This window comes from Sorex araneus, chromosome 1 (assembly GCF_027595985.1).
Source record: "Sorex araneus isolate mSorAra2 chromosome 1, mSorAra2.pri, whole genome shotgun sequence".
Lineage (NCBI taxonomy): Eukaryota > Metazoa > Chordata > Mammalia > Eulipotyphla > Soricidae > Sorex > Sorex araneus.
The window spans coordinates 408,579,003-408,651,091 of record NC_073302.1 but is presented as its reverse complement, the minus strand read 5'-3'; the positions used below and the strand labels follow the sequence as shown (position 1 = coordinate 408,651,091).

Sequence of the window (72,089 nt, the reverse complement as noted above, 5' to 3'; positions counted from 1 at the left end):
CTAGAGTGAATGAATTAGACTCTAAAAAAATGTTTTGGGCAGCTTTGTCCTAGATACCAGTGCTGGGTGGCCAATTCTCCTTCCCTTGGAACAGGTGAGGGCCAGCTGCACCCCATACAGTGGCTCTCTATCCCCAATTAAAAAAAATTCAATCCTTGGAATATTTGATATGACAAAAACAGTAACAACAAATATCACAATGAAGACCTTACTGGTGCCTGTTCAAGCAAATAGATGAACAATGGGACAACAGTGCTATGACAGTAAAAAGTAACTGTGAGACAATTCTGCAGTAAATTAAAAAACACGGTTAAATATTAAAATCAATAAGTGTAAAAATCAATTTTATGTAAAAATTGTTATATCTGATCATGGGGTTGGTAAGTCCTTGCCGAGGGATTTATTAAGCTGTTACTAGCTGAGCCATTTGTGCTATTGTTATTGCTTGGTGAGTTTAGTTGAATTCTGTTACTTTTCCATCTAATATGGTGAGCTCATAAGTGGAATTTCAGTGTATATGAGTTAAGAGACGTATAGAGACTTCAGAACGTATAATATGGGCTAAGGAGTTGATATGGAGGCAGCTGTAGGAGATAGGTGTGGTTGCCATGGTTTTCAAAAGTATGGGGGGATGGGAAAAGACTGCCCACTCTGACTCTGAGAAACACCAGAGTACCTGAACCAGAAATACCAGAGTACCTGGACTTGTTCTCAGTTTGGCATCTCTGCAAAGAATCTTCATGAAGTGGTGGAGTTGAGTCCCAGTAGGCTGTGGGTATGGCTTCCTGGGCATCAGCAAGGTAAGTACTTGACCCAGCTGCCTCGCAAGGGTGTTCTGGAGCTTTCAGCCACATGGAACAGTTTATTTTTATGAATTGTAGCTGCTTGGTGTGAGTCTCCTTAGAAAGTTAGTCAAGAATCTGTAGAGCAGGGATGGTGGTTGAATCACCATGGCCGCGATGTAGAATTTGCAGCGGACTTTTGCCTGGGAAGAAGCCCCACCTAGGGGCACGTTGGAGAAACCCTATAAAAGCCACCTTGAACAAAGGAAGGGTGTGCATATGCTGCCTGAGCCCATGTGCTGCTTGTGCCCACATGGCCGAGTACATGTGGTGCCTAAGCACATGTGTCACCTGTATCTCCCCTCTTGAGATGTGTACTTTCATGCTTTTGTGTCTAATGCTAAGATATGTGAGTAGGGGCTCTCCTCCATGGAGAAGCCCGTGTTCTCTCTTGAGTGTATTACTTTCTCTCTCTCTATCCTTCTCTCTCTCTCTCTTTCACTCTCTCTCTTCTCCCCCACACACCTTAAAAATCCTCCAAATAAAATCTATTTATTCACCGAAAAATAAAAAAGAATTGGCCTAACTGATGGGGCTACTGAAAGTACTTGACACACTGGGTGGGGAGGGGAGACTCTCTAACCCAACTCTAATAAAAAACAGAGATCAGAGCCTTTAACAGGGTCACCTAAAATTATGTGCAGTTTGGCATTTCTGCAGATAATTCTCGTGAGATGGTGGAATTGAACCCTTGGCTTGGTTGTAGTGGTGGGGTGTGGGTAAAGCTTCAACAAGGGCTTTGACAAGAACAGTACCTGCCTCCTGAGGATGCACCTCCAATTTTTAGCTGCAAGGACCCATGTTTTTATTAATTTTAGCTGCTTGGCATGCATCTGCTGGGAGATTTAATTCAGGAATCGGTAGAAGATTGTCCATGGGTGAGTTAACACAGTGACAGCTGTGGCAGTGGGCTGCGGTTTGTCAGGTCTTCCAAAAGTATGGCCGAGGGGGAGGCGTTGCAGGGAGAAAATTTGTCTACTTTGAATCTGAGAAACACCAGAGCTTTCAACCTGGACACAAGAGTACTCATTGACTCTTGGTCAACTGGGACAGCTATTCACAGTGAGGGCCCAAGACTATGCCAGTACCCGGGACTCTGTGGGGTTCTGACTCCCGTAGTCTCTCATGCCACTGCCTACTTTAATTTTTAGCATTGTGAACTCTTTGTTCCTCTCATTTGTCCTCAGAATGTTTAAAAATATTGCACATTGGAGCAGAGGTAGTGCATGGATAAGGGTGCATGCCATGGGTAAGGGTAATTTAATTCCCCCATCTCCCCAGCATTGCAAAAAGTGATTCCTGATCAGCACTAGGTGTGTGTGGCTGCCATGACTACCAGAAATTTTATTGCACTTCTGTTCCTACATAGCTATCTCTCCTAATTGGAGGCTTTCAACCTCTTACTTTATATGTGCCCTGATGATCCTTCCCATAATATGAACCTGCTGGATGTTTGAACCAGGATCATTATTTGGAATGTGTTGATATTGGAACACATGAAGGGGACCTGAGTTTCACGTCATGGCTCAATGTCTGGAGGTAAGTGGATGGCCCACTGAATGATCTATATTTAGAGGACTCCTATAACCAAGAAGGCTTCTCCCCACTGAACTTACTGAAGACAGTAATTAATAATCTTCTGTACCACAAGTAGGGTATGGATGGGGGTGGGATATACCTGGGGAATTAGGATGTATTTTACTAGAAAAGATCCTGGAACTTTTATCACAGTTTGAAGAAAAATTCAGAAAATCAATCCTAGACCCAAGCAGATTGGACTCCTTTCTGAGTTAGGGGTCCCTTGTAGCCCAAACTTGTTCTCCATAGTCCCTATACATCTATCTTTTATTTTTTCTTTTTGGGTCACACCCAGCAATGCACAGGGGTTTTTCCTGGATCATACACTCAGGAATCACTCCTGGCGGTGCTCGGGGACCATATGGGATACTGGGAATCGAACTGAGGTTGGCGGCGTGCAAGGCAAACACCCTACCCACTGTGCTATTGCTCCAGCCCCCTATATATCTATCTTAATTAATTTTCTTAATAAGAAAAATTTCTGTGTCCCTGCCATTTGTCAGTTAGCCCTATTTTCCATGGGACAAGCTATATATACTGCCTTGAATACCACCAATCCCATCTTGCTGGGGATTGTTGATGTGCTTAAAATTCAGCCCCTCCTATTACATGCTATTATATCCTATTACATTTTTACATGGGAAATAATAAGACCCCACCTCTCCTACTTTTGCTGAATGTAAAGAAGAGCCATTTCTAACCTTAAGAGATATAATAGGAAATAAGACCTGCACAATCTTACTGAGATTATGTTTCCTTTCCTTAGGATACTAGTTCTCAAAGCATCTGGTCCCAGGCTATTAGATTCCCAGCAAAAAATATGGCTGGCATGAGATACGGGACTAACCAGATGTGTCGCTCCCCAACTCATTCCAAGTGTCTGCCTTATGGTGTATGTATGTCCCAGGCTGTAGGCTTATTGCAGACCTGAAGGAATGTACCTATTGTCAGCTGGAAACCATCTTTTATCCCTTCTTTAAAGATCTCACACAGTGTGTGTGTGTGTGTGTGTGTGTGTGTGTGTGTGTGAGAGAGAGAGAGAGAGAGAGAGAGAGAGAGAGAGAGAGAGAGAAAGGGGGGGTGATACCACTCCTCATTGCCATATTTGGGTTAGGAGTGACATTTCCTGTGGCATTAGCACCACTGTATTTGTATCCTATCAAAACCTTAATAGCATCAATATATGCAGGTGTAGATCATTTATGGGAAGCTATAACAAGTTTCCATGACTAGGTTGACTAGTTGGGAGAAGAAGCCAGAATCTGAGGGGACTAAACCTCCTGTTTATATCATAAGGTGAACTTTGTGTGACCCAGGGAGAAGCCTGCTATTTCTCTGCTGGCAAATCAGGCATTAAAAAGAATTATGTAGCCAAGACCAAGGACAGTATCTCACACATAGCTCAGACTTTGGAGAAAGGTAAAGCCTGGTTTCAAGCCTAGTTTGTCTGGCCCCCATGACTTGCCGCCATCTTAACTAGAATAGTAGGACCATTAGTTCTTAAGCTAGTCGGATTTTTAATAGGAATGAGTGTTTTAAACTATATTAGTAAGTTTTTTAATCAAAGAATTTCTTCTGTTAAACTGTTTGTGCACTCATTATAGCCCTGTTTTGCTGACCAAAGAAGTTGAGGAATCAATGATTTGATATCCACCTGCAAAAGGGGAGATGTTATGGTGGAAATTTATGATATGTGTCATTGATTTTCTAATTTATTTATATGTACTCTTAGAGATAATTTTTTTGGTGAGTGGAAAATTTTTAAAATGCCCAGCTTCTGCACCTGGGATAAAAATACCTGTTTTAAGCTAAGAAAATGCAGATTTTAGGAAACTCCCTGCAACCATGCTGATAAGGTGCCATGATGTTCATGCACTCCTCACTCCTGCAGTGCAAGAGTATGAAGCAATGGAATCATAAATTGCTAAATGGAATTTATAGGGCTTGCTAATTGCAACTCCTATAAAGGATTTGCCAGACCACTGCTCATTGCTGATGTTCTCAGACACTTTTGTTGCTTGGACTCAGCCCACCTTGTTCTCCCACCACAGACTGTCTGATGTGCTTGATTAAGTGAACTCCCATTACAACCATTAGAATTAAAAGAACAGAAATCACTGAACTGTTATGCAAACTCATATTCCTTGACTGGATCCTGCTAAATTTACAAAACTGTATCAGCTCAGGAAAATCTAGATATTAAAATTTTGAAAAAGACCTTTAAAAATAAATAAAACATCATACCAAGAATGAAATAGTTATATTTTAAAATTAATAAATATTATATTGTTTCCTTTGTCTTCTTTGGAGTGAACTTACATCAACAGAAAATATTAGATGCTCACAGCTGATCCTCACAGGCTCATTCAAGCCCCTGTCGCATGAGAATGAATCCACTGAAAAAAAAGAGATACGAGGGACCGGTGACTGAACAGTCCAGATCACACAGAGTCAGACATGGGCTGCCTCTTTCCATATCACCACCTTTCCAGTGTCCTAGCAGTCACACTCACGAACTGCCTCCTGGTGCCATTCAAGCGCATTAATGGCCATGATCCAGAGACTCACAAATGTATCTCAGAAGAGAGCAGCAAGCTGCAGAGATGTCTCTAAACCCCATTGTTTACAATTTTAGAATTTCAGGAGCATGTGGTCACGTGACATCTCATACTATTCATAACAAGGAGTACAAAATAAATTATTTAGCAACTGCCTGTGGGGCAGGCTTGAGTGATGATTGGAAAATACAAAAAAATGGTGGTGGGAAGGTGTAATGATGGTGGGATTGATGTTGTAATATTGACTACAATCAATTATTATGAGAAACTATGAAAATAAAATTGAAAAATATAAAAAAAAGATGAGATGACTGATTACTGAGCAAAGTAGGTCTCTCCTGTGATTATGATATTAATCACCCAGAGAAGAAACTTCAACAGGGAGAACTACTGTCTACAAATGAAAGACCTTGATGAACCTAGTTTACTTAAAACCCAACACAATTGAATACAACTTGTTAATAATAAATTTAAGTATGATTTATACTTCCGGGGTTCAGAGAAGTGAAATTACAGTGTGTTGATATGCCAAATGCTCCAATTAAAATCTAGCTAAACTATATAGCAAACTTATCAATCCTCTGACTTAATATTCATAATTTTAGTTAGCACACTTAAGTATCATGAATGCAAACTAAAAAAGAAATGGAAACTTTTTGCTTTTGTATTCAAGGATTGACTAAGATTGATTGTATATTTCACTGTATGTGAGATTTTCCTAATAATATATATGGATTCTAAATAAATCTATGCATATTGAAATTTAAACTAAATATAATGATATCAGCAACTAGAATGTGTATAAGATAGTGAAATGGATTAAAAGGCAGATAGATAGCCAGATAAGTCATAAAACAATTATTATAAAATGTCAGCGGGTAGGGCGTTTGCCTTGCACGTGGCCGACCCGGGTTCGATTCCCAGCATCCCATATGGTCCCCTGAGCACCGCCAGGGGTAATTCCTGAGTGCAGAGCCAGGAATAACCCCTGTGCATCGCCGGGGGTGACCCAAAAAGCAAAAAAAAAAAATAAATAAATAATAAACAATAAAATAAAATGTTCATTGTCGTATCTAGGTTGTATTTACGTAATTTCTACTACAAAGATTTTTAGTTTCTATTTTTTAATAAAAGGCAGTAGAAAACATAAAAGATGGCATTATAATTGCTTTTAGAAAATTCAATAACTTGAAAATATTTGGGGTTGTTGGATGTTTCTTGATCTGGTTGCTGATTACAGGGAGGACTTACTTTGTGAAAGTCTAACATATTGAATATTTATGCTGTTAAATGATTTTGTCTGCATTGCTAGGGCACAAAGAAAGTAATTCCTTATACCTCTGTTTTTTCAGAGACTGAACAGAAAACCAAACAAGACTGATTAACAACAACAGAAAAAACTTTAAAAATATGTATTTAAAATGTGTGAAAAAATAAAATTCACAAATTTAGGTACTTAAGTAGTGCTTTAAATTATTCATGACTTGGGAAACATCCTGCAAAACAGAAAGATGTTATACAATTTTGCAAAAAAAATAGATTAACTTTTTAGGGGAGGGGAGAGGGATTGGAGTACACCCAACTTTTCTTCTGGATCTATACTCAAGAATCACACCTGGCAGGGCTCAGGGACCATATATTGTGCTGACGCTTGAACCCCAAAGTGCCTTGCTGTCTCTCCAGCCACTAAATGAGAGAGTTCAATAAACAGAAAGAGGGGCAAAGTTACTAAGAAAATAAAAGATTATTTCAATTAAAGGCATCTTCCTGCCAGGGAAATCAGGAGGGTTTTATGTTATCTTCCTAGTGTTGATCTGGAAACCCCAGGTTAATTGTTTTTAAATTATACTCCTGAGAGAACTGTTAAGTACTGCATTTCCGTAGAACCCTCCTGTGAAAGACTATTTTCAAACCTGTTTTTTTTTCTTTCCTATGGTAGCTTTCATCTTTATGAGACTAAAATGGTAAATGTAATTGAGGTGTTTCTTGCTTTTAATCAAAATTAAGCTACCCAGACTATCCCTAGTTACTTATCATTTCCTACTCTCTTCTGTGGGTTCAAGGTATTTAGATCTCAAAAACTCATTTCAGGTTTATGTTCCTTTTATTTAATGTTTATTTTTATTTTGCGCCAACCCAATGATACTCAGGGTCCAAGGGACTAGTTCTGGCATACTTCACCAATTTCCCTTCGGTAACAATACTTACAGCTCATGGATGCGGTACTGCTCAGCTGAGAAATGCTGAGGGGACAACAGGGACCAACAGTTCACATTCCTCATTCTCTGGGGTCCTGAATAGAGGGTGATCTTTTGCTTGTCAGTAAGCAACTACAAACATGCACTCAAAGCTTATGAGAGGATATGTCTCCAGAAGGCTTATGGGTATAAGCAAGATAAGTTCTAATGTTTAAAGTGCATTTTAGATTTCAGGATTCTCAAGATTCAAGGCAACTGGAAAAAGACTCTGTTGAAGATATTACCCTTTTCTGTCAAACCAATTACTTAGTGATTTTTTTATTTTGTTTATATTTCTATTACTGAGTTTCAATTCTTCTGAAAGTGTTAATCCAGGAGCAGCAGGCAGTAGTATACAACACTGTCAATTCCTGATTCTCACTTCGCTAAGAGAAAACATAGCCTATAACAACTGTGGCCAGAGTTTTCTTTTTACTTTTGTTTCAAATATTGTACAAATTAAGAGGAGGTTATAATGATGCAAGCCAGTAAAATCCGATAGTCTGTCACTTGGGTTGTGTTTCTATTCTGATTACTATTGCTTACAACTAGTATGCAATGGGCTGCATGTTTCTCTCTCATGGGGGTTATTAAATCAAACACAGGATTATAAACTCCAGATTTTCTAAGAGGATAGAGAAGAACTGACTTTAGTTCAGAGAAACTATGGCATTCTAAATCCAGCGGTTTATTATAGGGAGAACCACTAAATCAAAATAGTGTCAAATCCAGCAGTTTGAGATGTTACCTCTTTTCCATTCTTTAATAATGGCATAAAGGATAGAGATTAAGGCATTATCTTGCCATGCCAGTGACCAAAATAGAGAAAAGAAACATGAGTTAATAGTATAAAATCTTGATGAGATAGCTTGAGAAAAAGCTGCTACATGGATGTGGATGACAGTTGCTTTTTATCTTGGTCAGTTTGGTTTGCATGCCTCCAGTATTTATACAGAAATAACAGTTACATGGAGCTGTTTTTAGCTGCAAATGACATACCTTTGTTTTGAGTCTCTGAAGTTTGGACTTTTTATGGACTAGAGAGGAAAACTAAGGTAGTTCGTTTCAGGAGACTCAGGGGAGCAATTTTTTTTTCTCAGTAGTTCCAAACCAGGAGAGTGCAAGAACATTGCAAAACTTAATTTAGAGAGTAATAGATAACTTCCAGATTTGGTCCGCTTTAGAAGTCTTTAACAAAACCTGAAAGATAGCAAAATTAATTTGATAACTAAAAAGGTACAAGCATTTTATCTTTGTAAAATGATCTTTATTTCCAATCAAAATAACATTAAGTTTTTAGGCCACACCTGACTATACTTAGGGCTCACTTTGAGCTCTGTGATCAGAGAGAACTCCTGGGAGTGCTTGGGAGACCTCAGTGGAATGCTGGGGATCGAACCAGGTCAGCCACCTACAAGGCAAGTGTCCTATGCACTGTACTATATTCCCAGCCTAGTCCTGCTGTTTTCTTTATGGTTTCCCTGACCAGTGTCTTTAAGTTCAGACATTCTTTCAAATTCTCCAGAGAATAAACTTACTATTTCCGCTGAGGATGTGCCATGAATTGGGCCAGTGGCAGTATTGTGAAGTAAGAGAAGACATGTTTTTATTGTATTCTTCTGCTGCCATTTTTACACTTCTTATAGAGTACCAGATCATTGGGGGAATTTTTAAGATCCAAAATAAATTTCATCTTACTTTTGAATCCTTTTATAGTTTCTTATTGTTCAACACCAATCATCACTTATCCTTCTGATTTCTTCTTTCTGAATTTCATTGCCATCATCTTTTCTCTTACCTAATCTTTGTTCTTTTAAGTTCATGAAATTTAAAAATATATGCTCCAGGGGCTGGAGCGATAGCACAGCGGGTAGGGCGTTTGCCTTGCACACGGCCGACCCGGGTTCGAATCCCAGCATCCCATATGGTCCCCTGAGCACCGCCAGGGGTGATTCCTGAGTGCATGAGCCAGGAGTGACCCCTGTGCATCGCTGGGTGTGACCCCCCCCAAAAAAAAAGCAAAAAAAAATATATGCTCCAGAGACAAAATATGTTTAGTTTCAATAAATTTATCCTTCTGTTAGCAAAAAGGGAACAAGATTTAACCATAAAGACTTTTTTTAACTGCACTTTTTTTTCGTTAGATATTGCCTGTAATAGTTAATACAACAAAAACAATGTTTCACCGCCATGATTTCAAGAGTACTCACTAAAGTTTCCAAATTTCTGGACAGATTAGATAAAATGTCAAGATTTCATACTTGTTTACAAAATACAATTAATAAAATTGCTGTAATTCCTAGGGAATTTAAAAGAAAAATCCTCCAAATCTAGTTTGGGAACATAGTTCAGAGATAAACGTGCTTGATGCTTGCCTTTTATTCAGTCAGTTTGGCTTCCATCCCTGGCATCTCATATGGTCCCAAGCACTGTCAGGAATAATCCCTTAGTACAGAGCCAGGAATAATCTCTGATAGCTCATAGGTGTTTTAGCCCCCCGAAAAGTTCAGAGCAGGCATATGATCTTAAAACTATGAGACTTGTATTCTAGGGAACTTATTATAGTCTTTTCCATCAATCTTTTATCTCCTTGAAGATGAAGTATTTTAGTTGGAATATTTTGTCATATATATTACTTTTTGCAGGTGACAGAAGATCTAAGAATAGCCAGAGGTAAAGATCGGATGACGGGGTTGGAGACATGGTAGAGCAGATAGGGTTTTGCCTTGCTTCAATCCTTGGCATTCCTTGTGATTTCCCAAACACTGCCAGAAGTGATCTTTTACATCTTCTACTTTGTCAATTATGGTGTATTAAAACAGTTATATTTGGTATATAATATAGCATTGATCATGACTATATTTTAGATGCATATATATGAGCAAACACACAATTAGGCATATATGAAATATGCCATATTCATATATTTCTATATTATATGAAAACTGTTTATGGTTCTGCAGATAAAACTAGGTCTTGTAGTTTGAGAAGTAAAGACTTATGCTGTCTTTCAACTATGCATCCTGAGAGTTATTCTGGAAGAAAGAATAAAGACCCTTGAAAGCAGGTTCAAATTGAGAAAAGCAGTTCAAGCTACAAAACAATTTATAACCACCCAAATGAATAATGTGTTAATGTTGAAAGTACTCTAATTATCTACAGAAAAAATGGAATGATATTAATGTTTGTAGAAAGTAAATAATATAAATTCTTCAGAAGGACAGAAATACATCCTGGGACTTACTAAACAAGATTCAGTCATTTGGAGCTCAAGAGAGAGAAAACTGTTACTTCATCAATCTTTTGATGACTCTAATGATTAATTCTTTTCTTATACAAAGAATCAAGATAATACCATTAGAAGAATGCTTCTTCAAATCAGAGATACTTTTGTTATAAAATTTTATCAGTTTCTTTTTCTTTCAATTTTATATTTCTGAGCTGTTATATATCTACAAAAGATAGAGAGATTATAACAATTACTTAAGTATTCACTACCCAAAGAGGATTATTATAACACTTCTCTGTTCCTCATTATTTTACACCATGTTAAAAATTTATTTTTAATGTTTTATGAACATGTAGCAAAAATTTATTTTACAACATTGTAATTGTGTTCTTCTTTAAAGCATACTGTAAGTTTATCAGAATTGTGCTTTTTATTTGTGTTTTCTAAATGTATTTTTTCATTTACTATTTTCTAAATATCATGGTATTAATATTGCTCTTTAATTTATACTGACAATACTCATAGTATTTCCTCATACATCTTGGTAATTTTGAATCATCTTTATATAACAAGGACATTAATTTAAGTTTCTCAATATGAGATTTAATTTTTTTATGCTAACTCAGAAAAGTTACTCTAAAAACTTAGGTTTTAAGTTTTCAGTTTGGAATTACCATAATAATAAAACTCATACAAATTTAGACACTAAACAAGTATGTGGTTATGAGTTATTCAGAGACTGTTTTTTCTTCTACCACAAGTAAGTGTAAAACAGAAAAAAAAGGAAAAAAACAGTAACACATTCTTTGTTAGTGGTGATTTTTTTTCTGATCAAATTTCTCATAATTTGATATACCAACTTTTTAGAGTTATTTCAGCTTCGTCTTTGAAATTTACATTATCCAAAGTCTTAAACTGCTGTGGTTGATTAGTTTTTTTGTAGTAAAATAATTATCTGTCTGAAACCTCTATTATGAACTTTTGGGCAGATTCTTTCAACAATACATTCTGATTTATATAACTTTTTGTTTCAACTCTGGGCTAACTTTTTTTTCTTTTTGACTTTTTTTCTTTTTGGTTCACACCCTTCGATGCACAGGGGTTATCCCTGCCTCTGAACGCAGGAATCATTCTTGGCGGTGCTCAGGTGACCATATGAGATACTGGGAATCGAACCCAGGTTGGCCACTTGCAGGGCAAATGCCCTACCCACTGTGCTATCACTCCAGCCCCTCTGGGCTCACTTTTAAATAAAGTTTTAAAATTTTAAGTAAAGTTTTAAATAAACTTTAAATAAAGTTTAAAATTGAAATTTATTTAGTAAAAATCTAGTTTTCTCCCTAAATATCTATGATGTTACTGCCAGAAACTAAACTTCTATTTTTTCCTAAGCTTATGATTAAAAATGGGACCTAAGAACATTTTAAATTTTATTAATTATAATGATTGAATTTTATTTCTTTAAAATGGGGAAATGATAATTTTCTTAAAATAAAATTTATATTTATAAAGTTTTTAAATTTCTGTGCAATTATGACACTGCTTATTAATTAAAAAACAAAACATAATGCTATCAAGTCTAACATTGTATTATTAAATTGCTAAACAGAATGTATATAGTTCTTAATATCCTTTAGAGTGTTTCTTCTATTCCTATTTTATTGACAATTTATTGACTATAATGAATGCCTATTGAATACTGTCAAGGACTTCTTATACTTATTGGCATGACCTAGTGACATAGACCAAAATTTATGATTTTGCAGAGGGATACACCTGGCAGTGCTCAGAATTTACATCTTGCTCTGTGCTCACAGATCATTTCTGGCAGTGCTTGGGAAACCACTGGTGGTACTGGGAACATAACCTGGGTCAGATACATGCAGAGCCAGTGCTCTACTCACAGTACTATTTCTCTGGTCCCCTATCATAAGATTTCTTTTTGTTTCCCTTTGTTGATAGGGTATATTATATTAAATTTTTGGCAAATATTGAACCACCCCTATGCCCCTGGAATAAATCACATTTGATTGTGGTCTATGAAGTTTTTCAGATATTATTGGATTTATTTCACTAAGATTTTGTTGAGAATCTTTGCATCAATGTTATTGTGAATATTATTCTACATTTAAAAAAAAGTGATACCTTTGTCTGCTTTTCATATTAGAAGAGATCTTCTAAGATCTCTTCTTAGAAGTTATGGAAAGAATTGTCATTTCTTTTCTTTGATATTTTGAAAGAGTTTCAGAAGTAGGGAATGTGATAAGTCATTGAAGGATTGGCAGAGCTCACTAGTGAGTCTATCTGGAACTGGACTTCTGTTTCGGCAGAAATTATTAGTTACTTTTTAAATTTCCTTGCATGTAATTAGTCAGGTTTCTACCTGTTCTTGATTCATACTTAGGAAGTTGTATGATTATTAAAATGCATCTCTTTCTTTCATATTTCCCTATTTATGGGCTTAAAGTATTTTCAGTACCTTATAATCTATGTTACTGTGGTATCTTCCTTTTATCTCTGATTCTATTTATTTTTATTCTCTATTTTTCCCTCATAAGTCTAGCTTGGAGCCTCATGCATGAAGGAACCGGCAGAGGAACCCGTGTGTGTTGGTCTGGGACAGAGATATCCAAGGCTGCTCAGATCAAGGATGGATCTTTTCCACCCAGATCCCCCATTTTCCAGTAGCTAGGCATTCACACCCAGAAACTGCCCCTGGTGCCATGTAATATCATCAACGGCCAACATCCAGAGACTATAAAACCAAGCTCCCAGGAAGAGAGACGTACAGTCTCTTGCCCTCACACCTGGCTGTCTTCACTGGGGCTCCTCGGAGGGGATGGGTTGCGCCCCTCCCACGCACGCTGCCCCAAGCAGAGCCTCAGCAGTTGAAGAGCTCCAGAACCCAGCCACAGCCATACTCAAGGCCACTCTCTACACGTTTCGATGAGCCTCACACATGAAGGAACCCGCAGAGGAACCCAGGTGTGTGGGACCTGGGGCGGAGATGTCCAAGGCTACTCAAGGCTGCTCGGATCAGGACTGGGCTTCTTCCACCCAGATCCCCCATTTTTCAGTAGTTAGACAGTCATACCCAGAAACTGCCCTGCTATATAATATCATCAAAAATAGCCTATTTCTCATAGCCTAGTTCTACATCTTGGAGAACCTGACAAGCTACCGAGAGTTTATAGCCTGCATGGGAGAGCCTGGCAAGCTCCTCATAGAGTATTCATATACCAAATACAGTTATATATATATATATAAGTATATATATATATATATATATATATATATATATATATACATACATACATACCTCTTGGAGAGCCCAACAAGCTACTGAGAGTATCCTGCCCGCACAGGCAGAGCCTGGCAAACTACCCATGGCGTATTCGATATCCAAAAACAGTAACAATAGGTCTCATTCCCCTGACCCTGAAAGAGCCTCCAATCATTGGGAAAGACGAATGAGGAGAAGGTGCTAAAATTTCATGGTTGATTGTAATAGAGACGTTTCTGGTGCTAGCTTGAGTAAACTGATGAGCAATGGGATGACAGTGATACAATGATACAGTGAAATATAGCTTAGTTAATCTATGACAAAAGTGTTAGGTACATGAAGCAGACCATGGAAAGCCTTTTCTAAACTGATGTTTGGAAAACTGAATAACCACAAGCAAAACTGAAACTAGATTTATATTTCAGATGATACACAAAAGTTAATGCAAACCAGATTAGAGATGTCAGGATTAAATAAAAATCAGTAAAATACGTTGACAAAAATAGAACTCTCCAGAATATAGACTTCAGAGTTGTGTCAGAGTAGTTAATAATTCAACAAAAATAAAAATAAAATACAGCTCTAATGTCTATACGCTTGCGAACTATGATACCTCAACAAAAAAGAAAACAGAGACAACAACATGATTAAGAACATTTTAAGCATAGCAAAAATAAGCAAATGTGGTTTCATCAAACTAAAAAGTTTTCCAGCAAAAGAAATTCATGGTCAAATAAAGCATACAGGCAGAGGCTCAGTCTCCAGACCCAGCTTACTGGAGCCTTTTCAGATTGGGCAGGCTGAGGGCTCCCATGGTGAGGGCCCAGCACTTTTTCCTCACATCTGCTTCCTCTTGTATTTAAACAGTCAGCCCAGGACTGCTCTCAGATCGCATTGCTGAGCTGAACATGGTAGGCCCGAGTTTTCATGCTGCTGAATCATCCTAGTGATGTAGCTGTGGGAACATGCTGTCAGATGGTATCTCCGAAGTTTACAGTTCTGACAGCCCAGTAGGAATATAGAAAATTTGATGGAATCATTTTACAGAAACCCACTAAGCTCAATTAGCAGAAACGATAAGAGAAGGCTTAACTAGCACCTGACTACTCGGCAAATTCTTGGACAATAACTTTAGTACTACCATTATGTCATGGCGGAGCAATAGAATAGCGGGTAGGGCATTTGCCTTGCACGCAGCTGACCTGGGTTTAATTCCTTCATCCCTCTCAGAGAGCCTGGCAAGCTACAGAGAGTGTCCCGCTGGCAAGCTACCTGTGGCGTATTCGATTTGCCAAAAACAGTAACAACAAGTCTCACAATGGAGACATTACTGGTGTCCGCTCGAGCAAATTGAAAAACAGGATGACAGTGCAGTGTATGTTGTAACAAGCAATATAAAATAATTTTGTGCCTGCTAATTATTTTGCTGGCTGGGAATGTGTGATAACTTGAAAGTGGATAACTTGAGACATGGTAGGGTTAAGGTCACACTGGTGGTAGGATTGGTGTTGGGATATTGAACACCTGAAATAAACTGTATTATTAACACCTTTGCAAATCATGGTGTTTGAATAAAATCTAAATGGAAAATAAGATAAAAACATGGAAGAAAATATTTTCATACTACACATAGGGTAAAGAGGTTACTATCCAAGATATATAACACATTTCAAAAGTTCCAACAACAACAACGAAAAAAGCAAGAAGAAACAGAGTCTAGAAGGGTATGTATGATCAGCCAGTAGGCATATGAAAAGTTGTTATATACATTCACAGTGGAATACTATACAACTATAAGAAAATATTAAACTTGAAAGGAACTAGAGAACCTCAGGTTGAGTGAAATGATTAAGAGGGAGAAAAATATTAGCTGATATCACTCACCTGTGGTGTGTAGAAAAACATTATACTGTGAAAGATATATGTGTATAAGATATGAGTACAAACTCTATGGCTTTGATATCAGTATTAAGATCAAGTAGAGGAGAAATGAGAAACTGACAACAGGTGACATTGGGACAGTGGTGATTGGTCCTGAACACTGCTGGTGGTGAAGATGTATTAATTTTGTATATCAAGCCATAAAAGTTAATTCTATTATAATTAAGTTACCTATACTTAAAAAATACAATAAAACTAGATTTCAAAATGAAACAAAACATTCCTCATTTTATATTGGTTCACAGGTCTCCCTGAAGTTTATGTTTTTTTCAATATGTTCCCCTCTTCTCTGCAAATATATAATTTCTATTTGTTGGTTTTCAAGTGTTTTAAATTGTTCTTCTGACATCTCCATTTTGTTACTTGTGCCCATCAAGAAATATGAAACTTCATATACTTACTTTTCCCCGTTGAATATACCCATATAATTTATTCTTACTGCAATTCTTTTTTTTTTTGGGTCACACCAGGGATGCTCTGGGGTTACTCCTGGCTCTGCACTCAGGAATCACTCCTGGCGGTGCTCAGAGGACCATATGGAATGCTGGGAATCGAACCTGGATTGGCCGAGTGCAAGGCAAATGCTCTACCCACTGTGATATCGCTCTAGCCCCTCACTGAAATTCTTATTTGTTTTTTTTTTAAATATATTTTTAATTAAGTTCAAGGAAACAGCATTACTTTGTGAAGATTACTTTATACATTTTTTAAACTATAGTTTCTTTTGACGATTTCTATATGTAGGTCAACTTTGATTTTATTTTTCTCCTTTGAAAGTTGATTGCTTACATCATTGTTGCTCTATTATTTGCAATACTGTTAATGATGCTTTCTCATGCACAAAATTTCAATGTCACACTGATCACTGACCTCCCTCTTCCAAAAATTTGTTTTTGTTTTATTTATTATTTATTTATTTAATTAATTTTTCTGTAGTCTGGGTGTTCAGAATTAAACCTTGGGCCTCATACATTAAAAACATAAGCTCTATCACTAAGTAACATCCAGGTTCTCAGATAAAATTTTTTTAAAAACATGATTTTTCCTTTAGAATTGCTCATATTATATGATACCAGCGCTTAAATCCTTTATTTGAAAAAAATTATATTCACCATATTCTCTGTGTTGACTAATTTTAGATTGTACCGCAAACATGTTATAATATTTGAATCCTGTTAATATATTCTGAATAAAATTCAGTTTTTGTTTGTTTCAGAAGTTAGTATAATTAGGTTTAGATTGCGGGTTCTATCTCCTATTCTTTGAACTGTTCCACTTAAGTTCAATTTCCAAAGCCTTTTCTTTGCTGTGTTATACATTCATTTCTCTGGGGTCCGTCTGAGAGTAGGATCTCAGCTTATATCAGATATCAGTGATATATCCTCTGATAGTATGATTTGGGTCTGTTTGCTGCATGTGCTTTTCAGACAGTAGTCTGTACCTGTGTTCACTTCATGCTCAGAGACAGAATTGCTTCTGTACCTATCTCTCCAAGGTTTTTATATGGCTTTCAAGGGCCCCTTTTTAATGTTCCCCTGAATACAAAGCCAGAACTTTAATCAGAATTGTAGTTGATGGTTTTGTTGCATATTTCTGCATAAATAGGATATTCCTAGAATACAGTGGAAGGAAAGGAGGCTGATTGCCGGCGGCGGCCGCTAACGCGGCGGCAAGTAGTTTTCTCAACGTCCTATCCAAGACTAACATCCTAGCTATTCTCAAGCGGTAGGACAATAAAACACAAGACTTCACATAAGAACATCTCAGTAGGAGACCAGGTTCTACAACCGGCAAGTAAAAAGCCAACCACTATTAACTGAGCCTATCCACAATCCTTTTTCGCAACAAAAGGAAACAGGGACACTCATCATCAAGAGCCCTCTTTCATATCACCACAAACAATATGAAGTAACAGCGAAAATCCCCATTGCAACCAGAGGACGATCAAAGGAGTCCGGAAACCTCAATGGGCGCTTCCTACAAACTTGACCTCTCTGAGAAAGAATTCAGACTTGAAATCCTCAGCATGTTCAATCAACTCAATGCAAAGATGGACAACTTCAAGGAAGACCTGGCGGAAACAATACAACAGACAGCCGACAAAATACGGGAAGAAATGAGAGCAGAAATAAAAAACCTTCAAAAAGAAATGAAGGATTCCGTACATGAAATCAAAAACTCTCTGACTGCCCTCAACAATAGGATGACTGCAGCCGAAGACAGAATCAGTATGCTTGAAGATGAGCTGCAAGAGGCCTATAGGCAACATCAAACCATGGCAAGAGACCTCAAAATAGCTCTAGCCAGAATCAGAGTCCTAGGGGATGAATTCAAGAGGAACAACATTAGAATCATTGGACTACCAGAACCACAGGGAACCAACCCCAACGAAAAAGACACAGTCAAACAAATCATTGCGGAAAACTTCCCACAGCTGGACAATGCGGGCATCCAGATTCAAGGTGCCCGAAGAGTGCCAGCTAAAAGAGATACTAACAGAAAAACCCCAAGACATATCATAGTTACAATGATGGACATCTTCCAGAGAGACACAATACTCCAAGCAGCAAGGTCCAAGAAGGAAATCGCATACAAAGGAACACCCCTTAGGCTCACAGCAGATCTATCAGAGGAAACCCTCCAAGCTCGAAGGCAATGGTGGGATATAGTGAAAAAACTCAATGAACTCAATGCTTCACCAAGAATACTTTATCCGGCTAAACTCTCATTCAAACTAGAAGGAATCATACACTACTTTGGGGATAAACAACAGCTCAGGAACTTCATAGACTCAAAACCAAACCTAAAAGAAGCACTAAAGGGGCTATTGTAAGACAAGAACAACCTCTACAAGCACAACAAACCCTTGCACAAAGACGGCACAAAATCCCATAACAATAATCTCCCTTAACGTCAATGGTCTGAATTCACCAATTAAGAGACACAGACTGGCAAAATGGATTCAGAGACTCAACCCAACCTTCTGTTGCCTGCAAGAAACACATCTGAATAGCCAGAACAAACACAGACTCAAAGTCAAAGGATGGAAAACAATCCTACAAGCAAACAACTCCCTCAAGAAAGACGGAGTGGCTTTACTAGTATCGGACAACATAGACTTCAGGTTGAAAAAGATTAGAAGGGATAGTGAAGGCCACTTTTTATTAATCAAGGGATGTGTACATCAGGAAGAAATCACACTCCTAAATGTCTACGCACCCAATGAGGGACCAGCTAAATACCTACAACAGCTGCTAAGAGACCTCGAGAAGGACATCTCGAGCAACACAATAGTAGTTGGAGACTTCAATACCGCACCGTCTCCTCTGGACAGATCTAGAAGATTAAAACTCACCAAGGTGGGCTGGAGCGATAGCATAGCGGGTAGGGCGTTTGCCTTGCACGCGGCCAACCCAGGTTCGAATCCCAGCATCCCATATGGTCCCCTGAGCATCATCAGGAGTAATTCCTGAGTGTAGAACCAGGAGTAACCTCTGTGCATCGCCGGGTGTGACCCAAAAAGCAAAAAAAAAAAAAAAAAAAAAACTCACCAAGGAAATACTGGCTTTGAAGGAAGAAATAGAAGAGAGAGGGCTAATAGATCTATACAGGGCTTTATATCCCCAAAAAAAGGAATACACATTATTTTCCAGTGCACATGGAACATTTTCCAGAATAGACCATGCGCTGGGCCACACAACATACCTCAACAGAATCAACAAGATAGACATTGTACCAGCTATCTTTTCAGACCATGATGCACTGAAGATAAAACTTAACTGTGGACAGATGCAGAAAACCAAATCAAACACCTGGAAATTAAATAGCTCGATATTGAACAATGAGTGGGTCAGGAAGGAAATCAAGGAAGAAATCAAAAGGTACCTAGAAACAAATGAGAATGAAGACACGAGCTACCAGAACCTGTGGGACGCAGCTAAAGCCGTTTTAAGGGGAAAATTTATAGCTCTGCAAGCATATCTCAGGAAGGAAGAAAGGGCCCACATAAATAACTTGACTTCACAGCTCAAGACCTTAGAAAAGGACCAACAAAAGGAGCCAAAACCAGGCAGAAGGAAAGAGATAATAAAACTTAGAGCAGAAATTAATGACATGGAAACCCAAAAGACAATCCGGAAGATCAATGAAACCAAGAGCTGGTTCTTCGAGAAAATAAACAAGATTGATAAACCACTAGCAAGACTCACAAAGAAAGAGAGAGAGAGAACCCTTATAAGCCGAATCAGAAATGAAAAGGGGGACATCACAACAGAAACCAATGAAATTCAAAAGATCATCAGAGACTACTTTGAAAATCTCTATGCCACGAAACAAGAGAATCTAGAAGAAATGGATAAATTCCTCGACTCCTATAATCTCCCAAGGCTGAATCAAGAAGACCTGGAGTACCTGAATAGTCCAATTAACATCAAGGAAATTGAAATGGTAATCAAAAGTCTCCCCAAAAACAAAAGCCCAGGTCCAGACGGATTCACTAGTGAGTTCTTCCAAACATTTAAAGAGGACATTTTGCCAGTCCTTCTCAAGCTCTTCCAGGAAATTGAAGAAACAGAAACCCTCCCTAACAGTTTCTATGAGCCTCATATCTCCCTAATACCAAAAGCAAACAAAGACACCACAAAAAAAGAAAACTACAGGCCAATATCCCTGATGAACACAGATGCAAAAATTCTCAACAAAATATTAGCAAATAGAATTCAACAACTCATCAAAAAGATCATACACCACGACCAAGTGGGATTCATCCCGGGGATGCAAGGATGGTTTAACATCCGGAAATCAATCAACATAATCCACCATATCAACAAAAGAAAAGATAAAAATCATATAATCATATCAATAGATGCAGAGAAAGCATTTGACAAGATCCAGCATCCGTTTATGATGAAAACACTAGCCAAAATAGGTATAGAAGGGACCTTCCTCAATATAGTCAAAGCCATTTATCACAAGCCTATGGCAAGCATTGTCCTCAATGGGGAAAAACTAAGAGCCTTCCCTCTGAGAACAGGGACGAGACAAGGATGCCCACTCTCTCCACTTCTGTTCAATATAGTACTGGAAGTACTTGCAATAGCGATTAGGCAAGAAAAAGACATTAAGGGCATTCAGGTAGGAAAGGAAAAAATCAAGCTCTCACTATTCGCAGATGATATGATACTATACTTAGAGAACCCTAAAACCTCTACCAAGAAACTCCTAGAAACAATAGACTCGTACAGCAAAGTTGCAGGCTATAGAATCAATACCCAAAAGTCCATGGCTTTCCTATATGCAAATAATGAGAGAGAAGAAAGTGACCTGAGAAAAACAATCCCGTTCACAATTGCGCCTCAAAAAATCAAATACCTCGGAATCAGCTTAACAAAGGAGGTAAAGGACTTGTATAATGAAAACTATAAAACACTACTTCAGGAAATAAAAGAGGACACGAGGAAATGGAAAGACATCCCCTGCTCATGGATTGGAAGAATTAATATTGTCAAAATGGCAATTCTCCCCAAAGCATTGTACAAATTCAATGCGATCCCTATAGGGATACCCTTGACATTCTTCAAAGAAATGGAGCAAGCGCTCCTGAAATTCATATGGAACAATAAGCCCCCACGAATAGCTAAAGCAATCCTTGGGAAAAAGAAAATGGGAGGAATCAACCTCCCCAACTTCCAACTCTACTACAAAGTGGTAGTCATTAAAACAGCATGGTACTGGAACAAAGGCAGAGCCGTAGACCAATGGAACAGGGTTGAATACACTGACATACACCCCCAAATATATGATCATCTAATCTTTGATAAGGGAGCAAGAAATGTGAAGTGGAGCAAGGAAAGCATGTTTAACAAATTGTGCTGGCAAAACTGGACGGCTACATGCAAAAAAATGGGCTTAGACCTCCATCTATCACCATGTACAAAAATCAGATCAAACTGGATTAAAGACCTCAACATCAGACCAGAATCCCTAAGGTACATTGAAGATAAGGTCGGCAAAACACTCCACGACATTGAAGCCAAAGGTATCTTCAAAGCTGACACGCCACTGGCTAAGCTAGTGAAAACAAAGATAAATAAATGGGACTATCTCAAACTAAGAAGCTTCTGCAACTCAAAAGAAACAGTGACCAAAATACAAAGACAGTCTACAGAATGGGAAAGGATATTTATGCAGTACCCATACGATAAAGGGCTGATAACAAGGATATACAATGCACTGGTTGAACTCCACAAGAAGAAAACTGCCAACCCGATCAAAAAATGGGCTGATGAAATGAACAGAAACTTTTCCAAAGAAGAAATCCGAATGGCTAAGAGGCACATGAGAAAATGTTCAACATCACTAATCATCAGGGAAATGCAGATCAAAACAACAATGAGATATCATCTCACACCACAGAGACTGGCCCACATCCCCAAAAACAAAAGCAACCGGTGTTGGCGTGGATGTGGGGAGAAAGGGACTCTCCTTCACTGCTGGTGGGAATGTCGACTGGTTCAGCCCTTTTGGAAAACAATATGGACGATTCTCAAAAAGTTAGAAATTGAGCTCCCATTTGACCCAGCAATACCGCTCCTGGGAATATATCCCGGAGAGGCAAAAAGGTATAGTAGAGATGACATCTGCATTTCCATGTTCATTGCCGCTCTGTTCACAATAGCCACAATATGGAAAAAACCAGAGTGCCCGAAAACAGATGATTGGCTAAAGAAACTCTGGTATATTTACACAATGGAATACTATGTAGCTGTCAGGAAACATGAAGTCATGAAATTTGCATACAAGTGGATCAACATGGAAAGTATCATGTTGAGTGAAATGAGTCAGAAAGAAAGAGACAGACATAGAAAGATTGCACTCATATGTGGAATATAATGTAACTGAGAAGTACAAGTTGGCAACGATGCAACTTCTGGCAGATATCTCTCTGGACTTAGCTACTAAAATACTAAATTACAGAAAACCAAAACTGAGAGGCCGCTAAGTGTGGTCACTCGACCTCACACTTCTTCATCCTCAGCAATGGAAAACAAATTATCTAATGCTTCCTTTTCAGCAGGTCTGACTTTAGGGGAGAGACTCTCCAAACAATAGTGAGTTTTGTTGAAATATTGTATGCAATCAAAGTGAAAGTAAAGTGAAATTTATTAGTTACACAGACGGGGGGAGGCTTAGGGTGGGGGGGCTAGGGGCGTGGGGGGGGGTTGGGGTGTGAGGGGGCGGGGTGGAGCTATACTGGGATTCTTGGTGGTGGAATATGAGCACTGGTGAAGGGATGGGTATTCGAGCATTGTATAACTGAGATTTAAACCTGAAAACTTTGTAACTTTCCACAATAAAAAAATTTAAAAAAAAAATAAGGAAAGGAGGCAGAGAGAGGGAGGGAGGGAGGGAGGAAGGGAGGGAGGGAGAGAAAGGGAGGAGGAAGGGAGGAAAGGAGGGAGGAAATGAGGGAGGGGGAGGAAAGTTTATTCAGTTTATTCAATCATTCTTTGCAATTTTCTTTTCTTTATTTGTGTAGTTATGTATTTATTTATTTATTTAAGGTTTTGTGCTATACCCAGAGATGCTCAGTGCTCACTTTTGGCTTTTTTTTTTTTTGCTTTTTTTTGTGTTACACCCGGCAATGCACAGGGGTTACTCCTGGCTCTGCACTCAGGAATTACCCCTGGCCGTGCTCAGGGGACCATATGGGATGCTGGGATTTGAACCCGGGTCGGCCGCGTGCCAGGCAAACGCCCTACCCGCTGTGCTATCTCTCCAGCCCTCATTTCTGGCTTTGTGCTCAGAGGGTTTACTCCTAGTGGGCTCAAACCCTGGCCAGACATGTACAAGGCACCCTACCTGTGCACTCTTCTGTTGTACTGTTTCTCCATCTTGGCACCATTTAATTAGAAAATGTTCAGAAAGATGGATTTTTTCTGAAGACTATAAATGATTCTCTCTGCTGCATCAAAGGCTGGACTACCCTTGTGACAGGCCAGAACAAGAAAAAACATATAAATTTATTTCCTATCATTTCTAACAGCTTGTCCGCACTCCCTACCCCTGTCCTTTGGCTAGAAAGATGGGAATTATTTTAGAACTTCCTATTTCATACTGTGTATGCAATTTTATATTGAAAAGATCAACAGATAATGCTGGGAGATAAAAGACAAAATTGTTTTCAAAAGAAAAGAGAAAGGAAACTCAATCTAGTTAAGTATGTTCTTCAACTCTTTGTTCCCTTCACTAATCTTTCTACTATTAATTGCTCAGTGTCTTTTTGATGTATCTTTTGTATTTCTGTATTTTGTCCAGATTTGGTTGTAAACAGTGGAAAAGATGTTACATTTTTTTTCACCAAAAGTTTTTTAGCATCTAGCTAAATAAATTCCAGTACCAAAAATGTAACTGCCAAATGCATTGTTTATGCAAATCAGAACAAAGCATTTAATGTCAAGTTTTATTAATGAGCGCTGATGAGGGCTAAGTATATATTTGGTTTAATATCAGTTGAATTCTACTTGATACATATGAATTCCAGTTTGATTTAGAAACTAATTCAAAAATGTATCTAATTTTAAGTTTCCAAGTATTTGTCAAAATATTTTTTCTGAAATATGTTTTATACTCATGCTGTGAAGAAAAACTCCACAAAATTTGCTGAAAATTAAAATTTTATAAAAGACAGACTTCCTGTTAAACACTGATGATGAAGATTCACTATTAACTATTTTTTCTAAACTCTGAGAAAGTGTTTTGAGAGGCAGAAAACAGTATTTTCATGTTTTGCATTTCTCTCCTTTAATTCCATTTATATTGTACTAGACACATTAATTCCAACACACCATCATGCCTAGAGTTCAATACCCGTCCTTTTAGCTTGATAAAGAGGCTATAAAGCTTTCACCTGTTTCTTTTATTTTCAGCAACTTAATATAAAGCTGGTATCTGCTTTGTGTTGGTTTCTTTAATTTTTTTTTTAGTGTTCACTAAGGAGATTGTTTCTTTATGTCTTTCTAAGAGATTTATAAATGGAAAAAGAAGAGAATGGAAAGAATTAGAGATGGCTAGAATACTGAAATCCATGAGTACAATCTAGAAGCTAGAAATCCATATTCATCATTGGGGTAGCTTTTCTCCAGAGTTCCAAACAAGAATCTATTGTGTTAGAGGTGACAAAAGTAATCAGTCTGGTTTTAACTTTACTCTCCCAAGTGATATGGTAGTGATAGGGTACCTAGTGAATTAAACAAGCAAATAAATCACATCTTGACTCAAACCATTAGCATTTTTTTCCTGAAGGTTTTTTTCGTATGAAACAACAGTTTCATAGGGACAAGTTCAGATTTTTCAATTTTATGCCTTTTTCTTAACATCAAAATATTTAAGACTGGTGAAGATCCACTCAACCTGGTTTCTGTGAATATTTTGAATATTTCTTATACTACTATGTGTATATTCAGCTTGAAGATAAATTAGTCAAAATCAAAATTGCTATAAAGATAAATCACACACACAAGAATAACTACTTTATTGGGGCTGGAGAGATAATACTGTGGGTGGGGCATTTGGTTGTACACATCCAACCTGGGTTTGATCCCCAGTACTGCATATATAGTTCCTCAACTCTACCAGTTAAAGTCCTTAGCAGGCAGCCAGGAGTAAACCTTGAACACAGTTGGGTGTCACCAAAATAATCTAAAGAAATAACACTTTTATCTTCCAAAGCAATAAATGAATGTCTAGTGGGTTGAGAGAAATAGACTTCTGAGGTAATAAGAATTATAAAGCTTATCATGCATATTTGGAAACGTACAGTCTTTTGTGGAGAGATGGTATTGTTTAAAGAATGAAGTAGCAAGTCACAAAATGAGGAAACTTTTTGTTTGTTAGTTTTGTTTTGGAGCCACACCTAGCAATAATCAGGCATTACTCTTGGCTCTGCACTCAGAAATTCCTCTTAGGGGACTGTATGGGATGAAGAGATTTAATTGGGTTGGATGAATAAAATGTAAGTGCCCCATCCTTTGTACTATTACTCTAGCCTCGAAAATAGGAAACTTGAAAAATACCTCTGCCTTTTTCTATTTAGTACAGTTTTAATTGCTTTAGGCTCATATCAAGAAATGACAATGTTGAAATTGTAGTCATTTGTAATTTCAGTTTTTCCATTCACATGCTATATAGTGGTATTCTCATTATGGTTCCAAACTGAATTTCCATAATGATTAACGATGTTTAACAATCTCAGGTGCTTATTTTGAACTAGTCTCTTTTTTTTAAAAAAAAAGCATACAAGTATTTAGGAGTCTGAAGAGATAGTACAGGATTTAGGCATTTGTCTTGTATGCCGTCCATCCCCAATTCGATCCCCAGCATCACATGTGGAATCCCAAGCATAGCTAGACGTGATCCTGAGCACAGAATCAGTAGTAAGCCCTGAATACGCAGTGTATGGTCCAAATGACCTATGTAGGGTAACATAGCCTCAGGTAGCTTAGGTTTATTGGGTTACTCCCATTACGGTGCTCCCATTCCTCTGTGTTTATTTGTAGCTTCTTTCTTAGTGTTTTGTTAACTTGTAAATGTTGTTTTTCTCTTCTCCTTGAGTCCTTTGCATAGTTTATTCAGAGCAATGTCCTTTTTGTATGGACACAGGAAGACTTAGCAAATGCTATGCTTTTGTAACCTGGGAGTCATTTGACTCTACATGATATTTTCCTCCTGGGCATCTGTTCTCTTGACCTAAGCCTCAGCTGCCCTTACTTCCTAGCACCCCCAAAACCAGGGTCCTGCCAAGGGACGAGAAGGACCCAGAGCAAGCAGTGAATTGTGTGCTACCCTGGCATCGAGATGGGCCTGGCCAAAGTGCCTAATGCTTAACTATGAGTTAAGAGCTTGATCATGGGCAAATGCTGTCATGATCCAAACAGTGATAACTAGATTTGGACCCTGCTAGGGTTAGGAATGATTAATCTGGCCTAAGTGCTGTAGTCTGAGTCTGTGGCAAGATGTTGCCAGGAGAGCTGCCTTGCAAGCTTCAATGTATCTCTTGCTACACCTCTACCCCAATTTCAAGCCTTTAGCATAGTTTTAGTCAGATTGTTGCTTTCTTCTATTTTTGAGAAGGGGGTGGTACATTCTGCTGGGCTTAGGGCTCACTCATTTCTCTATGCTCAGGGATCACTCCTACTGGTGCTCAGGGGACCATATAGGTTGCTGTGGATTGAACCTGAATTGGCTGAGTATGAAGCAAATGCCTTGCCAAATGTCCTATCTTTCCTTCCCAGGATTCTTTGCTTTTGAGTTTGCTTTGCTGTTGAGTTTGGGGAGTTTTGAAATGTATTTACATATATTCTGGATATAAAATTTTTGTAAAGTAACAAAGTTTATCTAAACTTTCTCCCAGAGTAATACCTGTTTTGTTTGTGTTTAGGGGTCACCTGCCCCCAAACTTGTATTCACTTCATGAAGAGTGTATTTTGAAGAGGAAATGTCTGTCGTTTTTGTTTGTTTGTTCTTTGTTTGGTCACACCCAGCAATGCACAGGGGTTACTCTTGGCTTTGCACTCAGGAGTTATTGCTGGCAATGCTTGGAATGTGTATGGAATTGTGTATGGGAATGTGTATGGGAATGTGTATACTGGGAATCGAATGTGGGTCAAGGTATACAAGGCAAATGCCCTACCCATTGTAGTATTGCTCCAGGCCCAAATGTCTGACATTTTGATGAAGCCTAACTCATCCTAAAAAGGGGATTATGCTTTATTGTTATCTTAAGAAGTTTCACTGAACTTCAAATCATAAAATTTTCACTGATATTGTATTTTCTTTTCTTTCTTGCAGAGGAGGTGGTTGTGTTGGCCCACACCTGACTGTGCCCAGAGCTTACTTTTAAAAGGCTCTGTGCTCAGGAACATTCCTGGAAGTGCTCAAGGGTCCAGAAGTGGTGCCAGGGATTTGATCTGGGTAGGCTAAGTGCAAGGCAAACACTATACCTGTTCCTCCATCTCTTTGGCCCCTCCCGTGTACATACTTATAAAAGCTTTGCATTTTCTTTTACATTTAGACTTATACTCCATTTTGAGTTAATATAAACTATCACACTTGTCTGTTTTCTTTTTTCATACTGATCTCCAATTCTTCCAACACTGTTTCTTAAAGTAATTGTTCCTTCTCTTTTGGAATATTTTTGTATCTTCACCAGAAATGGTGACATTTATGGTTCAGAAATATCTGACGTCTCTATTTTATTGTACTGAACAATAACTATGCCATTGAGCTATGCCCATAACAGACTGCCACAATTATTGTAATTTTATGAATCTTTAAATAATATCCTTCCTACAATTTATTTTTCTTCAATATTATAAGTGATTATTTTCTATTTAAAGTGAATGAAAATGGTGCACTTTTTATTCACTTTAAATGCCAAAATCATAGTTGTAAAGCTTTATAAAAGAATTTTGTGTCCTTCAATTCATAAGCTGATACCTGCTATAGTGAGGTGTGCGGGTATTTCCATCAACATCCAACATGTAAGAAAATATGCATCTGCTCTTTTGTCCTTGCAGCAGAAGCAGTGGGGTCTGACCCAGGTTTGATCTTCACTTTGATGAAAGGGCTCTCTGCCCCAAAGACAACAGGACTTCCTTCATGTCTCCTAGTGAAACAAAAATATTCGAACAAGCTGGAGCATCAAGATTCAAAAATGGTTGATGTTAGAGAATTGGATATGTCGGTGGGTGAGTGAGTGGAAGAAGGTGATAGAGAATCAGACCTACTTACCCAGATACCAAAGATTTCTTGCAAACCACCAGAAGCTATGAAGTGGTCGGAAAGACACTCCTAAAGATTATAGAGGATGATGCCTCAAGATAGCTTGAATTGGACTTCTCACTTCTAGAATTAGGAGAAAATTGAAGTAGAAATTTCAGTAGTTTTTAGCCCTTGCTTGGTAGTACTTTGCTATAATAGCCCTAGGAAACTAAAACACTGTTCAGGGGGGAGGAATGATTTCTTTGTAGGATGCTTTTCAAGAAACTTGAGGGAAAATTCTAGTCCATTTTATTTGTACTGTAGTCACATATGGTAAACTAATATAAAGAAGAGCATAATATTTAAAACTTTTTTTCCCTGAGAATTGTTTCTATTGTTGAATATAGTTTTGACATTGAATTTCATAAACAATCCCACTAAGTAATTCTACTCTCCTGTGTAGAAGCATAGATTACTGATGTCACTTGCCATATATTTGCTTGTGCTTACAGGAAAAAAATTCTGAAGCAATTTACTTCTGTGAAATTTGTTCACCAAAATTGACATTATGAGGAAATTAAATTTTTTTTATTCGCAAACAGAAATTTCTAAATTCTATATTTTCTATTTCCAAATGAACATCATTTTTCTATTAGAAAAAAATGACAATACCTCTGTATAAAGAATGCTGGTTTCAAAGCTTTGCTGGTTGTGTAAACCTTACAGGTGTCAAACAGATACATTTTTAATATGATGTCATAATCTTCCTAATATCAATGGTGAATTCTTTATCTTGTACTTTAAGATTATTCCTTGTTCTGACCTTGTTTCTAGAGAAGTATTGAAATCATCCTAAAATAGACTTTGAACATAGTAGTCAACAGTAAATGCTTATAAAGTGAAAATAAGGTATTGTAAGCAGGCTGTATAATAAGAGAAGTTCATAGCTATGCTATTTATGTCATACTTACCAGATTTCCCAAGACTCTGTTGCATGTACTAACTTCTTGTCCTATTATGAGACTAATAGGCAAGTTACCATTAAGAAAATCATTATTTCTCTGAAGTCAGTATTGGTCTTGAAGGCATCTCCAGTAAAACTAAAACCCTTTTGAACTGGAGTAAATTTGCTCCTGAACTCTTCCTCAAGGTGTAGAGAGAACATTGGCTGTTGAGTACTTAGTACTTCCTGTTCTCAGAAGTGTAAATTGATCAAACTTACACTTTGTTCAATGATACAAACTTGTACCATTGATGTTGGTAAGAGAATTTGCATAAGATGTTCCTCTCTCCACTATCTTGTTCACAATTTTTCAAGAAGTTTGATTTTGTGTCCTATGCCTGTGGCTACTTCCAAAATTTATGATCATAATTTTTATGATTTAGTATTGCATTATAATTGCATGTCTAGGTCATAGCATGGTATGCTTTTACACAATAGTTTCTATAATATGTATAAATTATAAAAATAAAGTAATATGTAAAAAAGTTTTAGTCCAGTGATATTCAAGAAGTTAAAAATTCAAGTAAATGAATAAACTATGTCTCTTAACTATTAGAGAAGTCAATGAGTTTTTATGCAAATGTGCATTATTTTATGACACAAATTTTATGAATATAAAATAAAGGTAATTAACAAACCAACACAAATGTCATCAAATATTATTTTAGACCTTATTTTTAAGGTACAAAATTACTTAAAATCATTTATTACAGAAAATTACTTTATGTAATTAGACATAATTATTAATAGCAAAGTTTCCTTGAGGGCCATAATAATTTCTTGCTTATTCCTTCTGTATAATTATATGGTGGTTTTATAAAGAGTGTAATGGCCATTTAAGTGAAACAAAATTAAAATATTTGCCATCAAATAACCAGAGGTCCATTTGTCATACAATATGAAATTTTGTAATACAATTTATGTCCAAAGAGCAGTCTGATAGTGATAAAAATAAAAATCTGTGCTAATAAATTCTGTTTTAAAATCAAGTTAAAATAGTACATTTTGAATTTTTTTCACAAAATACTAATAGATGTTAAATCACAGTGGAAAAAATCTAAGGAAGAGAGTATAATTTAAAATGATTAATAATATTGAAAGTATTTAGTTAAATGGAAATTAAGCAAAAGACAGCAAAACTTTTACTCAAATACTTCAGCAGTATGATACTGTATTTTTTTTATTTGCTTTTTGGGTCACACTTGGCAATGCACAGGGGTCACTCTTGGCTCTGCACTCAAGAATAATCCCTGGAAGTGCTCAGGGGACCATATAGGATGCTGGGAATTGAACCCAGGTAGGCCTCGTGCAAGGCAAATGCTCTACCCGCTGTGCTATTGCTCCAGCCCCATAGCAGTATGATGTGTAATTTAGCAAGAGAGGGAAGAATATAGTTTGATTGTAGAAGGCATCTCTCAAGCTCAACCCATATGTTATTTTTTTCTCAAGAAATATCTACACGAACATTCTCTGAGGAAATATCTACAGGAACAACCTCTGAAGAAACAAGTACTTGTGAAAGTACTTATAGCGTATCATTTTTTTCCTTCATAGAAAAATTTTGTTTCCAGTTCAAATAAACCTAAATTAGATCAATAGCCAGATGACCTGTACAACTACTTTAGAGACAACATGATAAAAAAAAATTTGGTAATTTTGCAGAGCAGTAGCTATGGTAGAAATTCAAGCCATATAAGAATAATTTTCAATACTTTGGTGAGGAGTCTAAGCCTATTCAGAGTGTTTCTGTCTCTTAATTCTGTCTCTTTTTCTTCAAACACTATTGAAACACATCATACACTTTTCATTTTGTTTTCCACAATCCTTTCTGTGTCTCTTATATTTGGAAAGTGGCAATGATGGGAGTGATAGAGAAAAACATAAGCTTATGATACTTACTGAAAATTCTACAGATATAAGCACAATTAAATCCCACAAAAATCCTATTAGATTAATAATTATTAAGGATAATTTTCTTGTTAGATGAGAGAATTATAGCACCTAGAATTTCAGTGACTTTATATTTGTTCTTAACCATTATACTACAAGATTCCCTGAGGTAAGGACAAGTTTCATAAAATACTCTCTAAATTGAGACCTAAGGGCAGAAAACCAGAAAGTTATCCAAAACAGAAATAGTATGCAAAAAAATAAGCAGAAGCACTGGCGTGATGAATAAATATGAATACATATGAGTGCATTTCTACTATAAAAAATACAGGATAACTGCTTAGAAGAACAAGCTTTCAGAGATTGATAGGGCAAAACTGATGAGATGTTCTTGGAAAAGTATGTGGAAAACAACTGATGAAGAAGCATTTATATGAATTTATTCCTGGATCATTTGGGAGCCAACCAAGAGAAGGAAGGAGATACAGTAAAAATTATATACATTTATATGTACATATAACAAAGAAACTGATAAATGAATATGGCAGTACAAGTTATAAATGTGTTAATATGATATAACAATGATGATATGTCAATTTGATGATTTGCTGAACCACAATTTTTGTAGACCTGTTTACCAGGTCTCTTTCTTGACAAGCCATATAATAATTTTACTTGTATAATTTATCCATGCCAAGTTAATTAATTCATTAAAGTTCTCATACACTGTATTCCCAACCCTCTCTCAATATACTAGAAAAGTGTATCTGTGTTTTTCTATTACTTAAGTAAATACAGTGTGGTATAACTGAACATGTATTTTATGTTTGTTAATACTTTAAACTCAAATGCTTTAAAGAGTATGAAAATTATTTTATACAAGTATAGATTTTATTATATAAGGAGCTATATAATTTTGAAGTCTAAATGTTTCTAAAGAAGTACATTATTTTTTTATTTTATATAAAAATAATTTACTCCGCTTGAATTTCCTAATCCAATAGTGAGTTGTTTCATTCATATTTTTATTATTATTTGTGGAGGGGTTGAGAAACACCTGACTTTGCTCAGAGCTTATTCCTGGCTTTGTACATAGGGATTACTCCTGACAATGCTTGGGGGTCACATGTGTGACTGGAGATAAAATCTGGGTCAGTTACATGCAAGGCAAGTTAAGTGCCTTACCTGTTGTACTATCTTTTCAGCCCTATTATAATTGCTTTTAGAAATATTTACTATTCAGCTAAATTTTGGTTCTTCTATAAGATTTTTGTTTGAATTTTCTCTAGTTCCATTTAATGAGAACGTTAAATGATGCTAATTAGAACCTTTTTAGACATTTTTACTTAACTCATTATTTTGCAATTCCATTGCTCACTGGAGAGAGTCTATCTGTTATCTTTAATGCACACATCCAATACTGGAACAAAAAAGTTTATTTATCATTTGCTTTGCTTGTATAGGTTGTGGAATTTTTTTTAAGTATCAAATTGCAAGTTTTTTTTTAAGAATTTAGTAAAACTTAAATGTTTAAGTTAAGGATGTACATATATCTTACAAACGATGTAGGGAGAACATAGGAAAATTCAGTCTTTAATAAAATCAGTTTGCGAAAGTTGTCAAAATCAACCTTTTCAGAACTCTGGACAGTAGATAAAAAATGCAACAGTTTGAGCAGTGTTTATTTAAGAAAAATGACCACATCTCAATATCAAGTAAGAATTGAGGAATTTAATATTTCATACTCTTATCCATTTCTCCTCAGCACTGTGACAACCTTAAAAACCAGTAGATTTGAGGCTGTGATTGATGTGAGGAACAGCAATTGGCAGCCACTGGAGATAAAGGAATGAACTTGGAGTTCCCAATTTCATACCTTGATAATAGCTGGCATTTGACCTGTCTGAAAGTTCTCTACACTGCTTCCGCTCTCAGTTCCTTTTTTAGTTAAAATGAATCAGGTTTCACTTTATGTGAATAGCTCTAACGACAGAATACTATTAAAAAAATTTAGTGACTGTTGTTTAACATCTTGACCAGTACAGTGATAAAACTGGAACAAAGGAGAGGCTTACCAAGAATCTTTAGAAAAACTTATCAAGGAATGGATATAAACAGGATTCTTTTTTTTTTTTTTGATTTTTGGGTCACACCTGGCGATGCACAGGGGTTACTCCTGGCTCTGCACTCAGGAATTACTCCTGGCGGTGCTCAGGGGACCATATGGGATGCTGGGATTTGAACCCGGGTCGGCCGCGTGCAAGGCAAACGCCCTACCCGCTATGCTATCACTCCAGCCCTAAACAGGATTCTTTAGAAATCCTTTGATAATCCTGAGATTGTATAAAGCTATAAGAATGAACATAGATATGAATTTTATTTAGGACAGATCTAATAGGGTCCTAAGTTCTAACCACTGGCTGACCTTGAGGTTCCTGCGAGCACAAAATGAATAATAGGATGGTTGTATACTAACTTTTTTGAAAATTCGATGGTGTAGATAGCTCAAAGAGATGAAATACCAATCATATCTTCTAGACCCCAAATTTTATCATAATATCACCAGTATGGTCTAGTGGCTCCTGAAAATTAATGGGAATTCAGAATTGGAGGAAAAAAGAAGTTTGACTTCAAAGACACATTAAGTCCCTTAGCAAAGACTGGGCAACATATTAGCTAAAAACACTTAAGAGGCTCTCTGTCTGAGCCTCAGTTCACAGTTAAAGTTATGTTATAGATACTTCCATAAAAGGACATGACCAAGAATATAGAACTTAATGATTTAATATAAGACAATTATCAGTAAACAAATAGCAGCAAAAAATCTGAGCGGTTTCAATTAATCTTTGAAGCTATACACTAAATTATTTTAAAACATGCAGATTTGAAAAAAAAGAAAAGAAACACACAAAGAAGCAAAGTAGTGTGGTCCACAGAGGGCAAAGTTGTCAATAAAAACTGTCTAGGGGGCTGGAGCAATAGCACAGCGGGTAGGGCGTTTGCCTTGCGCTCGGCCGACCCGGGTTTGAATCCCAGTATCCCATATGGTCCCCTGAGCACCGCCAGGAGTAATTCCTGAGTGTAGAACCAGGAGTAACCACTGTGCATCGCCGGGTGTGACCCAAAAAGCCAAAAAAAAAAAACTGTCTAGGAATATTAATTGTTCAACTAACTAAACAAACATATTATGCCTTTTTAAAAAATAATTTATTTCCTGATTTATTTTTTATAGAATCAGCATGAGATGCACAGCTACAAAGTTGTCCATGATTGGGTTTCTATATGCAATGTCCAACACCCGCCCCTTCATTAGTGAACGTTTTCCACCACTATGTCTCCAGTTTTTCTCTTGCCATGCCCCAGCCTGCCTCTATGGCAGACACATATCTTCTATTTTAAACCATTTTAAGTTGAATTCAAGAAGTAAAATTAAATGGGATTTTAGAGACAAGAAAATGCCTAAGAATCATGTCTCATGATAAGTGATATTAATAAAGACATAAACATAAAGAAAAAAAGATAAATTCTGGAGTTCAAAATGCAACTGTAATTAAAAAATTCCCTAGGGAGCACAGAAAATGATCAGTGAAAAAACAAAACAAAATTACATGTAACATTTTAGTATGAGGTGTTAAAAAATCATATCAGAGCCACAGAGATCTTTAGGGTATCATCAAGAATGGGCACTAGAATGATAGTACAGTGGAAAAGACAATTGCCTTACACGTATCCACCCCTGGTTCACTCCTTGGCATCCCATATTGTCCCCTGAGCACTACTAAGGATGATTTCTGAGCACAGAGGCAGGAGTAAGCCCTGAACATGACTGGGTGTAGCCCAGAAAACAACTATATAAATAGTTGTTGTGTATACACATATTTACACATATGTGTATACAACACACACATATATATGCATGTGTATGTATATATATGTATATATATATGCATATATATATATATATATCACTGTCACTGTCACCCCATTGCTCATTGATTTGCTCGATCGGTCACCAGTAACATCTCCATTGTGAGACATGTTATGGTTTTTGGCATATCCAATACGCCACAGTGAGCTTGCAAGACTCTGTCCTGTGGGCGAGATACTCTCGGTAGCGTGCCCGGCTCTCTGAAAGGGGCAGAGGAATCAAAATCAGGTCGGTCATGTGCAAGGCAAATGCCCTGCCTGCTGTGCTAAATTTTTGAGTCATAGTAAAGGGATTAAAAACTTTGCCTTGCAACACATCCAACCCAGATTCAATTCAGCTTATAAATTCTGAAGCTCCAGTGAATTGGAAACAGAGAAAGGACAAAGGGCTTATTTTTCTCTTTAAAATAAAGGCTAGAGACATAGCTCAATTGACTCGAGCACATGGTTTTCACAAGGGATTTCCAGATTTGATATCTAGCATCTCATGCTTGCCCAATCACTGCTTGGTGAACACTAAACTGAGAAATACTCATGATAACTGATAAATAAATATATATATATTTACATTTTATATATTTACTTCATATGCATATATATGCATATGAAGTAAATTATTTCTGAAAAATATTTATAATCAGCAAGTAATTGAGTAAATTATTTCTTCAAAGAATATTTGTAAATACCCAGTAAGCACCTAGAAGGTCCTCTGCATTGTCCATCCTCAGACTTTGCTCTGTGGTCTTGGGACTCAAACTCAGGGCCTCACACGTGCCAGGCAAGTTAGCCAGGGATGTGACTCAGAAGTAGACCATTTTGCCTTCCATTACACAGGAGAATAATGTAAATTGAAATCTCAATGAGATAACACTTTAAACCCAGTAAAATGACTGTAATAAATATTAGACAGTAACAAATGCTGTCAAGATAAGAGGAATGCTGAACATTCATAGCACTGAGGAATATGTAAAATGGTATAACCATCTTGTGGTAAATAGCTTGAAGTTCCTTAAAAAATTATTTTAAAGTTACAACATGATCCAGCAGCCATGCTATTTAAACATTTTATTTTATCCACCATGGTTTACAAAACTGTTATTAGTACATCACAGCATTACATCTTCTACTGGATTCTGGTTCCCTCCACCATTATCTCAGTGTCCCTACCCCTCCCTCCTTCCAAGAGAAGACAAGTTCTCAGTTTCCATTGCCTTTTAACATTCCTTTTCCCCTCCACTTTGATGCTTTATATAATCTCCCCAAATGAGAGAGATAATTCAGTGTCTATCTCTCTCCTTCTGACTAACTTTATTCAGCATGATACTCTCCTGATCTATCAAGAATGGATCTGGGGAGTAGCTATATTGACTTGGATATTTACACAAGTAAATTAAAGACATTCCATGGAAAAGAAAAAAACACTTTTCCGAAGTGTGTCAAGAAAAATAATACCGAGTATAGAGTAGAAATAATCTTAATCTGTGCCAAATGTTGAATGAACAAATATATCATGTTGTAGTCATACAATTAATTATTATTCAACTCCTCTAGGGAATAAATTATATAGTACATGAAGTATTCCTCAAAGAGGTCTTATGTTAAGGCTTAAAAATGCCACACAACTGGCCAGAGTACAGTGGGTAGAACCTTTGCTTTGTACCTGTCTGCACTCTTGAGCACTGCCAGAAGTGAATCCTGAGTGAAGAGCCAGGAATAAACCTTAATTACAACCAGGTGTTGCCCCAAACCAAATCAAAACAAAAAAAATCCACACATAAAATTTTTCTTATTTAGTTAATTTTATTAGATATGTCAAGCATAGGACCAGAGGAATAGCTTAATTGCTGAGTGAATACTTTTTATACAGGAATCCCAGGTTTGATTCTGAACATCACATGGAGTGACCTCTTACACAATGCCAGGAGCAGCCCACGGACCACTACATGTAGCTCCAACATGTACCTTCCATCACATCTCACGCACAAATAAATGTCAAGAATAGCAAATATACCCACAAGGAAAAATGAAGCCATTAAATTTGCTTAAAAAATTAATGTTCATAGAGAGTATCATGCTGAGTGAAACGCGTTAGAAGGAGAGTGACAGAAAAAGAATGACTGTACTCATTTGTGGGATATAAAAATAACATAACATAAGACTAATATCCAAAGGCAGAAAATACCAGGGCTCAGGAGGACTTACTTATGGTTGGAAGCTTGCCACAAACAGGTGGGGGCAGAGGGTAGTTAGATATAGAGAAGGGACCACTATGACGATAATAGCTGGAAATAATTACTCTGAACAAGAACTGAATGCTGAAAGTAGGTAAAGTTATGTGCATGATAACCCTTCAGTATTGCAAACTATATTGCCTACAGAAAGAGATAGAGAGATAGAAGACAGAGAGATAGAAGACAGAGATAGAAGACAGAGATAGAAGACAGAGAGAGAGAGAGGGTCATCTGGCTGGCTGCCATAGGGTCTGGCTGGTGTAGAGGGTGGGGGGAGAGCAACTGGAGACATTGGTGGTGGGAAATGGTCCAAGGGTAAAGGGACAGGTATTGAAAAATTGTATGACCATTTGAATATGACTATTCAAATCATGAATAACTTTGTAACTGTGTGTCTCATGGTGATTCAATTTAAAACATTAATCACGAATCATGAATCACAAAATCCTGTTGATCGTCGAATTTCTCGAGCCATCTCAGTAACCTCTCCATTCGTTCTATCCCTGAGATTTTAGAAGCCTCTCTCTACTCAGCCTTCCCAACAATGCCGCATTGGAGGCTCTTTCAGGGTCAGGGGAATGAGATCCAGCTTGTTACTGGCTTTTGGCATATGGATACACCATGGGAAGTTTTCGAGGCTCTCCCATGTGGGTAGGAAACTCTCAGTAGCTTGCTAGTTTCTCCCAGAGGGAGAAGTAGGTTATAAGATATTGCTTCTGGGAGCTTTCTTTTAAGACTCTGGATGTTGGCCATTGATGGGATTACACACATCTGGGTCCCTCTACTGATACCTTCATGCCTGAGGCTTGTCCGAACGTGTGGAGAGGGACCTTGAGCATGGCTGTGGCTAGGCTCCTGTGGTCTTTGGCCACTTGGAGCTCTGCTTGGGGCAGGGAGGGAAGCTGGAGCCCATCCCCTCCGAGGGGGCTCAGGGAAGACAGCCAGGCGTGCAGGCAAGAGACTCTCAAAAACATTAAGATATTAAAAAATTCAAAAAAAATATATATCTAAAAAAAATGTCGCAAATCTCCAGGAACAGAGCTTCAATTAGTGGTTTCAGTAGCTGACAGTAAATGAGAGGGTTGTATAGTAAGTGTGAAGTTTTATTGCTAACATAGAATTTGTTACTTTAATGTTTTCTAGAAAAGAAAATAGTTTGAAATTGAAACTGCATTAATAAAAACACAAAACTAAAATAAATAATACAATAATGCAACATATTTCATTATTTATGTTTATTTAAGAAAACAGGAAATAGCCTGAGTTTTCTTTTTATATGGACATGTGTATGGAGTGCATTTGAAATTAATTTTATGCATTTCTGATAAATATGGAATGTTTCTTTCAATTCTGACTTAAATAAATGTATTTTCACTACAGTATTTTAAAAACCTAATTGTATTTACCCCACATCATGCATTTGAGATAGTTCTATTTGGATTATGTACGTAAACATTCATGCTTTTCAACAACCCATTCAAATCCCCCAACACTTTAATCTGTCCCACTTGGTGTCTTGAAGGTCTGATTTACTTGGGCTTTAACAAGCACCTCTAACTCTCTGTATTCCTGAGTTCAGCCATTGGGAAACATAAGAAGAAAATTAACAATTGGAAGTGAAGGCATAGTGCTTACTCCTATAATTCTTTTTGTTGAATCATGATGATTGGTGCAACCCATACTGAAACCACAGCTATCTTCAAACAGCCATCCTGTCTGTATCTCAGCTATACTGTACGTATTTCAGCTATATTTATCCGTATTTAAGCTCCACATTCCATACAGGTCATGAGTACAGTATCTTCTCACTATTGTTATTCTTAAGATATTATCATTTGTGGCTTTCCTAAGCCCTACTTATGTATTTGTAATATTATATCAAATTCTCTAGAAATTACCTTATTTGACTATGTTTTCTATTTCTTGCTCTTGGCATGGCATACCAGAAAATAAAGCATGGGAATATTTTTGTTTTGTTTTTATAATTATTATTTGGTTGTATATTTTGGTATTTACTGATATCTAAGAGATGGACTGGAAAGGAAGTATATAGAATATGGGTAACAGAAAAATCAAGAGCTTATATTTGGATATAAGTGACACATTAACATGGAGATGTCAAATAGGCAGTTGATATGAATTTAGAAGTCTATAAACAGATTTTATATCTAAATTTGAGAGTTTCCATCAGAAAGTTGGCATACAGGAGAATAGATAAATCATCACAGAGATCATGTGTAAATCAGCCTCGAAGGTCAAATTTGAGATTTGATTGTTAATAGCAAAGATATAAACAAAGTTAGCAGTTATAATAGTATTATTTAGGGAAAACAAGACATGTCAATCTTCTTAAATGAAAAACTACACAGTACCTGTTGATAAAGTAGGTAGACCAGTAGATTATTTAATTTAATTTATAATCAACATATAACACTTAAAATTTACATGTATCCTTGAGTCAAAAAATGAGAGAAACCTGGGGAAAGGAGAGATACTAGAGTGGGCAGGATACTAGCCTTGCATGCAGCTAATCCAGTTTTGAATCTTGATACCCTAAATGATCCCTAAAGTCTTGTCAGGAGTGATTCCTGAGTCTTGCCAGGAGTGACTCCTGATCACAAGGACAGCAGGATCCCTCAGCACTGGCGGACATGACCCAAAATAAAACGAATTTAAAAAATCTGAGAAACTTAACATGTTCATATTAGCAGTAGTAATATTGATGACCTTTACTCTTTATAAAATCAGATGCGTAGACAAAATGAATCTATGATTCCTTTAAACTGTGTATGTTATTTTATCAACATTTTCAATATTTTAAATATATAAAGCAGAAATGGTGTTTTTTAGGATCAATACAAATTAGAAACCAAGAGGAAACATTCTTAAATGTGACCCTAAAGCATGAAAAAAACCTCAGAGTTTTCTGTAGATGAGTCAGGGAAATATCTTAAGTTTTGACAATCTGTAATCAATAAATACTCTATCTTTCTCACAATGAACATAACTTATTTCTGTAATTTAGGTAAAATTATATAGCTTTGAGAAAAAAATACAAAAACCCTAAATAAAAGCATCCATCATTCTTTAGGATGGATCCTCACCATTGTCCTTAACACTGAGTTACAAGCTTCTCGTCATGTCTTCTATTTCTGGCATTAGCAATTTATTTTATGGTTTATTACTATATCATATTACATTTGGAATTTTGAAAACTCCAATTTTCTGATAGGTATTATAATTCTTATTATACCAACTCTTACATTTTTCCCACTTGTGACTTAAAATTCTTTTCAGCAAAGTTTTGAAATTTCCACCTGCAAAGAACTGACTTTAGAGATGAGGACAGAAAAGTGAAAAAGAGAATGTTACTCTCTGCCTAGTAAATAAGGACTCCAAAAGTAGAGACAGTTGGGACTGAGTTGTTGAATAAAGAGTCCAAAGACAATGGGATAGTACAGGGTTTGTTATGCACTGTCATTCTCTTTTTATCTTTTCTACCTGGCCCATAAAGTTAGATCTGCATCACCCAGGAATCTATTCTCCACAATCTCTTTTCACTCCTCATTAAATCTAATTTTTCATCTGTCTTATAATTAGAGAAAATTCTACTGATTTTCTAGCACCTGTTTTTTTTTTGTCCTCATTTGTGACCTTTTAAAATCTTGTTCTGCATCTTTACTGTATTTTAGTGAGACATTAGGAAAGGCTTCCTGAGTGATGACATTTCGACCTTTATAGTCTTTCTTGAGTTGTTAAAAATGAAATGTGTAGTGAGCAGTGAAGGGCACTCTGAGGATATATAAGTAGAAAGATTTTGTAGCCCTAGACACCATGAGATACCTTTCCAATACAGGATTTGGTTTAATATATCAAATGAATGCTGGTAAATGGGGAGAAATCTGGTTTGAGATAGGCAGTCACTGACTTATTCTTTGCAAATTTGTGAAAGAATTTTTCCACTAGCACTAGAACTTCAACTAGCTAACTACCACTCTTGCATAATTGAAAAAGCATGTTGTTTCATAACTTCAGGCAAAAACCTTACTAAGGAAGAAACTTACTAACTACTACCTTATAGTGACTTTTTATTCTCCACTAGATAGACTAGAACTAGAATCATTTTTATCTCCACAATTTCTCACGAAGTATCATCCTCCTGTAGAATATTGGCTTGAATGGGCTTCTGAATTGCTCTAACTAAACAGAGAGAATGAAAGAATAGTTGATAAAGTTGTGCATAGTACTTTCAAGTTTCCTCATAAAGAACTTAATACTAGGGGCTGAGCAATAGCACAGCAGGTAGGGCGTTTACCTTGCATGTGGCCGACCCGGGTTCGATTCCCAGCATCCCATATGGTTCCCTGAGCACCGCCAGGGGTAATTCCTGAGTGCAGAGCCAGGAGTAACCCCTGTGCATCGCCAGGTGTGACCCAAAAAGCAAAAAAAAAGAAGAACTTAATACTAGACAATGGAGCCCTAACAAAAATGGGCATGCTTGTACCTATGCTTAGATCAAGCGCTGAGCCATCTTACTTGAGAACCCACAGCCTTAGTTTAAAGACCAGCATAAAATTCACCCATAAGCTTGATTTCGTCTGATTTCTTGGGGGCATTTAAAGAACTCTTTTATTGAATTATTGTTTATACTTTCCCCAACTTATTTCTGTAGGGTAACATTGGTTCATCCTTTCTGCCTTGTCACAGGGAGTTTAGGTTTATTGGGTTACTCCCATCATAGTGCTCACATTCCTCCTTGTTTATTTGTAGCCTCTTTCTTTGTGTTCTGCTTCCCCAACCAATCACCTTCATATTCTAATCAGACTCTGTTAACTTGTAAATATTGCTTTTATCTTCTCCTTAAGTCCTTTGCATAGTTAATTCAGTGTAAAGTCCTTTATGTATAGACACAGGAAGACAGTTAATGCTGTGCTTTTGTAACTTAGGAGTTAATTGATTCTCAATGATATTCACTCCTGGGAATCTGTTCTCTTGACTTAAGCCTCGTTGCTCTTACTTCCTAGATCCTCAAAAACAGTGTTCTGATGAGGGACTGGATGGACGCAGGGCAAGCTGTGAGCTACCTTGGCATCAAAATAGACCAGGCCAAAGCTCAATAATACTTAACTATAAGTTAAGAGCATGGTCTTGAACAAATTCTGTCATGACCCAAAAAGTAACAGTTGGATTTGGACCCTGCTAGGATTAGAAAAGATTAATCTGGCCTGAGCACTGTAATCTGAGATCTATAGAGAGATGTCCTCAAGAGAGCCACCCTATAAGCTTAATGTATCTCGTACTGTATCCATACAAAATAACTAATATTAAGAAGTAGAATTAAGATGTTGATTAAGTTATTAGACTAAGGGAAGGAGGAAAAACCCCTAGGTGGTATCTCTGCCCTTGAGCCTGATTATGATCAGGAAGGGCTTTTATATGTTGCTTGTGCTGCCCCCAATGTGGGGGAGTTGGTGAGAGATTTGAGAGAGAGCAAGGTGGCGAGTCAGTGAGTGGAGAGATGAATGCAGAGAGATGGAGGGATGAGTGGGAGAGACAGGAGGAGGTGGGAATGAGAGGCTTAGTGAGACTGGAACAGGTGCATTGGGAGAATGGAATAAATGGCAACTGATCAGCAATCAGCCTGGCTTTTGTTGCCTCCTCCATCCGCCCATGGCATTGGCCATTCTGGGTGGGGGAGCTGTCCCAAGACCACTGAACACAGGTGGCGAGAGAGAGCCGTGGGGATTTTCCCTAGTTGTCTGGTGATTACATAATTTCCTCTCTGAAGAAACATTTCATTGCAGTTTTTGAACCTTTGCTTGTTTTGAGTGCAGTGTGCATCATCAGCCTTTCAAAGAATAGGTCACTTAAAGTAGGTTAATTTTCTGAGTAGTAGAATATGTACCCAAGATGTGCAAGGCCTTGAATTTGAACCCATCATCACAGGCCTCCCCCAAGTCTAGAACCTATAATGCAACCCATATAGCCCCAGCAACATCAAAAATGACCTTACAAACCTCCTGCGGACAAATGAGTCTGACTCCAGGTATACCTGTGCATTGCATTGGCATTCTGTGCTGGGCCAAGGTGTGGCTCTATAAAAACAAACAGATAAGAGCAACGATGTTTATGGCCCTGAGTTTGGTCCCTGCTGCCCATGGCCTTCTCCAACTCCCTAAGGGGTCTCTAGCACTTCTGTCTAAGATCAATACACATCAGGGCCTAAGAACAGAAACTTCAAGTCCACATTTCCAGGTCAACTACCTCTGGGAGCAGCAAACCCTGGACTTTCTAGCTATTTAAAGTCAATCCCAATAAACCAAGTTAATAAATGACCCCGACTCGTACTTCATTAAATGTTACTGGAGTTGGAATGAAAGAAGTGCTGCTACATTTGCACTGGTTATAAGGTCCTAGATCTCTTATCAATCTGCCTAATGAAACTAAATAAGTAAACCACACCAAGTCAACCCTATATCTAATAATGCTGCTATTGTAGGCCTCACTCCTCAGCTACAATACCTTAAATAAACAATAGTGGTACGATTCTTTTTCCTGAAATTTCTTTGGATGGGAGAAGAATACTATACTATAATAACTTCATATATTTCCTTACATAGAGAAACTTTAAAATTATTTTTTCTGAAGTATTTTTTGAGTAGATACTGTCAAGTAACTTGTTCAAACATTTATAGAATGGCAAAGCAAAAATAAATTTTAACTTCAAATATGCCATGTTATATTTAGTATACTATATCTATCTTTATTGGAATTTTATTATATAATAGATATAATATATCTAGCATTATTATACTTTTATAATTTGTATTTCATATGATAAATTTGTAACATACATTTATACTATATTTTATATTATCACTGTCACTGTCATTCCTTTGCTCATCAATTTGCTCGAGCAGGCACCAGTAACATCTCCATTGTGAGACTTGTTGTTACTGTTTTTGGCATATAGAATACACCACGGGTAGCTTGTCAGGCTCTGCCATGCACACCAACATATCCTAACAACTTAAATTTTATATTATAAAATGGTGAGATATCAAAAAAAAGGTGAGATATCATGATATACTACAATAATGTAGTATTTTATGTTATAAAATTTATAAGGCCTTTAATCATAAATTCTAATAAAACTTTGTTAAAATTATATAATAGTGTACCTTTTTGAATTACCAATACCTATCTTGCTTTTAGCACATTTTTGTTATTATTTTAAAATTACACGTATTTGTGTTAAAACCTTGTGCTGCTAGTAGTATTATCAAGTCAAAAACAATTTAGAAATTTTGATGCAGAATTTTAGAAATTGAAGGGAAAGTCAATTTGGAAGTTTTTTAGCTGCAATTTGTAAAAAGAGCTTACAATACTTTGTTTGTGTATTATTTTTGTTTTGAAGTACAGCTGGTGGTGTTTCAGTTCTTATCCTGGCTCTGTGTTTGGCAGTTTCTCCTAGCAGGGCTCAGGGGTGCATGCATTGCCAGGGACACACTCTGGGCCTCCAGGACCTAAAGCATATGCTTGACCTTTAAGCCATGTCTATGACCTCGCATTTTAAAGTAGAAGTAGCTTTGATTCATATTATCCTGGGTATTAGCAGCAGAATGGTTTCATATTTTAACATATCAGACTCTGTGTCCAGCACAGACTGACATTTTTTATCCTGACCCTTACTAGCTCAGCTAGTTTGTAAAAGTTATTAGCTCCTTACATTTTCCAATTCCCTATTAAAAAAAATGTAAAGATAAAATAGTACAGCCCTTTTTAGGAATGTGGAATGATTGAAAAAAAAATAAATCAGTTAAAATGCCTATCAGACTGCTTTGCATATAGTGTTTAATGAAGGTTAGCTATTAAAATGAGAGTAGAATTTGATAAATGTTAAATATAAATTTAGTCACATATCTTTTATAATGTGCTACCTTAATTAATATGTAACTCGGAATTATTGTCCCAAGAATAAGACTCTAAACATGAGCCTATCAAAACTATCATAAGCTTAAGCTGTCATTAAGCAGTATGAATTCCCATATAAGCTGAAAGGAATTTTATCTTCAGAGGAAAAATCTAATAATTGCAGTCCAGTTTATACTTTAGTTTTTTTAGCATTAACTTAGTTCAATTTTACCACTGTTTTTCAAAATTTCTAAAATAAATATTTGGTATCCAATAAGTTAACAAACATTGCTAAGGTCTGTCTATATTTTTAAATAATTCTCAAACTTAGTACCATAGATGCATATGTAGAGAAGTTAAACTTCAATTGAAATAAATTGTGATATGTTATAGAGTAGGAAATAGGTTACACCATAGACATGCTTCCAGACCCTGCCCTAGGTTGCTTCATTCAGGGGAAACCCAGAGGGTGGCTACTGAGTTCCCCTTCCCAACTCAATGGAGCCAGCCCAGCAGCCAAAAACCTCCGAACACAACTGCCACCATGCTTACTGCTGCTCTCCAAACTCTTGGAAGAGTCTCACCCAAGAGTGAACCTATTCCTGTACCTCTTGTATTTTACACCACCAATATACCAAGAATAGTTCACCATATTTGACAGTGCTAAAGTAGAAGGCAACCAACTTTAGGGGAAAATATATTTACACACACACACACATATGCACACAAGGCTCAACCTTTAACAACATGCTACTAATCTCTTACAGAAGGGCTTAATGGCTCCTGGGTGAAATATAACAATCTTCACACAGTTTCCTCTAAAAAAAGTTTTATAGATCACTTTTAGTAGATTATTCATAACAAGCAATGCAAAAGAAATTATTTTGGTTCTGCTTTGGGAGCAGGGTTTGGGGATGGAAACATTTGAAATATGGTAGTGGGAAGGTGTAATGGTGGGTTTGGTGTTAGAATATTAAATGTAATCAAATATTGTGAACAACTTTATAAAAATAAAATTAAATTCAAAAAAAGAAAAGAAAGAGATCCAGGAACTAAGAAAGGGCATATTAATTCATACCGATACCAATGGGAGCAGGATTTCTGAAACAGATGGTATTAGAATTAGGCATAAGTAGAAAAATGAGAGGAAGGGAATGGCTTCCCAACTGGAGAAAATACAAAACTCCAAGGTAGTGAGATAAGGAGAAATACTCTAGAATTTTAGAACAGTTTTTTTTTTTAATGTGTAGTACATGTGATTGCATACTGTGCATTGCAAACCACAGGATTTAATGTCAATATTATACTGTAAGCAGGAAGAGATGAGAATAAACAAGGGATATTTTCCTGAACAAAATGTTTCATTATTTTAAAGTTGCATAAAAGGAGTTGAAAGATGGAAATATAATATAATGTGGAAGTCATTTGGTCTTGCATATTGCCCACTTAGGTTTGATTCCCACTACAGCATATAGTGCCCCAAGCCCCACCAGGGGGGATCCCTGCGTGCAAAGCCAGGAGTAAACCCTGAGCACTGCTGGGTGTGGCTCCCCCCAAAAATAAAATGGAGTTAAACAATCAGATATTTTTTTTCAAAATTGTCAAAATTATTCACTATTTTCCAGCGATAAAGTTATTTGTTTTTATAAATAATTAGACACAAATAAGATGTTTCAAATCCAGAAACAACAAACTTTAGTAAATTCATTTCCAATAGGAATTGTTGCTGTTGCCTATTTTGTGAGTTATTCCCAAAGTGACTGCATTAGTCAAATGAAGCAGACACATTTTCATTTTTAACTAGGGGCAATTTACTTCATGCTGGTCATTTACAGTTTCTTTTCTTAATAACTTATTTAGTAAAAAGAAAAGATTGCATGAGGCTGCTGCTCAGCAGGTCATTAATGAGTTGTAAATGAGAGGGACATTTAAACCACCACTTCAATCATGCATATGTCTCTCTCTCCCCCACTAATTAATTTATGTATATCAATATTTTAATATCATAAAATAAAACTTTAGATACTTATAAACTAAATTAGATTAGAACTTTTACTTAAAATATGTATTTTATTCCTACTCCCTAAAGCCTTATGGGTCAGATAATCTAAAGAACATTTGGTTTCCTCAAAAAATAATTTAAGGGCCCAGAGCATATGCTTTACATGAGAAAGCTCCAGGTTAGATCTCTGACACCACATGATCCCTCAGTACTACTCAGGAGTGACACCTGACATGACTAGGCATGGCCCTCTTGCCTATAGAAGGAGTATTTTAGAAGTCGTGTATTATTTCATTTATTTTTACATCTACCCTATTTAACCCTCTCTTTCCATCCTAAGATAGTTAAATCCTGACAGCTGTTAAGTGATTCTTAACTTTTCTTAATTAAATAAGTTGGTACTTTAGACATCAACTAAGTATGTAGTTTTATCTGATTTGAGATGTTAAATATATAGGATCATAATATTGCTGCTTTTGTCTGACAATATTGGACACTTACTATGTCATTGCATTAGAAGAATTTATAATTTTATTGCTGAATAAGGGATCATATATGCACTTGAATATTGAATATTAATGGACAATTAAACTTATCCCAATTGCTTATATTACTGCTATTGGACATAGTTTTTGGAATACACATTCATGAATTGCCATTGACTCTGTAACTAGGTATATAATTTTGACACTTAGAAACTATGTCACTTCAGTTAAAACAGTGATGAGTTCTGAATTCTATATTTCTTAATCAACATTTTTTCTTCATAACTTTTTAATTTTATCTATCTTCTGAGTATTGTAGAAGTGTCTCATTGTAGTTTTAACTGTATTCCCTTGTTCAATAATTAAGTAGAGCTTTTTTTGATATGCTCAGTGACTATTTGTATGTTTTTATACTATTATTTGTACTGTATGTCTTTGGGGTCATTCCCAGCAATAATGTATGGTTCACCATATCCATATCAGGCAGTGCTTGTGAGAGAAACCTTGATTAGCACCTAGAGCTTTACGCAAGCAGAGCAAGTGCTTACTACTCAAACCACAAATTCAGCCCTTTTGATGTTTAATATTGTAAAATATCTATTATGCTCTCAGATTATTTTCCCATTTCCTTTTTCTTAATGTAAATAAAGTAGTTTTATCTGTATATCATGGATATATGCATATTATGGATATACCCTGTAGAAGAGCCAAGCAAGCTACGGGGAGTATCCCACCTGCACGACAGAGCCTGGACAGCTACCCGTGGTGTATTTGATATGCCAAAAACAGTAACAATAGGTCTCATTCCCCTGACCCTGAAAAAGCCTCCAATCGTTGGGAAAGATGAGTAAGGAGAGGCTGCTAAAATCTCAGGGCTGAGTGTAATAGAGACATTATTAGTGCCCGCTAGCGTAAATCAACTAACAATGGGATGACAATAAAAACAATCATGGATACACATGATAAGGAAGCAAAATATGCCACCCAAAATATTTCTTTAACAAAGGATTGATGCTTTGGAAGGGAGTTGAAGGCAGAAGAAAGTTGCCTGTTTCTACAAAAAAGCATAAACTTGTGGGCTGGAGTGATCCTGAAAGAGCTAGAGTACGTGACTTGTATTTGTGAGACCTTGAGTTTAATACTGCATGGTGACTCTGTACATTATCTGCTATAGTGTTAGAGGCCCATAGTACTCCAGGCAGGGATGATGCTGTTGGCTCAATGGGTCCAAAAAGCTCACATACCTGGTCCATCTCATTGAACCAATGGAACAAATTTGATTAATATCTTGGAAGTGGTCTCTGGGTTCCCTGAGCATGGCTTGAAACATTCCAAAACCTCTATCCCTAAGACATTTTCTCAAGGGTCTTTTCTTCACTAATCTGAAGGCATAACCTCCCTAATCTTATTGAAAGAGAGAGCACAAACAAGATATGAAGCCTCCTTTTCTAAAAGTTCTTTTACTGTCTATCTGTCCAACTGATTTTACCTTTTTCTTTTCCCATGTCCTTTCTCTTACCTAATGTTTTATAGTGATATCTGAAGTCCTTTAAGTAGATTGCTCTGTCTTTCTGAGTTTCACAAAGATATAAGAAGTGGACATGCTGTCAATAAATATCTTTACCCAAGGCCAGGGAAAACAGGGATCAGGGGGACTGCTCAGTGATTGGAAATTACCACAAGTGTAGTTAAGACAGAGGAGGTCTACTATGACAACAATAGTTGGAAATGATCACTCTAGGCAAGATGAGTGTTGAAAATAGGTAAAGTAATATGCATGATAACCTTTCAGTATCTGTATTGCAAATCATATTGCCCCAAATGAGAGACAGAGAGATAGAGAGACAGAGAGAGAGACTATACTGTTGTTGAGGCAGGTTGGGGTGGGGAGAAATTTGGAACAATGGTGCTGGGAAGTGTACATTGGTGAAGGGATGGGTGTTCAAATATTGTATGACTGAAACCCCATCCAGCTTTGTAATGCTCTATCTCATTGTAATTCAATTAAAATAAATAAATAAATAAATAGTATCACTTGTCATCCATTGCTTATCGATTTGCTCAAACAGGCACCAGTAACATCTCCATTTGTCCCTGTCATGTGCTAGTGTAGCCCAATGGTGTCTGCTTGCTCTAGGAACACAAAGAACCTCAAATCATTCATTCAGGGTCTAGACAAAAAAGTCCAACAATCTCGTAGGTGGGAAGCCAGGCTTTCATTTGACTTCCCATGAAATCAAGTTGGTAATGGCTCTAGACTAGCTGTTGTCTCCAAATTGCATGACGTGTCCATGGCCTATCTGATTTTTGATGCCTTGGCAAACAAGATAGTGTCCCTGATTCTTGATCGTCAATGGAGATCAGAACTCCAGATTTCTTCTCGCACTTGAGTGAAAAGTGATATGCTAAGCACAGGGCTCTTTTGATTCTTCTTTAGGAGACCCAAATAGCGCTCCTATCCTGTTTTCATAGGGCCCTGAGGCATATGGTAATGCAGAAAGAATGGTGAAGTTGAAAAGATGTGCCCAGAGTTGGAAGTTCTTCATCCTCTTAACAACTTCTTCAATGCCCTTGAAGGCATTCCATGCCACTCTCTTCCTCCTGCTCAGCTCAGGTGCCAGGTCGTTCATCATGCTGAGTTCTCAACCTAGGTACACACAACTGCTACATTCAGAGATGTTCATTTTGTTGAGAGCAAATGGAATGTCATGATCTAGTTGGTTTCTCATGAACATTGTCTTCATGAGATTCAGCTGAAGTCCAACATTTCCACACTCATGGTAGAAGTCAGCAAGCATTCATGCCACTTGGCTAATGATTGATGGTATTAGAACGATGTCATCATCCAAGTGGAGGTGGTGTAGTTGCTGACCATCTATCTTCACTCCCATTCCTTCCCATTCCAGTTGTCGCATGTCGTTCTTGAGGGTGGCACTGAAGAGTTTCGGTATAGTGGTATCACCCTGCCAAACTCCTCTCTTTACATTGATGATCATTTCATTGTAGAATGGTGAGATCCTGGTGGTGAATCTGTATTACAGCTCACGGAGGATCCTGTTGTATTGAGTTTGAATGCCCTATTTGGCTAGGGCTTTATGACCACTTCAGTCTCAACAGAATCAAAGACATTCTTTAAATAAATGAACATTAGACAGAGCAGCATCTTGAACTCTCACAAAACCTGAATGATCTTGCTCACCATGTAGATATGGTCAATCATGCTGAATCTTATTCAGAACCTGGCTTGCTCGCATGATTGTCCTTCATCTAGTGTTCTGGCCATCCTACTCAGGATGACTCGAGTGAACAGCTTGTAGACGACAGACAACAGATAAGTTGGGCAATAGTTGCGGATATCATGAATATCTCCCTTCTTTTACAACAGACCGGTCCTTCTGCTTTTCCATTGGAACAGAACCTTGCATTCAGACAGGTAGCATGTAAAGAGCTGAGCCAGTGTATTGACGAGTACTGGTGACAGATTCTTCAGGTGTTCGAGTCTAACCTTATCTGGACCGGGTGCTATACACTTCTTTATTGATGAAATGGCATGTTGGATTTTGAAAGGGAGAACACTAGGAACAACTTATCCATCCTCTGGAATTTGGTATGCAGGCAGGTCAACATGGTTATTGAAGAAATCGAGTAGATGTCATGGATAAGTCTATTGCCCTTCTGGAAAATGTTATAGATCCATCAGGACATCGGAGGGCAGTTATCTTGGTCTTACAGTTGGCAAAGGACAGGTGGGTATTGTGAATACTTTTTGCAGCTTCTGCTGCATCAGCCAACACTGCTGCTCTTCTTTCTTTGAGGTCTTCCTTTCTCGCTTCTCTGACACAGCTTTGCAAGTTGGGACGTTAGCTTATGATTGCCTAAGGCTTGCATCAAACCACTTTGGGGAATGAGCTTAGAGTTTCCGAAGACAGGTGTCTTTTTGTGACTTTCTCACACTTGGCATTCCTAGCACAGGCATGAAGGTGCTGAAGCAGTCGATCGTATTACTCATTGATGTTGTCAAGGACAGCATCTTCAATATTGCTGTAATAGTGCCAAAAAGCTCCCAGTTGGCATTCTGGGAGTTCTCTTAAACTTTGCAGTCCTTTCTCCCTGATCGAAGGAGTTGATGGTCTGATCGCATTTGGAATTTTGGAAGAACAGCGACATTGGTCAGGCAAAACCATTGATTGGATATGATGTGGTCAACTTCATTGTGGAAGTGTCCACCGGGAGACTTTCATGTCCAATATTTAGATTCAGTTTCCTGGAACTGCGAGTTACCGTGCATGGTCTTGGTCAACATGATAAACTCAGTCTCTCTTCCTGTTCATTCAGTTCTAGGTCTTGGGTCCTGATGTGGAGTTCTTCAGGCGACCTTCTCGGTCTTATTTTGGAATTAAAATCACTGACAATTACCTTGTAGAAGATGTGGTCTTCTTTTTAGAACTTCTCCAGCTCCATGTAGCACTTCTTAATTTCCTCTTCATTGTAGTTGGTTGGTTGTGATAGACGACAAAGATAAAAACTGTTGGCAATGATTTGTCCGAACGCCTAACAATCCGAATTGGTCGCTGTCATTTGAATAGATGTGGCTCATTGTTGGCAGTTTCTAAATAAATAAAAATAAATAAATAAATAAATGTCTTTACTTTTTAAAAAATTTTTTAATTAGTGAATCATTGTGAGGGTACAGTTACAGATTTATACATTTTTGTGCTCATGCTTCCCCCATACAAAGTTCAAGAACCCATCCCTTCACCAGTGCCCATTCTCTACCACCAGTAAACCCAGCATCCCTCCCACCCTCCCTAGTCCCATCTCCCCCCATCCCAGACTGCCACTATGGCAGGGTATTCCCTTTTGTTCTCTCTCTCTGATTAGGTGTTGTGGTTTGCAATAAAGGTGTTGAGTGGCCATTGTGTTCAGTCTCCAGTCTACATTTGGCATGCGTCACCCTTCCCTCACATGACCTCCGAATGTCTTTACATTTATCTTACCTTTCTTCTTTTCCTTTTTTCCTGTCTGATGCTCATTTGATTATTTGTGTAGATTTTGAAGTTTTTGTGTTCTTGGTGTAGATATGCAGAAGTGGAATTGCTGGGTGATATGACAGCTCAAATTTTACTTTACTGAGGTGGCTCCTTGCTGTTTTGCATAAAGTTTGAACCAGACAATGTTCCTACCAGTAGTGGATGAGAGTTCCTATATCACGAAAACTCTTCCAACACAGATTGTTTGTACTATTTTCGATATATGCCATTCTCACTGGTGCAACATGGTATTTATCTCATTGATATTTTGATTTGATTTCCCTAATAATAAGTTTGTGATGAGCATCTATTTCATTCAGTGTAACAATAGATACAATAGATAAGATGTATAATCAACCTCAGTATCTAGCATAGATAAGTGTATCATAAAAATTTCATTGATTTTTTTCATCGATTTGCTCCAGCAGGTACCAGTAATGTTTCTATTTTGAGATGCCAAAAACAGTAACAAGTCTCACAATGGAGACATTACTGGTGCCTGCTTGAGCAAATTGATGAAATCATAAAAATATGGTATATATACATTATGGAATACTATGCAACTATAAGGAATGATGAAATCCTTCAGTTTGATACAACATGAATAGAATTGAAAGATGCCATGTTAAATGAAATAAACCAGAAGAAGAATACAGGACAATCTTATTTACAGGTGGTACATAGAATAACTGGAAGAGGGAATGCAATGTTTTTAAAGGGAAATATATAGATCACCTTGGCCAGAATATAGGAAGGGCAAAGAAGAAAATTAATTGTGGGAGAAAGATGAGATAGTTAGGAAGCAATGGAAAGCAGGGGTCAAGGATATTTGAGTACATTGATATAAATGAGTCACATAATCAATATTCAAGCCAAATAGTCAACAGCACTGGAAACAGGAGATCCAAACCTCATTAAATTAAAAAAATGTGTCTGTCAAGGTGGTAGACTAGGGTTGGGTGTGATGGGTGGGCCCTGAAAATCCTGGTGGAGGGAAGATGACACTTGGGATTGATTCCGGAACACAGTATATCTAAAGCTCAACCATGAATAATCATTTGTAAGTTATTGTGCATTAATAATTTTTTAAAGTTAAAAATCTCTCAGGCCAGAGAATGCTCCAGACCCCAGACCGGGCCAACAACACCAGGGTGTCAGGCAGGGAAGGTACAGCCAGCACATCTTTTCCAGATGGAGCCCTGGCGACACTGAGCTTCTATAACACGGCTCCAGTATGCGGGACTGGGACATCTCCAAACGGCCTCTCGACCTTTCCTGATATACAAAATACATGCTCTGGAATGGTTCGCCACTCCTGAGCATCCATTATCCCAGAGGCACAGAAACTTATCCCAGAATGCAGCGGCTGCTGGCAGATATACTGGACTCAGAACTAAGCTATGGTCCCGTGCAGCTCTGGGAGGAAAAGGGTTTCTGTACCTCAGCCTTTTCCCTCCTGCGACAGCATGGCAACTGCCAATGTTCAGAATCAGTCGGACAGAGAGGTAGGAGTTTGCAGTGATGGGATGGGATGCATGGGGAATCCTGCGATGGGGGAAGCAGAACCAGCCCTGCCTCCTGACCAAATGAGACCCTGAGCGGTTGCCCATGGACAACTCCTCTGCTCCTGAACAGCCATGATCCCAGTGCCACAGAAACCAATCTTGGAATGCAGTGGATGCTGGCAGAAATATCTCTGGACTTAATACCAGAATTCCAAACCTAGGCAGCTGCTTCGTGACCGTGCAATGTCATAAGCTCTTGGTTACCAGCAATAGAAAACATACAATCTAAAGATGTCATTCCGACAGGTCTGACTGTTGGGGGTAAAACACCAAATAATAATAGTGAGTTTCCTGTCAAAAATTGAATGTAATCAAAATAAGGAAAGAGTGAAGTGAAAATCATCTGCCACATAGGCAGAGGGGGAGTGGGGGTTGTATGCTGGGGTTATTGGTGGTGGAACATGTGCACTGGTGAAGGTATGGGTGTTTGAGCATAGTATGACTGAGACTCGATCCTAAAAGCTCTGTAACTGTTCTCACGGTAACTTAATTAAAAAATAAATAATAAAATAAAACAGGAAAAGGTAAAAAATAATAAAAAAATCTCAGTTTTGCTCTAGCTCCATTTATATTTTTTATGGTAATACTTTCCAAGATCCTACTTAAGAAGTCCTTTGTGATAACTAAAGAGGTCATGAAAATAGTGTCCAAAGCTATTTTTTATTAAGTTACTTATATTTTTGTGTTGGGCTGCAGCTATAGCACAGTGGGTAAGGTGTTTGCCTTATACATAGCCAATATAGGTTCAATTCTTTTGCTCCTCTTGGAGACCCTGGCAAGCTATGGAGAGTATCTCTCCCACACGGCAAAGTCTGGTAAGTTACCCGTGGCATATTCAATATGCCAAAAAAAAGTAACAACAAGTCTCACAATGGAGACGTTATTAGTGCCCTCTCGAGCAAATCTATGAGCAAAGGGAAGACAGTGATACAGTGATACAATGATATTTTTGTGTAAACTATGGTTGAATACGGAACTTCACAACTGAAAGACAAAACTGTCTATTGTTTAGCTACCTCCATGGACTTCAATATTATTTTATATATGGAGTTTGAATTATTTTCTTTTTAAAATTTAAGTCATTTTTTTTGTTTCTCAACTTGACAACACTTTATATTTGATATCAATCGGGTGCATTTTTTTTCTATAGAAATGTAGGCATTGAACTGCCCTACAGCCATGGATGGTCTTGGTCAACATGATGATAATACATGCGCTACAGTATGTATTAATAAAAGTTCTTGTCCTATTGTCTGCAGTAACCCTCTGACTATAAATCAGGTGCCCATGCATGTATTAAGCTGATTCTGCTTTATCAATCTGTTTGTCTACTTTTAATAAAATGGGGACCATATATGGTCCCAGGGATTTGAAGCACAGTAGACTTTATCTCTGAGCCATCTCTTAGGCCTGTGTTTCTAATTTCTAGTACTATATTTGTCGTCTTCATGAGTGTCTCCCCATTCTTGATCCTTTAAGATTTTATGTGCATTTTCAAGTTAGATTTTTAAGTTACTATCTACTTGCACATAAAACTTACAGACATTTTATTGGTATTATATACTTGAATCTATAAATCAATTTATGGGATCATCATCTTTCTGATATTATATTCCAGTTTATGTGTAAAGACTCTTTCTTTATTTAACTTTTGACATTACCTATAGCAACTTTTAGTAGATTTCTGGAAGATATTGTAGGTAAAAATATTTCTTATATTTGCCCACATAAATTTAATTTTGATGGATTCATTCCAGTGGCACATAAATATTTACTCTGTTGACATAAATATCAATATCATAAATTTCTATTTTCTTTTAAAAATAACAACATATTTCATATTCTATGAAAATAATAATTTTTTGAGCCATACTTCACAGTGCTCAGGACTGACTTCTGGTTCTGAGCCAAGTATAACACCTGGGATTTTTGGGGGACCATATATGGTTCCAGATATTGAACCCCAGTCAGTCACATGCAAGACAAGGATCCTACTTGATGGACCCCTAAAAATAATTAATTTTATTTATTTATAGAAAACCTTATAAAATTAATTTTTGCATTCTACTTGCCTCAGGGGCAGGAAGTAAAATATTACAAAGAATTGGCAATGATGTACATATTTGTCACACTTTAGAACTAGGGTTTAATTTTTTTCTCAGAATGAATAACAACATTTAATAATGCTTTTTATCCAACTGTTGATATGATCTTATTGTTTTTCTTCCCTGTTTAGAACAATGCAAATTAATTTAATTCTTACAAAGTGAAAACTAAACCAACTTTCCCACAGCATTTTATTTCTTTCATGTGCTGATGAGTATGTTTTCCTAATATTTTCCTTAGGATTTTCACATTTTTTTAGTCAGCAAGATTGGTTATAATTATGCTTTCTTGTCTAAACTCTCTATTTCAGAATATGTATAATTTTGACAGGATAACCAGTTGAAGATTAATTTTGCCACAGCAAATAATGAAGATCTCTATGGAAGTCTTGTTTTTGTTTTGGACGCACACTTTGTGCTACTAGTGAAAACCAGCACAGTTCTGAGGTTTATTCCTGACGGCGCTTGTGGAACCATGCCATGCTAGAGATGTAAACAGAACCTAAAATACAGAAAGCACAAACAAACCTCCAGTTCCTCTATGAAAATTTTAAGAAACAAATTAAGAAATAGACAAATATACAAACTATAACAAAGAGCATAAAAGAAAGATTAAGCAAGAAGAAAAAAATCCAAGGGGTAGAAGAATCCACACAATATGCTACAATTTTATAGTTTTTAACAAGATTTTAAAAAGGGGGGGGAGCAGAGCAAGAGTTCAGCCTGTAGGGTGTTTGCCTTGAACACAGCTGACCCAGGTTCAATCCCTAACTCCATATGGTTCCCTAAGCCCACAGGAGTGATTCCTACAAGTAGAAACAGGAGTAAACTCTGAGCATTGCTGAGTGTGGCCCCCAAACAAGCAAACAAACAACCCCCCCCCCAAAAGAAAGGGCCAGAGAGCAAATGTTTGGTGAAGACACCTGTCTAGTACACAGCCAACCCTGGTTTAATCTTTGGCACCACATATGTTTCCCAGAGCACCACCAAGAAGGAGCACAGAGTCCGGAGTAAACCCTCAGCACTGCTGGATGTGGCCCAACTGTCCTCCACCCAAATACATATAATTGCTGATGGAAAGGTATGTAGGCATACGCATGTGATCAAAGTATGAAGCCTATCAATGTATTAATAAACACTGAAAAGTTATTTACCTTTGGCAGAGATAAACAAAAATGAGATTGCAGAGAGATTTTATATGAACATTTAAATATTAGTGCTGAAAAGTATTTGAAGCAACACGTTATAGAACTGGGTGGGGAAGATGCTGCTGGCCCTGTAGGAGGAGCATCAGAAGAATCGGGAATTCCTTCTGCAGGTGGACAGAGCGGGGGGTCACTGAGCTTGGGCGGATCACGGTGAAGTTCGTGAGGCAAGGCTCAAAACCCCAAAGCTCATGAAGGTACCACCAGAAAACTCATGAACCCCAAAGTTTACAGAGGCACCGCCAGCAAACTCCATTTGAGCAGTGATACTGTCCAGCTTGGGTTGAAGGGACTGACCTACCTGCTTGCAGAAAGCTCCAAGCTCATGATTTCTGAACTGGATTTCAGAAATTTAATTTATTCATCTTAATTAATTAATTTATTTGTGTGCGGTATTTTTTTCACTATTGTTTATTGAATCATTGTGAGATACACCCTTACAAAGCTATTCATGATCAGATGTCAGTCATATAGTGTTCCAACACGCATCCCTCCACCAGTTCTGTGCTGTGATTCTCTGAAGGATTGAACAAATTCTTGCTTCAGCTTTACCGAGACAGCAGAAAGGAGATCAGAACTCATCTGACTGAATTCACACTTGTGCTGCCTAGTTACCACAGCCTGGAGTGGCAGCTAGATGTGCAGCTCGCAAGCAGGAGCTGGAGGCAGCAAATCCAAAGGTTGGTGACCTTAGAGCTGTACCTGGCTGGCCCAGGAAGGAGAGCGCCGCCCGCGGGTGCTGCAGGAGCAGCAGGAGACAAGGACCTGCCGCTGCCACAAGGTGTTCCGCAGCATCAAGTAGCCTGGCACCAGGACCTCATGGTGTTAGCTTGCTTCCCACAGTGAATTGCGTCCGAATCGATGGTGGTGATGCACAGAGATTCCACAGAAGGTCTATACCGTGTCGCCGAGTTCATGATCCAGAGCTAAGGTCTTGTTCTTTCTGGGCCCTCTGCCCAGACAGCATTTCGACAAAATCAGATGCTACTTGTTATTCAGATATGCAAATAAGAACGCATCAACCGGGGAGAATCTATGATACTGCTCTGTCTCATCTATATATATGTATACATATACATATATATGTATATATGTGTATATATATGAATAATTCTGGGTTTTGTCCTCTTAACTTTTAGTTTTTTTCCTCCTCGTTATTAATAGACCAAAACTTGGAAATAAAATTTGCAGTGTGATAACCAAAACCAAAACCAAACAAACAATTAAAAATCCCTGGATGGCAGATATAGGATTTTTAGTATATATTTATATATGCATATATTCTATCTGTCTTTCAGATATTTAAAAAATAAGTGAATGAAAAAGTGATGTTACAAAATGAGACCCTCATCTTATGCAAGAGATTAAGTTAATAATTAAAAAGCATTTTATTCATAGTCTACCATATATTATCAAGGATAAAATCTTACATCATGAATCCCAATGATATTATTTTCTTGAATCTATAAGAATTTTAAACTAGTTTTAAAAAATGTTTTGCCTTTCCTTATAATGGTATATAGTTATCTTTGCATAACTAATATGTTTAAAATATTTAAATATTTGCTGCTAAATTAATGGGCTCTCAATAATCTAGTATTAATGGGGCTCATTCAATTGCAAATTAATGGACTAAAAACCTGCATAATTAGTGAAGTTACTGGATTATATAATTGACAAATCTAAGAGAAACATGTTTCTCAGACGCATGGTCCAAAATATTTAAATGTATCTGGGAAGTTTTCTCTTTATTTTCTGGATGTTTTTTCTCATGGTAGTTCTCCAAACTCGCAAGTTCACTATCTTAGTTCCATCTATTATAACAGAGTATTATAGACCGGGTAGGTTATAAACAACAGAAATTTTTTTTTCAAAGTTCTGAACTTAGAAGCCCGATATCATTGTGCTGGCCTGGCAGAATTCTCATGAGAGCTCTTTTAGGTTGAAGACCCAAGAATTGTCATTGTATCTTCGAGTGGCTAGAAACAGAGAGAAAGCAACTTTTCTCATATTTAAAAAATCACTAATCCTATTAATGAGGGTTCCAGTCTCACTGCCTTCTTTAATCCTAACTACCTTCCCAGTGTCTCATTTCATAACATAAATTGATTGATGTGTCATAATATGGCAGTTTGTAAATTTTCTGCCATACTTCTTTGTTGGTCTGAAACAAAATTTAAAATATCCACTAATAATAAAATTAATTCCTTGTTAATACTAATAACATTTCTTTTGAATTTGGGGTCACACTTCCTGTACTCAGAGCTTACTCTTTGCTCTGTTCTCAGAGATGACTCCTGATGGTACAAAGGGACCAAATATGGTGCATGGATTAATCAGAGTTCATCAAATGCAAGGCAAGTGCCTAAATCCTTATACTATTTCTGTGACTCAATATAACAAGTTTTTAAGGCCTATAGATTGATAGGAGTTATACCCCTGAAGACTTTACATATTTGTTTGCTATATACCAAGTGTGAATGCTTTCTTATGATCTATGTCAAAACATTGAAAAATGTGCAACAGATGCATAACTGAAATTTCTTTAAATAAAAACAAACAAATGCATTTAAATCACATCTAGCATTTTAATGATTCAATTGTGAATTAGGTCCTTCTTTTATTGGTAATTAGAGTGGGGAACAGATGGTATAAACTTTGGCAAAAAGTGATAATCTCCCTAAACAAATAGGTTGTCACTGATTACTCACAAAATAAGGATCAATTCTCTTGATCAAATGTCTATTTTAAAGGTTAGGAATTATGAAATGTATTAAATGTGTTTCAACTATGAAGATGTGGTATTTTATAAGCAGGAAACAGCTTCCTGATGCTATGAGTCTTTGGCTCTTTCTGTTAATTGTTACTCATCTAAGGATGGCTTTAAGCCCTAGACAAAAATATTTGGAGAAAGTCCTTTATTGTTGCCAGCATACCATTGCAGTGATTTATCCCTTCTTCCCTTCTACTACTATCTTGCCTCTTCTCTAAAATATTCTTTTTTTGAGTTTACCAGATGAATCTCCATAAGGAACCCCAAGAACACTGAGACCTCAAAGGAGTTCTTCAAGAGCTGTACCAATTCATTTTGTTTTTAGACTTGATGCATATTCAATAATAGCTGATAATCCAGGCAAATAAGAGGCTTAGTGACAGCTCCTAGCCAGAAACCCAGGCTATAGATAACTAAGGTGATGACTGATATCCTCTCTCTGATTAATTGGCAAAATTAAACGACCAGTTAAAAGGCCGAAGAGGAACAACTTTCTTCAGATGTGGGGTTTATTGATTCCTTGAAGTGATCATATACTTACTTTGGCCCTCACCTCATTGCTCCTATAGCCCCAACATGTCTTCACCTGAGTTCTATACACTTCTGGCTGTTGAAAGACCAAGAAAACTTTAATTTTAAAATTACCTTATCTTTCACTCAGACTTCTTCATTACACAGAAAAAGAGTAAGGATGCTCATAACTGTCTGTATAAGTGTTTGGAAAGTGATGAACAAGTGTTAAGGCAGGATATAGGAAGTCAAATGTGAATTGTGATAAGTATCAGGGCAGGCTACCTCAACATATCACTTTGCAATATTAATTCCTTTGAGTTAAAGTCACTTAAGAATCACTTAAGAAACAGCCAGTGGAAGGACACCCTCAGTTTGTCTCCCTAATATCAGGGAACAAACAACTTACATAGGAGATACCCCTCTTTTGAACAGGCAGATGGCTCAATGAGCAAAAGCTCACGGCCTGCACGCAGAAGTCCTGGGTTCTATTCTGGCACCACATGATTCTCTGAGTACCACCAGGTATGGAACAACCTCCGAGAACTAAACCAGGAGGTTTAGTAAAGAAGTCCAAGATTGTTTCATCAGAACTTCAAAAATATGTTTTTCTTACCAAAAAGATATAAACATATCCTGCTTTAGTTACACAACAGGATACTTTACGTAGGAGATTAAATTTATTTTTCTTCTCTGTGTGTTTCTTATGCCATTTTAAAATTACATAAGCAATGGGATGAAAGAAAAATTTTTCTTCCCCACAATTGGCACATTCAGTCTGGCAAGTTTTTTTGATGTGAAAAAGCAGTGGAATATTTAATTCAATTTTAACCTATTTGTATAAAGAATTTCCCCCTAAAAATATATCCTAGTTTTCAGATGCACATATTAAGTAAAGAATATGAAATAAATATTCATAAAAATAAATTCACTTTCTTGATAGACATTGATTTACATTGTTAATATATCAAACATTGGAAGAATGTTAAACTTTTTTTGTTTATACAAAATACAACAAAGGCATCTAAATATTTAAAACCATGTACTGCTATTGGTCTTGGCTGACCCAGGTTCTGTTCCTCCATCCCTCTCGGAGAGTCCAGCAAGCTACTGAGGGTATCCCGCCCCCACGGCAGAGCTGGCAAGCTATCCATGGAGTATTCGATATGCAAAAAACAGTAACAACAAGTCTCACAATGGAGACCTTACTGGTGCCAGCTCAAGCAAATCAATGAACAATGGGACGACAGTGCAGTAGTGCTACTGATATTGGAAAATTTTCTTCCAATTTAAGAGTTAAGGTGGTAGCAAGTTAGTGTTCAGTTTGATATCCTCTAACTTCTCATAAAATCCCCCCCAAAAAATAAAAACTGTGAAATTGTACCAGGGAATTAGATTAATAAATTTTAATCAACAGTTTGCTAACACCCAGAGAATTTTGCATAATAAGAGAAAATTGAATTCTACAGTGAAATACCAAAGCGGTCATACTAATAACATTTTTACTTATATTTGCTGAGCATGACTACTTTAGAGAGCACAAAACTCACTATCTAAGAGGAAAGACAGATTTCTGTTTCATCATCGACTAGAGGTCACCCAGGCAATTTATTTTCATCTCCGTTCCATCATTAAAATATTTCTGCTCTTTAGTCACTTGAGACATACAGTAAATATTTATAGAAATGTATGAAGTCTCAATAAGATATTGTGATTTTAATTGGATAATTTAAAAAATATAGAATCACTATACTTGAAATTACTACTTGAAAAATAGAGTACAATGTCTTGGAAACAGGAAATTTTAAGAAATCTATGCTTATTTAATCTCACATTACCATCTTTGTTCCATGATAACATCTAAAGACATTGCAAATACCTATATTTAGAAGCAGGTTAAATTCTAAAATATCTTCTAAGTGCATGTGAAAGTAAAGGGATCTTCAAGTTAACCATAAATAAATCATTTTATAATTAGCCAGGTTACTGAGCAGAGAAAGCAACAGATCTAGGGGAAAAGATGAAAACAGGTGAAGAGTGTTAGCTAAATTCATCGTGAAAATAATTTACCACTGTAAACACATATCATTTTTGTTTGATGCATACCTTAAACTTATACTATGTTATATGTTTCTTGTAGTTCAATAAACTTGGGTGGCAGAGACACATAAAAGAGTTACTCAACAGTATTATTTTTTTAAAGAGATTTTTATGGCTCAAAACACTGCATTCTAAATTGAAGAGAATAATGTGGAGTGGATTAATAACAAAAATAGCGTTCGTAAGAGAAAAATGGGGAGTATTGCCTTGACTGTAGATTATTATTTACTCAACTAGGTGTTCATAAATGAAATTTATATAGGCCTGCTAAGCCATGGCAATGTTTTTACAACAGTCTTTTCAAATTAAGATAAAAATTTACTTTAATTAAAATTTAGAAATAAACACTTTCTGTGTTCTCAGGAAATTAAAAGATTGATATAAAACCAAAGATTAAAAATATGGAAATAAAATAATAAATATTTATACAGTTATTTTTCAATTGTTCATTTGATGAAAATGTACTATATAGTAAGACAAATTTAAAATCTAAAAGCTGTCAAAGAAAAAATTCCAAATAATCATTGCAAAAATTAATTCATAACATATAAAAATATATATGTTTAAATAGTTTTTAAAATAAAATTAAATAAAAATTTGCTACCATTGAAGATGATTTTGTTAATCAGGTCTAAAATTCCAAGTTACAAAATGACGTAAGAAAACTGATGTGGGGAAATCACATAGAAACAAAATAAGAATTATTACCCTATATCATATAAGAGATATAAAATTCATGCTTGATTATTAAGCAATGCAATATGAAGTTCAAGATAATTTATAATGAAAATAAACACTAATTATGCCATAAGTTTTTTCCAGAAACTCCATAAAAATTGCCTAATAATAATGTTATAAAATTCATTATATGTCTGTATGTGTATAATTTTAGTCAAATGTAAGCATTTACTATATGCTTACTTCATATTTTATATAAGCTATGACTTTTCAAGTTTCTATTATATTTTCAAGATTCACTTATTCTTCTATGGTTTTTATATTAATAATTTTTACTAATGTTTTACTAATGTTATAAGCCATTAGTAACATGGCTTATAACAACAAAATCATGTTAGAAATCAAGAAATATTCATTAATAAAAGTACCATTAGGTGTCTGTAACACACAATATGTATAAACATATAAACATATTGAGACTCTGTGTTTATTTTCTCTCCCTAGAAAATATTGACTCAAATGATCAGCAGAGCCGAAAAAAATTGCTGAAAAGTATGAGAAAAAGCCAAAATAAAAACCTTTATCAAATGTTTGAAGACGACTTTCAGAATGGGTTTAATTTCTAAGAAAATCAAACGAAACAACAACAACACTATATGCAAAGGAGAACTGGGATACAGAGGGAGACAGGACTTAAGAAAGAAAGTTCAACATGTCATCTGAATGAAAGACATCTTAGCTACCTATTCTGTTTCCTTCCATAAAAACATTTACAAGTGTTACTATGGTAAAATTAGGCTTAAATTAACACTCCTCCCATATTCTACATTTGGGGTGGGGGGTGATCCATAAGTAACTGTGACCAGGGATCACTCCTATCAGTATATGTGGGGTCATTTGTGGGTCTGGGAATTGAATAAAGGTCATCCCTGTGCAACACAAGCACTTTCACACATGTTACTATCTTTCTGGCCCCTCCTCTCATACTCTAGATGTCATTCCTACCCCAGAGAAGATCACCCTGTTTTGGTTTCCAGACACATATTCCTGCAAATTGATCAAACTGAAGCATCATATATATAAGTGGAAGATTAAATTATTTTGCACGAATATTAAAGATAACCAGACCAAAAATAAAGACAAGAGGCAAATGGAGATAAATTCAGAACTCATGAAGCAATTAAAAGAGATAATATAGAAAACAAGAAACATGTTTAATAACCTGCAATTTATCCCTCAGCACTGCCAGGTGAGTTCCTAGTCCTTAAAGAAAGAATATGGTTATGTGAGTTTAAAATTTGGGAGAAAATTACATTCAATCTACTTTTCTAGATAATCTCTATTATCAATCATGTTAGGATACTGTTGCATATTATGCTATCATAGAAGAGTAAATCAATTATGAGCATGACATTCACCAGAAGTACTCTGGAATACATCCATTCTACTGCAATTTTGTAATAATTTTGTTGAAGTGTTCAGGAGAGGATATACTGATTATTTTTACCCGAACCCCCATGCAGGGAAAGAATAAATGTAATCATTTTTACATAGTGTTTTTATGAACTTTAGGTAATCATTGAATAAAAGATTTTTAATAATACCAATGTTGATGTGTAGTGTTTACTGTAGTGTTTATATGTTGGTGTTTTTAATTAATAAGAATAAATGAATTCATTAGGTCAAAACCAATTACCTCTATAAAGGAATACAATTTGTGAGTTCTAAAGAAAATATTTTCCTACTAAGACCATTAATATTGTAAAGAAAGAATTGATATAACATCACATATAAATTTATAGTCATTTTCAAGCTAAAATTAAAACACCTCATTGGTATTTCAATACGTAGTAGAAAAATAAATTGAACCATTTAATAAGATACTTAATGAGTAAATGAAGTTTTTTTAGTAACTTACATTTAAACTGATAGGGTTTTGAACTCACTTTGAGGCAATGTCTCTTCAATGATGGGACACAACATTCATTGCCATCCCATTGTAATATATATACATATAAAACACATATATATATACATAATACACACATATACATCTATGTGTACATATGTGTGCATATATATTATATATATTTCACTCTATAACAGTTATGCTTTAATCAAAATAGCCCAGGGAGTTATTTTAGCATGTTAACAAACAACTTTCTGTTGTGGTGTTACTTTCATACACTAATTACAACGCAAGGTGGAAGAGTTGCTTCATTTCAAACTTTACTTCAGAAAAATAATGTTTTGAAACTATATTTTACATTCTCATCCTAAGGAAAAGTGCTGGAACTAGTCAATGAAGCTTAAAATAAAACAAAGCATAATAAAAGAAGAAATTCAAGAAGCAGAGTGTTATGAAATTACATTCATTTCTAATATGCAATATCTAATATGTTACAGAGGAATTTAGGAGAGAAAGATAAAGAAAATCTGACCTTAGTTCTAAAAAGAAAAGCACATGATAAAGAATAGAGATTGTGGTAAAACGTATAGTTTTTAAATTTAAAAAGTTCAGGAATGGAAGATGTCAAATTATTGCAGAAATAGTAATTGCTATTATTTTAACAATATTTAAGCTTTATGCAAATATGGTTTTGAATATCCCACATATTTAACATACAGAAAAATTAAAGATTTAAATGTTTATAGAGACTCCCTTTCTTCAAATTGAAATTTTCATTTTATTTAAAATCAAATTTAGGGGCTGGAGTGATAGCACAGCGGGTAGGGCGTTTGCCTTGCACGCGGCCGACCCGGGTTCGAATCCCAGCATCCCATATGGTCCCCTGAGCACCGCCAGGGGTGATTCCTGAGTGCATGAGCCAGGAGTGACCCCTGTGCATCGCTGGGTGTGACCCAAAAAGCAAAAAAAAAAAAAAAAAAAAAAAATCAAATTTAATATTTGGTGCACATCCTGTAATGCTAAGAGGCTAGTCCTGACTCTATGCTTAGGGGTAATTTCCTGTAGTGCTCAGGTAACTATGCAGTGTCAGGGATTGAACCTGGCGTCCCAAATACAAAATATGTGCTTAGTTCATTGAACTATTTCTTTGGTATGAGAGACACCTTAAAAGTTCTTTGAGGGGCTACAGTGATAGCACAGCGGGCAGGGCATTAGCCTTGCACATGGCCGACCCAGGTTCGATTCCCAGCATCCTATATGGTCCCAGCACTGCCAGGAGTAGTTCCAGAGTGCAGAGCCAGGAGTAACCCCTGTGCATCGCTGGGTGTGACCCCAAAAGCAAAAAAAAAAGTTCTTTGGGCCCCAAAAGATCATACAGTGAGTAAGGCTCCTTGCCCGGTCAGGTGTGATTCTTGAGCACAGGACTGACATTGCATTGATCTCTGAGCATAGAAGCAAGGATACTCTCAGAGCACTATCAGTTATGGCCTCCAAACAAAACAAACTGAGAAAGTTCTTGCACTTAGTTGAGCACAGTGAGTGATATGTTATGCATTCTACTGACTATTCCTTGAAATAAAGTAGAAAAATAAATTCTGATTCACTGTTTATTGGAAGTATGATTTTATATATTAGACTATTTTTAATCTATCATTTTTCTGAGAGAAAATTCTATTTCTTTGTACATAATTTTTATTTGTACAAATGTGACTTTAAAAAACATGTTTATTATATAAGAAGAACGTAATTATGTTTCCATTGTTTTATTAAAATTGGCTGGTAGAGGAGGTTACTATGCTAAAACACTCAATGTTGGGGCTGAAGCAATAGCACAGCGGGAATGGCATTTGCCTTGCACTTTGCCGACCCAGTCTTGATTCCCAGCATCCCATATGATACCCCTGAGCACCACCAGGAGTAACTCCTGAGTCCTTAATGCATGAGTCAGGAGTAACACATGCGCATCTCCAGGAGTGACCCAAAAAGAAAAAAAAACCCTCAATGTAAATCATAATTATGTTTTATTATGACTAGGTGAAAATAATATATTTAGACACAGAAATGATATAAATTACATTTATAATATTTAGAGATATTTAGAAGTGATATCGATTCTCTATACTTATAGTAAGTAAATTATACTTACTAGGAAGATAAGATAATATGAGAAATGTACTAGTTCCTGATGTTCCATTTGCTGTTGAGGGAACAAACATCTCCGAATGCAGCAGTTATGTGTACCTAGCTCGAGAACTCAACATGACAAAGGACCTGGTACCCGAGTTGCTCAGGAGGAAGAGCAGCATGGAACGCCTTCAAGAACTTCAAAGAAGTTGTTAAGAGGATGAAGAACCTCTGGCTCCGGGCACATCTTTTCAACTCCACCATTCTTCTTGCACTAACACATGCCTCAGAGACCTAGGTCCTACAAAAACAGGATGAGAATGCTATTAGGGTATCCCAAAGAGGAATCAAAAGAGTCATGCTAGGAGTATCACATTTCACTCAAGTGAGAGAAGGAATCTGGAGTTCCAACCTCCAATCAAGGTCAAGGACGCTGTCTCATTTGCCAAGGTATCAAAAATCAGATGGGCCGGACATGTAATGTGATTCATCCACCTATGAGATGGTCATGTTTTTTCGTCAAGACCTTGAATGAACAGTTTGAGGCATTTTGTGTTCCTGGAGTGAACAGATGCCATTGGGCTACACTAGCGCATGGAGGTTCGAATGGAAATGTTACTGGCGCCTGCTCGAGCAAATCGATGAGCAAAAGAATGACAAGTGAGACAAGTGAATACAGCAATATACTTACACATTTAGAATATAAAACAGTGCTTATTTTACATAAGCATATTGAACCAGTGGTATTTTCACACATAATAATTAATACATAATTTATGTGTTAATTTACACACTAATTTGTGAAATGTTTTGTTGTAGAATTTTCTATATGATGGTTAATGAGAGTCTCTGAAGATGAGATAGAGAATAACATACATTTCTCATTACTTCTTGGAAATAGCAATCTAACTCATGTATAGAGGACTGAGTATATACAGAAATACTCACATAGGGTGAAAACGAGATGAGTCAAAATAATTGTTCACACATATGAAAGGAAAACATTCCTGGCAAAAATCTGTATATAAGGGGATTGACTAAAACTCAGACTTGTAAACATTAACTTATACCTTATTAGAATTTAGGGAAAAAATGCATACTTTTAAAAATTAGGTTTTTTGCTTTATTTTCTCAGGAAAATCACGGTATCACAATAAGAATACTCCTTATTCCCAATGATTGGAGGCTCTTTCAGGGTCAGGGGAATGAGACCTATCGTTACTAGTTTTGGCATATTAAATATGCTATGGGTAGTGTGCTTGCCAGTCTCTGGTAGGATACTATATATAAAACTCTCTATGATTTGTTGCCTACTGAACTCCATCAAATATGGTGTGGTAATTATGGAAAATGAGTAGGAAGTGTCTTATAATGTGTCCGGAAAGCGACCTGGAGCATGGCAGTGGTTGGTAGTGGAGGTTGGCTGTGGGGGCTGGGTCCCTTGTGGCAGGGAAGGTTCTCAACCACCGCCCCCCCTCTGGGCACCCTGCGTGAAAACAGCCTGGGGCAGAGTCCGGTGACATGGCTATAGGGGCCTCATTTTATATTCCCGTCTGGGAGGAGCAGCCTTTGAGATCTGGAGGGTGGCCAATGAGGAGGCAGGAAAATAACTTAGAAATTTTTAAATAATTTTTTTCATTAGTCTATAGTGCTAAAAAGAGGCAGTTGTTTTATTTATAGTTCAGCCTTTCAAGTACAGAGAAGAAACAGCTATGACAAATAGACATTAGAATTCAGAAAATCCAAATATTGGGAAAATCTTAAGAAATTCATAGAAAACAAGGACTGTTTTTGGCAGGCATTGTTTTTCTATGAATTCTCTTGCAGAGTTCACTTGGGGTATTTGAAATGCGTATGAATAAGAATATTGATGATTTGGTCCTATAGTGACTGATCTGAACTCTAATCTTTATCACAATAATTACTAATTGGATGATCCAAAGTTTTTCACATTTGTAATTTTATACTCAACTTACAACTACTAGATAAATACTGCAGCTATCATTCTGATTTTACACATGAAATATTTTAGATTTGTAAGCATTTGATACAAAAGAATCAAACATGCTTTCGTTTGGCTGTCCTTCAAAGAGTATGCTACTCCCTTTTTCAATTATTACGCAGGTTAAAAACTCTACCACTCATGTTCCTTTACTTCCACTGTTCTTTAATAAAAAACTTTATACAAATGCGTATTTTTACTACCTGAAAAATGCATGTAAAAGTAAAATTGAATGTCAGTTATTTTAAATAATTCTGTGCATAACTTTTTATTAACTGGAAAATTTTAATATGAGGGTTGTTTAAAATAAAGTTAAAAATAACTCATCTAGTTAACTGTGTGTTAAAATTTCCAGAAAATTAATTTCCAACAGAATTTACTTTGTGAAGCAAAAATGTCTTTTAAGTAAATCGGAATGAAGTTTCTTTTATTTGAGAAACCAAAGTTATGTCAAACTATATTTATGTTTTATCAACATGTTAATAATTAATATTAAAATATTTAATTACAAAAATTAGTTATAACTTATCTCTCAATATTTGACAGCTAAATTAGAAAATTAATAACAGCTGAATTTATATAATATAACATATGTAATTCCTATCCACATGCCAGACTTTCTCTACCAGGACCCCTCAGAGGGGGCAAGTTGAGTTTCCCTCCCCACCCCAAGCAGAGCCCCAGCAGCCGAAAACCTCAGGAACCCAGCCACAGCCATGCTCAAGGCAATTCTCCAGACTCTCAGATGAGTCTCACACATGAAGGAATCGGCAGAGGAACCCAGTATGCATGGATTGTAAAAAACAGACTCCCATTCAATCTCTGCAACCCCTAAGTATAAAAGGTGTCTTATAAAGGACTGTGGTGTCTAAGGTTAGGAATGAGAACAGTTTGTGTACAGAAAAGCAGTGTACAGAGGATACAAATGCAAATCAAAAGCAAATAAGGGGTTGATTTCTATATGGTTTTCTGAGGTATTTCTCCTTGGTTTCCTGGATGGTCAGTTAGTTAAAGCCTACTTGAAGAAACCACATACTAAAAAGGAGACCAAAAGCAATGCAAATATCTGAACAAAACAAAAATATCTGAACAGAACAAAACACAGGAACCTGGGGATTTTTCTCTCCCCTAGAAGTGAGTCTACATTAATAAAAGCTTCAACCTCTGTTTTTCTCTTCACTGTCTCATCGTCAAAGGGTTTAGACCCAGAGGACTGGGGCCAGGGCGTGAAATAAAAGATAACTATCTCTTTAGTATTATATTTTAAAGTCCTGTGATGCTTTATATAAAAAAAATGAAATGAAGAACAAAGTGAGAGATACTAGAGAGTGAACACTATTCAATTAGACATCATGTTGGACCCCAAATGTGATAACTTAAATTTTGATAAGTAAAAGTCAGAAGTTATGAGATGAGGCATTTCATAGGAGGGCTTTTCAATAAACAGGTTGCCCACAAATAGAATGATCATGTGCTTTTGTGTTCATGAAAATGATTCTAACAAGTTCCACTGCACTGTAGTACTGCCATCTCATTGTTCATCGATTTGCTCAACCGGGCACAAGTAACATCTCCATTGTGAGATTTGTTGTTACTGTTTTTGGCATGTCAAATACGCCATGGGTAGCTTGCCAGGATCTGCTGTGTGGGCGGTATACTCTTGGTAGCCTGCCAAGATCTCCAAGAGGGACGGAGGAATTGAGGAATTGAACTCGGGTCAGCCTCATGCTAGGCAAACACTGTACTGGCACTGCTATTTCTCAAGTAGCATACCAAATTTCTAATGATGGTTTGTTAGTAATCTAGGATGTATAATTGAAAATGGTGGTTTTATAGAGACAAACAGTATCATATTAGAGCTCTGTGTTTTACGTCTTTTTTGTTTACTTTTTTGTTCTGCTTTGACTGGGGTTTTTTGTTGTTGTTGTTGTTCCAGTGTTTACTGGGGTTTACTCTCAGCTCTGTGTTTGGGAAATCTCTCCCAGTGGTACTCAGGGACGTTGGGCTTCTAGGGATTGAAGGAGGGTCACTCCCAATCAAAACATACACTTATCACATTGAGTTCTCTTTCAGTCCTGGTTTTAACAACTTTTCATAATTGTATATAACAAAATGCATTAACAATAATTAACGTAAAATGATTTTTCAGTTGCATAATGATCATGAATATTGTTATGCCTATAGGAGGAATGAAACAAAGTCTGTCCAA

The 72,089-nt window shown here is 36.7% G+C and overlaps 1 pseudogene; it reads left to right on the top strand.

The window, feature by feature from the left end:
* Positions 1 to 57,843: 57,843 nt before the first annotated feature.
* LOC101559200 (COMM domain-containing protein 2-like) lies at positions 57,844 to 58,586 on the top strand (annotated as a pseudogene).
* The last annotated feature ends 13,503 nt before the right edge of the window (positions 58,587 to 72,089 follow it).